At 42.0% G+C, this 64,067-nt stretch overlaps 1 protein-coding gene across 8 annotated transcripts; it reads right to left on the minus strand.

Annotated features, from left to right (window-relative positions):
- Positions 1–3,324: 3,324 nt before the first annotated feature.
- On the minus strand, positions 3,325–45,499 carry LOC134520289 (integrator complex subunit 6-like). 8 transcript variants are annotated; one of them, XR_010072408.1, is made up of 19 exons: positions 45,108–45,453; positions 44,943–45,020; positions 26,147–26,296; positions 25,334–25,423; positions 24,848–25,031; positions 23,875–24,003; positions 21,690–21,853; positions 20,431–20,583; positions 18,695–18,827; positions 12,536–12,630; positions 11,672–11,782; positions 9,776–9,991; positions 9,167–9,290; positions 8,442–8,584; positions 7,873–8,104; positions 6,797–7,189; positions 4,756–4,849; positions 4,019–4,320; positions 3,325–3,579 (listed from the first exon to the last, which is right to left on the minus strand). XR_010072408.1 is itself a non-coding variant. In XM_063345393.1 (18 exons), exons 1-18 carry the CDS (start codon positions 45,423–45,425, stop codon positions 4,221–4,223), a joined length of 2,907 nt encoding a protein of 968 aa, XP_063201463.1. In that variant the 5' UTR covers positions 45,426–45,453; the 3' UTR covers positions 3,326–4,220. The 8 variants fall into 8 exon arrangements, 6 of the variants coding, with proteins under 6 accessions (XP_063201463.1, XP_063201464.1, XP_063201467.1 ...); XR_010072407.1 differs by having other exon boundaries at positions 3,944–4,320; XM_063345393.1 differs by having other exon boundaries at positions 3,326–4,320.
- Between the last annotated feature and the right edge of the window lie 18,568 nt (positions 45,500–64,067).

A 64,067-nucleotide genomic window follows, 5' to 3' on the forward strand; every position in this document is an offset into this window, starting at 1 on the left:
AGACTCTACCCACGCTCCCGGCTTGACGGGCAACAACAGGGTTCCGCAAAACTGCCACGCTGCTTTAGCCACGACCGAGAGACAGTCGAAAACACTGACAATGCAGAATGATGGAAGAAAAAGCACCAAGGCTAAAGCCAAGAGTCTACTTTCAAGGACAGAACAACACGCCAGGTTGCAGCTGAACTGGAATGGCGAAAAATCAGACAGGCCCAGCCTTTTTGGTTTGGGCCTCCCTCCCTGAAATGACAGCCCAAATAAGGCAGACAAAAACTGATCGCACGATTCAGATTTAGAAGTACAGTTTAACTGTAATTCCTGCAGGCCACAAGATTTTTGCTAAATCCCAAGGTGTTATTTTTCTCCAGTTTCTTCCTTTTCCACTTAAGACAGACTTCAGCTTGTTTTTGCAGACCTGAGAGCAGCAGCTCCTTTTAAATCCAGTGACTAACATCCTTCCTCCAGATCTCTGCCAAACCTCCCTTCTGCCAGATCTGAAGTGTCTTTGGCCTTGTTTTCAGCTTAACTGGGTTGTTTATTCTTCAAGAAAAGCACTCTAGCGTTCATTTGCTAAAGGTGTGACGTTGCCATGTTGCTAATATGAAACAATATAGTTTAGCTTTTATAGTTTTTTTTTTTGTTTCTTTCTCTCAGCCAATGCATTTCCACTCGTATTTTTCCATCAGAAAATTTCCATTTCTTCGTAGATATTAAAAAACAGAACAAAAGGAAATACACTCAATACCCTACACTGCTGCCATTTCAGCCAGCCAGTTTAGAGGCAGAACCTGGAGCAAATCACCAAAAGAAAAATCAGAGAAAAAAAAACGGCTGGAGTTTTTTTCGTTTTTGTGCTTTCCTGTAAAGGGAGTTACACAATTGCTTGACCACTGCAAAGTCAAACCTAGCACAGTAACAGCCTCTGCGGCTTGTATTTTGGAAGACGACAATCCTTTTCTGATGCTGGTTAAGCATGGGCAAGAATACACTTGCCCATCATAAATGCGCTGCGCACGTGAAGTGGGAACAGCAGCACCTAGCAGACATCTGCCACCAGCAACTGGGCTGGGAGCTGCGTGGCTATGGGCTCTTTTTAGGGAAGAGCAAAACTCCTTGGGGTTTACAAGGGGAAAAAAAAAATAAAAATCAAGATACTGAGCAATGAGGATACCTAGTTACGAGAGGGGCAGGAAACAGAAGCAGCAGAATACATATAGGTATCCAGACTCCAAAGTACCAGACAGCCCTTCTACTCACATCAGGAAGCTAAGCGCTTAATTCATTAATTCAGATCGTTCAACAATGCTCCTTACAGGAAACACGGCGAGCTGTGTTACTTTTCCCCACTTCCTAACATTCCAGTTTAACAGCTTTCCAGACTCCTTCCCCTCATCCCGGGTGTTCATGGCCCCACACCGTGTCCTGACCCCTTGCTGAGAACACTCCTGTTGCGCAGAGGCTCATCTGTGGCACAGACTGGACACGATCTCGGTAAGGCAGCTGTTGGGGTCATGGTCTCTACCTAGAAAAGGCAGGGCTTGACATTAGTGCAGTCTCTCCTGGCGGGCCTGGTCGCACGCCCAAGTGAAACACCCCATTCCCAGCTTGCGGCTTGTTCAACGCCTGTTCCGTCCCCATCCAGCATGGCTGTTTGTCTAACGACCAGTTCTCTCTGTTAAGATTCTCCTTCATGCAGTCATGGAGCATTTACTGTTTCCTAAGCAAGCAACGTTCATTTCCTGCTCCGTTTGGGAGGCAGGGCTGTGCGCGCTTCGATGGAGCGCTGTCGCTCCATTTTCTTCATCTCTGCACTGACGCCACCCGTGAGGATGGCACATCTTCCTTCCTTCTTACGAAGGCTCACGTCCAGTCCACTGTAACATTTCTTCCCCTCCAATATTCTGATCCAAATTCCATTTATTCAGATAAGGGAAAATTCTCACTGCTCGGACTCAAATAGACTATTTTATCATTTCTGTGCGTTTTCTCAGGTGTAAGATTCCAAACAAGTGAATGAGAGTCATCAGCTTCCTGTAGTTAATTTGGCAGCCAACTGCATCACATCAGAAGAGCTGGTTTACATACTAACAAGGTCACTAGTTAAACACTCGGCCCCTGCTCAGACACAGTATCATCAAATGAGTGTCTCTGGAACCAGGAAAGAAAATTAAATGACCATTAACTAGATAGAAGAGAGCTGTCTCCTCTTACCACCTACGACTTCAAAAATAGCGTATTACAGGCAACTGGATGCTTGCAACCAGACCATTTTAAAACAAGGTATGCACAGTATATCTGACCTTCTGTAAATAAATTCCCTTTTAAGAGTCCATCATTAGGCATGGGAGGTCTATCTTGGTGACATACAGCTTCCACATAACGATTATGAAGGAGTGAATCCCTACTTTGTATCATTCCAAGGTATTTCTGTGGTTTTCTTTTAAATATTCAACTGTACAGATGAATAAAATTTACTTCCAAGAGAAGAATTAGGACACATTTATAGTAACGCCTTTCCCGGTGTCACTTCATTCATGTAACACTGTGACAGAGATTTGCTGTTGCTGGATTTTATTTCCGTCTTGAATTTCGCTGGGGTAATTCCAATGGTCCAACTGCATCTTCCAGAAAGACAAGGCCACTGCTTCAGAGCGGATGGAAAAGATGTCTCACAGGCTGTCTGGTACTAAAAATACCAGCAGGAACAGCGAAGTAAAGGCTCACCAGCTAAAATCTGTCTTTCTGCCTCTCACGCATCAGCTAGTCAACCGGAATCCCCAGGATATTGGCAGTACAAGGTAAAGAGCTACTTAACATGAGCACAACTGCAACCTGCCTTTAAAAGAAAGCTGTTAAAGGATCAGAGGATGTTATGTGCGAACAACTGACAATACACAGTTATCAGAAGAGCCGCTTGCTACTGGCACATCATCGGTACTGCTTTAAAGGAAAAAAATAATTACATGCAGGTGCTTCCGTCTTCTTTGTACATTCTGCAATATATAAAATGACCTTTGGACAAAATAGTAAGAGGAACGGAGGAGAGGGTACCAGCACAGGTAACCAGGGATTTGGTAAATTGGAACTCAGTGCCTTTAATACGGAGTAAAAACATGCCCCCTGCGCAGGCTGAGCTGAGTGATGGGGCAGGTGCTCCAGGATACAAATGCATTCTGCAACTCTAACTGCAAGCTGTGTTTGAGGGCGTGCGGATCAGGTTCAGCTGCAGTACAGCTACACTACTCACTGCTTTTACAAAAATAGGAACTCGGTGCTGCCCGCTACAGACTCCTCAGATTAGCACTTATTAAAAATTAATAAAATGGTTTATTTTATATATACATATGTTCCAAAAAATTTATACAGTTAAAATATCAAATTAGTGATCTGGTAACAATACTGTTCAAAATAATCTCTTTTGTATGAACATTAAAATACACGTTTTTAAAAGCGTTTCCTTTTAGTGCTTCCAAAGCACAGCGTGTGCCAAGGCCACCTGAAGAATCTCCGTCCTCCTCACAGGATGAAAGAGAACTGAAGTCGGGGACCTGGGAAGCCTCAGGTGCACTTTCATAATGTCTGCAGACAAAACAGAAGAGAGTCTGAGGTAGATTGTTTAGTGACCATCGGGTGGTAACAGTCACAGGGCTGTCTTTAGCTTTCATTAACACAATAGCAGTTTCTTTACTCTCAATCTACACTGAATCTCAAGTTTAAAGGCATGGCTAGCAGTTCTCGGGAACAAGACCCTTGTCTCTGTGGTGGCAACATGCAATTTTACCAGTGCAGGTGTTCTGGGAAGGTTTTTTTTTTTGGGAACACACGGGCTCTCTCCACGATGCAGACAGTGTGTGCATTTGACAGTGCCCCATTTTAGTGCAACCTGCTGCCTATAGCACGTAAATGTCTAATGACAGCGTTCAAATGAGTAAATTCTCATCACCTGCAGGAGGGGCAGCAATGGTTATTTTCTTCAGCCTGTTGAGCAAATAGCACCCTCCACAGGAAAAAGCCACACCTTTCATAGCAAATCCTTAAGGTTATAGCCCAGCTTCTGCCGATAGAGGTTCTTAAAGTTAAAGCTCCACTGCTTCTTCTCAGACTGTGACAGTAAAATCACTTGACTGCCAAGATGGTGAGGGCAGCAGCTACATCCTCTTCCACTCTTCTGCGGCACAGCAAACTCATTCTTGGTCCATATTCGTCTGGCCGGTTCATTATTATCTACTGTTGACATGATTAACTCTGTTGGGTAGGCTGTTCAACTCTAGTTCCTCTAGTATTCTCTCTAAGTGTTGTATTAAGACCCGTTTTTTAAACCTAAGGAAGAGAGGGAGAGCAATTTAGACTCTTTTCTTCCAAAAATACAACCCAACACTATTCAGCCATGACAAATCATATTACCAGAGGCTCTCTATTTCCAGTAGGGAAGAGCTTGCTTTATTTCTGGTGTTAGAATGGCCAGAAAATTTAATTTAATACAGCCACCCTACCACAACCCACCCCCTACCCCAACCCACCCACATTTTGTGTCAGTCTTCAATAATGACCCACGTCTCTATATTACATTTAAACTTCAAGTAAAGACCAGTTACTGCACAAAAAAATAATGGGTTGACCACTAAAACAACTATAATAATTGAAATATGTCAAAAAGGAAAACAGAAAATACTAATACTGGAAAAGTTTATGATTTACTATAATGATCTAAATTAACATTTAATTTATGGCTGAGTCATTTATAACCATACAAACCTTGCTGCTTCCTTGATAGCAAATTCAATGAAATACTTCTGAATTTCCATAGGTCCTTGCACCTCCTCAAGAAGAGTGAAAATTTTTTCATAATCTAAAAAAAAAAAAAAAATTAAAATCCAACCATATATTAAAAATAAATATTGCAAATGTGTTTTCAATTAAGTTTAACAGCCAAAAGAAAAAGCAGAGCACAGTTTCACACTTCTGTGTACAGCAATACATGTACGGCAAGAAAAAAAACCAACCCCGCGTTAGGTTTATGCACAGAAAGCAGGTGATACCAATAATCTGAAAAGTGATACTGATGGTCTGGTATTTGAACATGGCACCAAAGAATTAGGTTCTCCTTAAGAGCAGCAACTAGAAACAGCTGTCCTCAGAAAATGCAGGGCAGGCAGAGAAGCCTCATACCTCCACCACCGCAGTGCCACCATTAGCAGTCAATATGCACGTAGGGCCACCAAGCCCTGTTTTAACCTAGAGCTGTTCATTTCTGAAAGCAGAGGTTAGGATCAGTTCTCTTAGAAAGATTAATTTTTAGCGTGGGCACAATTAATATGACTACCTTACTGGTACCAAGTAAATATACCCACTGCGAAAGAATGAACTGGACACATTATATTCGAAACAAAAAATGGCACTGTTTCAGTATTTTCTGTAGTTGAACCCAGTGTGGAAGTATTTACGGTGCTGTGACTAAGAGCCTGCTCAGAGCGATGCAGCAGGCACAGAGAGGATATACGGTCACAACTGTGAATATATGTACATATTTAACCCACTACTATTTCTCCTCTCTCTTTGATGACTGCCTCAACTCTGCAGCAAGACAGGTGACTCATACTGAACGTAGTACTATTTTACTCTACATCACCATTTACCAGACACAAATTTGGTGTACGATTAGATGAGCCCACTTGGCAAAACAGGAAGCAAAGACATACCCATTTAGGAAGTTTTAAAACATCTTAAAAATAAAATACAGATGCAGCATAAAAATGACTTCATCTCTCAACAGCCTCAGGCTGCCACAATGATTATGTGCCTCAATAAAATATTAAGTTTTGGGAAAGCAATGCAAGATCAGAAAGACTTAAGAAGACTAGTCCATTTACTACTAACTGGCACTTGACAATGCATTTGAAAAACATTCAATAGTTTAATTTGTAGACATAATTAGTTCAGACACAGACCACATTAGGGACGTTTGCCATTCAAGAAAAAACAGAAAGATTATGCCTATGGCAAATCCCACACCACATACGTTATTTGGAGTTTCAGGTTAGTGTTTTGGTTTTGATCCTGTATACAAGTACAGGCAAAACACGTGACAAAAGCTGAGGAGGCAAGTTACTTTTCCTCACAACATTTTATAATTTTGGGGGCTTAACCAAACTTTACAGAAAAAAAGGAGATAATTTTTAGTATTAGTTCTTAAAGAGTTTTACAACAGTGTTTCATCACTAGCCATATCACTAAACGATATCTAGTGTTCATATCACGAAATGAAAAAATTATCACTTCGCTATTAACTGTTAAGATTCCCTTTCAAACATATTCCAAGATGCATCTTTGTAGCTACACATGCCTTTGCCCTCCAAAGGAAGTTTTGATGGACACAAAGCAAAGAGGTACACTAGGCATACACAAGGAGCAGGGCAGCACTAGGCCAAGTCTATCCAGTATCATTAGACCGTTGGTAACACCTTCGTAGAGCTACACAAACAAAACCTCTGAAAGGCGCTTTCACAGGGTACCTCTTAGAGCAGTTAACTTACCTTCAAGGGCCAACAAGGTCACTTGGCACTCAACTTCCCAAACACTGCTGTGTCTAAACTTTAACTCACCTGCCCAGCATGTAAGAATTTTCTTCCTTTTTGTCCCTCCATTGTTCATATGCACGCAATCAGAAATTATCCAAAATCTAAAGTTGTATGTGTATTGAAAACAGCTCCTTGTTTCAAGAAAAAGTCTTGTCCCTAGCACCATGGATAATATACTAATAAAAAAAAAAAAAGAACTAAAACCCAACACAACTTACTTCTTCCAGGTTTGCGAACCTCTTTCATCACTTTAATTTTGATATCAGCATTGCTTCCCTCCAACATCATAGGTGTTATTTTGAATGAATTTGGCACAGATTCAGAAGTAGACTCCATCGCCCGTTTTTGGTCATCTCCAGTCACACTGTAATTTAGAGGCCCTCGAACAAGCGCGTTGGTACCAGGTTTATGATCCAATCCATCTTCACTTAAACAATTGAATTCAACAGGCAGAGAGTCTAAGTCATTGGGTAACATTTCATCCTCTCCCATAGCAGCTGGAACCGACGGAGCCATTTGCACAGGTAAGCCATCAATTTGCTTCTCCAGTGACTGACAATTTTCTGCTTTCTTCTCTCCATTGCCATCTTGGACAACACTGTTATTGGCATCTATAAATTAAAAATATATATCTTACTAGTGCATAACTGCAGTATCAAAAACCCAAAAGGGAATAGTTCCATATCCTTTCTTGTTTGAAGTACTGTGTAGTGACGTGACAGTGCTAAACAACTCTCCAATACTTTTATTCAACCTTTGATGTGGCTAAGGGAATACTTCCCTTTAGACTATTGCCATCTCGTGTCACTATCATGAAGTCACCATTCTCTGTACTCCTATTGCAGTGTTATGACTTCGAAGTAAACTAATGTTTTCCTTCCTTCCCCCAGTTTCAGCTAACAGCGTTTTCCTATGACTCAGTTTGCTGCAATAGGTGGGTAAGAAAATCAGTATTTGTGGAAAATGAAAACATAACCATATTTTAACTTTTCTTCCCCACCACGGAATACACAAATGAGAAATAACAGATGATCTGAAATCCTTGCCAACTCCAAACCACTTTGAAGAAAGGTTTCAGTATTTTTTATTATTTTTTTAAAACAGTTACTCAAAATTATTTTTTATTCCAGACTTCATTGGCTATAACAGCAGACTGTTTATCCAGGCCAAAAAAAGAAACCCAGCCCTAATTAACACTAAAGCTTACGTACAAGCTGATATACCCTTTGAATCAACTCAGAAAGCACACAGAGAGTTGGGACCACGTGGCGTGCTGTGCAACAACTCAACATACCTTTATTTGCTGGGAGGCCTTTGAGGTTCGGATACGATGGGGATCCAGAAGCTGAGGGTGGCCCTTTCCCACCAACGTGATTCGTTACGACGGGCGGTGACTGTGGCCGTCTCAACAGCGGTGACATGCTACGCCTTCTCTTTAGTGATGCTGGAGTATTGGGCTCTCCAGGACGCTTTATCTTATTCTGAGGCCCAGCGACAAATTCATCTGCTTCATCGATCATCATACCCTGAAAAGAGAAAAAAAAAAATTTTATAATTTTTTTAAAACAGTACAAAATAGAAATTGTTTCATCACTGATGGAATAAGTCCCCCCGCGTTAAAATTCAGGTGGCTTTCAAAACACTTTACAGCTCTCGGAACAGAGATAACTAATGTACACTGTAACTAGAGACAAACTCTGTAAATCAGCGCGATTCCTTACACATTTCTCTTGGACCACACGAAAGACACCTCTCCTTTTGCACATGACAAAAGAGCTACACAGGTTAGCAACATGCTGCAGCTGTTAAAGAGAAATTCTATGTTAAATATAAAGATACAGTAGATAGTGTGTCTCGTCATACCTTCTTATCCTGTTTAAATGGATTGCCAAATGTATGAAGTCTTTTTGGTTGATCTGGGTCAATCTCCCGCAGGGGTGAAGGCATCATTTTCAAGTACTCCTGGTAATTTCCCATTTGAGCAACAGGAACACTATGAAGGCAGTCTGCAACACAACAAGAGATCTCAAATTTAGTCTACATTAAAACTAAGGCAACACAAACTTCACGCACTTCACTTGCAAGTGCTAGAACTCAAGAACTAGAAATGACTATTTCTTTTCGCTATGGAAAAATAGCTGAAGACTACAATTTTAGAAATAAAGCTGGCGTGAGCTGAGTTTAATTGTCAGTAGAAGAATGAAAACTAAGCAAGTTTCATCTCTATACTAACAACTGCATTTTTTAGATTCCCAGCACCTAACAAAGGTAAAACAAAAGAAGCCCCTCTGCTTTAAGCCACTGTGACTATAAAAAACATGTCTACTGAATTTTTGTTGTACAGGAAAGGTCTCCCATTAAACTTATTTTTAAAAATCTAAGCAAGCATGACATGTTGCATGACAGAAGGCAAAAACTTCTTTCCCTTTCAGAGTGAAGAAAAGGACACTGACTGACGCAATAGATGATGCAATGGCCACTTCTTCTCCCACACCCAGGACAGAAAACACTACTTCAGGGAATAAAAAAAAAAAAATAAAATAGCTGTACTCTCTCCAAACCGTTAACAAAGAACGGTGGCTACTTACCTTCATCCTGCCCCAAGATAAGCCTATGTGTTTTCAGAAGATTGGTTCTCATTCTAGTTAGCTGGTCTAGAAGATTGCGACGAGGAATATCATACGCATTTCTGAATGCCTGTGGCTTCAAATCCTAGTTTTATAAACAAAACAAATGACTTTCAATTAACCCATCAGTTCTCATACATAGCGAAATTCTTCTATGAACTGTAATAATGCTAACTATTAAAAAAAAATTATTCTGAAGTAACTTCAGAGCTTTGTAACTGGACAGAGCAGACTCAACAACTGTCTTTTCAACAAGACCTTATCCAGCATTAGCTCTTTCAGCTCCATTAAGACTAAGCATGTTAATTCCTGGACAAACAGCACTAGCTGTCTTTTGCAGAGATTGTCACTTGAAACACAGTAATCTTTGTTTACTACCATGGGATTTTCAAACAGTGTCCCAAAAGCAGGTGCAAAAAAAAAAAAAAAATCACATTTACTCTTCTCACTATTTATGCCTATGCTGCACTCTTCACAATTCAGTGGAAGCATTTACTTCCTTCTTCTACACCAAGTCCAAAAAAGTTACCCATTTAAAACACATGAGATCAACTGCTTAATCATGTTTACCTTATTTAAAAGTCCTATGTGGAAGCCAGCAAATTCTTTAACATTCATTTCCGCCAGTCTCAGTGGAGATTCCCCAGTGATGCCTTGCAGCAGTTGCTTAAAATCCCTACTGTGTACCAAGGAGAGGCCACTGGAGTGATTTTTCACTTTTATTCCAATTTCTTGTGGAACTTTCTTACCCACTGAACCTATTATCCGTTCCGACTCTATTTTTGTCTAAAATGGAATCACACCATGAGTTAAAGAATCAGCAGGCATTGCAGATTTCCAGTATAAAACACATAGTACATTAACAGAATAAAACTATAAATTTAGTTCCCAACTACACAACAAACAGGAGAACTACTTGCCCAGGGATATATTGGATCACACACATTAGATCTCAAGTAGAAAGAAATCCTAATGTGCTAGCATATGGAAAAAATATTTAGCCAGTGTATCTAAATTTATATGTCAGTAGGAGGTCTGTGAATATCCCTGATTTTGCTGCAAGTCTTGTGACTTTCTTTTGTGTCCCTGAAAAATCATCTTTAAAGGGAAAGAAAAAAAATAAATAATGGTGGGATGCTTTACGTTACTGTAAAGCTGCACCTAAACCAGTATTATTCAGATACAGCAACATTAATTCCAGATTTCATTTTTGAAACAATCTACAAACTAAGGTTTGCATTGTATCTTTGCAACAAGATAAAGGAGAAAAGTCATAAAAGGAATTTGTTTCATCAGTATGTTTCTAAATACATATTACTTCTCCAATTAGCACAGATTCCTTATTGCAGCTACAGGTAATTTTACTGCATTAAGCATTAACTGTATTCAAAGTAAGACCCACTTGCATTACCTCCAAAAAAACCCCAACCAACCAAAACCCCAAACCCCACAGTGATTGCAACCCACTTCCCTCAGATCTCATCCTCTGCAGGGTTTGCCTCATCATCTGTGGGGAACTCTGAATTTAAGGGCAGCAGGAGCACCGCAGAGTTCTGGAATTGCTTCTCCCTATACAGGAGCTTATAATGCATCCAACACATTTAAACTGTTTCCTGTGCTGAGAATGTCTGTGAAAACCACAGTAGCCATCTCAAGCCATTTCAGCTCCATAGTGCAGATAAATAATAGGCATTTGCATATCATTAAGTTACCGAAATGCCACGGGAAGTTTTATGTCTAATAGATGCTCAGTCATTCGGAGGCTTTTGGAATGTATTTTGTGCATTCTTTAAGGCGGAGGATTTTTTTCTTTGTAATTTTAAAGGCTGCACTGCTTCCCCACTGACTTCTAGATATTCAACTACTGTCGTAAGAACCATTTGTGCTAAGGAGGCACGGCTTTCAGACAGTTACACCTGAAATGGCATTCTTCACAAAGAGAAAAAGATACACAAGACTATTTCCCACCAGGTCACACTTAACACACAGAATGGATTTGACCCGAAGGAAACAGAAAGCTTAGCTATAAAGCTTGAACTATGACTTTAATCCCCGTGGACAAGAACATACACTTTTTTGGAACATACACATTTGCCAAGGCACACATGGAAATAAACATGACACTGAGAGCAAGCCTCTGACTTCAGCTGTGAAGAACAATGGCAAGAGCAGTCATAAATCCAATTAGTGATAATCTTTGGAGTTTAAAGGTCTAGCAGATACTTTAAATGTAGCTGAAGAGGTGTCCTTCGCACTCCCCTCCACCACTTACAGAAGGCACAATCACTGGCTACACAATCTCTCTGGATTCATCCACATTTGCGGGGGAAATGCTCACCAATCTTCAATTAGAATATATGCTGTACACCCATATGAACTCCCACAGGGATTAACTGCTTTATAATGAGATTACCACAAACTAAATAATCAACGCACTTCTAATTGCAAAGGTTTTATCAATACTACCTGTTGGCTGAGTTTTTTAAGGTAAGAGATAACACTGTAACTAAGTCCACAATCTAAATTATCTGATATCAGATTTGGAGCTCCCATCATCCTTAGGGCTTTCTTTAATGGCTATAAGGAAAACAAAATACACAATAGTAAGAGAATAAGTCTTTAAAAAAAAAATTTATAAGATCAATTACAGGAAGCTAAGGCACATGGATTAGTGCTCTAGCTTTTCCACTTTTGGCCACTAAAATTCAAGTCTATTCAGATAACATGTGACATGAGTTTGGTAGTCTAACTAGCTCGCAATGGACGTTATGCCACATTACCAAGACACCACACGGTGTGGTGCCACTGGCAATTTCCACTCAAAGGCTCAGTACCAGAATAGCCGGGATGATGCAAGTCCATATTGAGGTGCATTGTCCAAGCTACACGTAAAAGGTGACACGGTGCCGCCCCCCACCCTTTATTTGGCCCAGCCAGTTCACTTCGCATCAGCTTCCCAAGTTCTAGCACTTCACCCACATTAATAAACAAACAAATCTGCATTTTCCTTATCAAGTTACAAAAATAATGCCAAATTTGGTTTCTCTGAACAATCTGAAGTACTTTAGATCAAAGCTTATTTAATATTTCACGAACAGAAAACACATTTAATATCTTAATATAGTTACTATTACTCAGTATTGCTAGAAATTTACTTATCTCTTGAAAATGTTTGACCTGATCTACATACCTCAGCAAAGCAAAATGTTTACTACCTAAAATGTCATCATAATCACATAAACAAGATTTACTAGGAAGAGGTATGATGCACACGCCTCTGGTCACATCAGCCATTATACCCGGGAGGATGAAAGGAGAAAAGGAACATACCAGTAAGTAGTAAGGAGGCATGGTTTTTAAGTAGTTGTCAAAAGCCTGTCGCCACTTCAGATTTGGCTTAAGTTTGTGAACCTTAAACAAATCATCTGCAAGAAGGAAAACAACAAAGAAGGTTTCATTTATATAGTCCCAAACCATTAGTATTATCCAAAATTCAACGTGCCGGGTTTCCCCCCACTTTTCTTCTCCCTCCACCCATCTCCCAACGGGGCTTCCCCACAACATCTGTTCTTAACCTTAGGTTTGAAGGATTGTGGACCCCCAGTCCTAGCTGCAGCAGACAATCCAGACCAAGTCCTCATTATAGGCAAACTTACAAGGTACACCAGACTTAAACACCGCACACAACTACTAGCAGCATGGAAGGTGCAACAGATCCACCTGTTAAGAGTGTCACCTCCCTTGCCTCTCTCTTGCATCATCAGGGACTCCCTGTATCTGATTAAACCCAACAACATTCATTTGGTTCAATTTCCATTTTCAGCCCAGCTTTCTCTTGTTCAACCTGTATGATGAAGTCTGGTCTCCAATAAAAATATTCTTGGGCATCAAAGGGAAAGAAAAAAAAAAAAAAGATATCAGAGCAGGGAAATCTTTCAGCTGTCAGCTTTGCGGGACTCTGCTGACAAGAGCAGCAGTTGGTGAGAAGGGGTGTACCTCCAGCCTGCCAGAGCAGCAAACACGCCCACAGATACAGACAAGAGACAGGAGTTAGCTAGAAAAACTGCTGCCCTCTAAAAGAAGGGCAACTGGACAGATTATTTCCTTTGGATACTGTTTTAGAAATACCTTGCTTGCACTAGAGGTGTGCATGCTGCCGTTTAGCAATCACTGATTTGAAGCATGTGCCTATTCGCCATTGCACACTACAAAGTGTAACAGTGATCTCTAAACACCAAAACCGAACAGAGTATGCTGTAATGTACCATTTGAAATTATGGATTATCAACTGAGATCAAGTTTCTCCTCAGCAGGGCTGTAACATGCTGGCAAAGTGAGGCTACTGGAAGGATATGCGGGACTGGAAAAAGGGATGTCCAAAAATGAGCCGGGGAGAGCTGAAGGAGACAGAGATGCACAGAAGAGGGTGTGCGGAAGATGCAGCAAGGAAATCGTTTTCTCCAGACTGAGCTTTCAGGAAGATATATTTGGAGAAGCAAATTTGACTTGCATAGTATTCTGCACAAATCGAACAGATGTTAAGATACGATTTTCCAAGTTTTCATAGTCAAACCACACTTAATTACAGGTATTTTCCAATCTAAATGAATTCTGTATCACATAAAACAAAAACACACTACAGATGCTAATTGTTCTCTTTCCTGGCCTGAAGGAAGAGGGGTGGAGTTTGAGAAGACAAGTTAGAACTCCATTTAAAATCTCAATATACCACATGCTTAGCACTATTATCCAAAAGAACTGTGATGGTATCATGGCATATGGCAAATATAAAGTAACATCCATTCTTATCTTATAAGCCTATTAGCTCTTTGCAGCAAAACAGAAGTTAAACTATACCCCTCTCCCAAAATTCAAAATGGAAAAAAAAAATAAAGTGTAAAATGTTTAGTATCGTGGTATGCCCTAATATTTTAAAGTCTACGAGCAGGTTATGAGTACAACTTGAACCTTAAACCCCTTATCAGCACTTTATTACTGTCTCGCACCCTGCACGGTGCAGGCTGTACCAGTGAATAACCCCTACGGTTGGACTGCACAGCCACTCTTCAACGGCGCTGACATTCATCATGCTCGATTAGCCGCGATTCTTAATCCACCGCAGAGCTGTAGTCTGGGAAGTCAAATGCAAAAGCACCTCCCTGACCTTTGCTATCCAAGTAAGAAGTTCTCAAATCTAAATAGAGCTTCAGCAAAGATTTGTCTATTTAAAATGAGAGCCTCCCCACAGCACAAACCCACTGCAGGAACTCCTGCCCTCTAGAAGGAAGACGGTCACAGTGGTAAACACAGCCACAAGTTTCAGAGAACACCACCATCAACACCTTACCTGCCTCTATCGCAAGAGTTTGAGACATACACTCTCAGCAGATTGCACCACAGGCACTTGAAATGTACTTTTTGCGCTGTGCCCTGGGCTGCACATAATCATTTATATAAATAAGCAAACAGTAACCCAGTTAACTATGTCTTTCATAGATTAAATCCCAAACTTTTGTGGATAAAATCCGAAAATATTGAAAATATCCTTTCATAAATTAGTTTTAACCCAATCTATTCATTTTCAGATATTACTCTCTGTATAGTCCATTTAATGCAGAATTCTTTTTACTTCTGAGCTCAGACTGCTGAGATAAAGCACTGGATAATTGGAAACACGGAATGAAAAACCACTAGGAAAGAGCCACAACCTGCAACAATCGAAGATATCGAGTAAAACTACAGACAGACTAGTTAAAACTGCGTTGCAAAGTCTTTATCCACTTCAGATTAGCGTACAAAACAACCAAATTGTGACAAACTGGATACCAATACACATCCTTAACACCCAGTACCACAGAAGGGGGCTTGATGCACTTTCAGGTTCAGTGAATATTTAAAAAAAAAAAAAAAAAGAAAGTATGAGAGAATGGTCAACAGGTAATTTTAGTAGTTCAGCTGGAGCCTAATTACAGAAACAGTTCATGTGACAAGTCTAGTTGTAAGTGACAGCTTGCACCATGTAAACCAAAGTAAAAACTTGTTTTTTGTTTGTTTTTAAAAAAATCACCACTCACTTTACGTTCTACCTGAGCAAGTACAGCACCATTCCCTGCTGGCTCCTGTAATTCCCTGAGCTCTCTAATGCCTCTGCGCTAATAGATACACTCCTATGTTTTAAGCAATAGAGACTCATGATTTTATATTCACGGAAATATCCTTCCCTGCAAATAATCTAGCCAAAAATAAGGCACTACAACGTAAAATAGTATCCACCATTAAAAAAAGGTATTGCGACATTCTTTCCGTTGACGCAAAATGTTCAGCTCTCCCTCCCACTGCCACAGCTTGCTATGTTCACATTTGTGAGAAAGACAGCCCTTGGTTTCCAAAATATAAAATCATGACGTGCAGGTTCTCTCAAGGAGCCTGTAAAATCATCAAAGGAAACTGTCCATGTTGCGGTCCTTCATGGGCAGTCATTTTCTAAATGCTCAGCCTTCTGCATAGTTAGACCCACAGAGAAAGGCTATTAACCATTTTCTCGTGGCATGTTCACCATGGCTGCTTCAATACCGCTTCTGCTGACATTCCCAATGTCCCAAATGATGATCCCAATGGATAAGCACTCCCATGGCTCAGCAGCACCTGCCCTCCCTCTAACGCAGCTAAAGATCAGCCAAGGAAACATCCTGGGCAAGGCAGGAGCATCCAGAGGTGTACCCCATCTTTGCTAAGCTCTAACCCCTCATTTCACCTGGCTGTACAATTGTTTTTAAATAAGAATATATGAAGTACAATAGCCTTGCTAGGATCAGTTAATGGCAACAATCCTTCAAGAGGAAATTTCCATAATCTGAGGGCAGTACATATTCAGCATCAGAGCACGTCAGCATCTATCTGTGAAATGTTCTGTCTTCAGAAGTCTGCCTCTCACTGAGCAAAAAAAAAAAAAAAAAAAAGACAAGAGGAGAATGCACCCCACCTCCCCAGTTCTCCGAGCAAACCACCACCTCAAGCTCATCGTGCTGCCTCTCTAGCCTTCCCCACGAGAGCAAAAAGGAGCTGCTCAGCTCAGCCCACATGGTCTGTCTTACCCCCACAGACGATCTAGAGACCAGAATTTATGTCAGACAACCCACAGTGCATGGGGCAGGCTAACACATGGCCTGTGCGGCTTCACTGTTGTATGAAGTCTCGTGAATTGGTTCCTTTCCTTATAAAGCTTCAGATTCTAAAAGCAGACCCACTAAGTTACAAGCTAGGAGAGGCTACAGCATTCCCAAATCCACTCTCGCAGAAACCAAGATGTAAATCACCAAATATACAGGATGTGGTACAATTTGTCTCCTTCAGTCACAGACCACTACAACGTGTCTCAGTTTATTCAAGTATAATCTGTAAGCCTCTTCATGCATGCCTATCTTACCTGTCTTTTAGGGCTGTCTCTTACGTTATTTTCCAAGAACAAAATTGTAACTTCTCCTGCTCAAGAATGCAGAAGAAATACAAAAATGTAAAAAAAAAAATAAATTCTGAAGCATCTCTCTATCTATTTATAAGGCTGAACACACGCAAACCACTTGATAAGACAGTACAAGTAATACAGTTGTAAAGTGGTTTTGGCTTTGTCTGAAAGTCACTAGAAGGAAGGGAGAGTGATTATCCACTGTACTATCCCAAGGGAAGTCCCAGTCCTCCAACAAAATATTCTACCAGTAGGGCAGAAGCCACTAGAACCTCACTGATGTGCCGATGTGGGTGGTAGGGGCTGAAAAGAGAAGGCTTCTCCTGGGCTTGGAAGTTCTCACATCCTTTTTAATCTGGGTGAGAGTAACGAAAGATTGGTTTTACACCCTCAAATCAGTCCTCTACTGCACCATCAGTAGCCACTATTGGTATGCACTGAGACACAGGGGGAGGGCTTAAAAACAGAAACAACCCCTACCTACCTACAGAGACAAACCCACAGTCAGTATTTTTTAAAACACCTACAAATAATTTAACAGGTATGCATCTTAGTAATTCTCTGTACTGCTACGCAGAAAAGGGGCCAGATCTGCTTTCGTGTTTTGTATGTATTCCACCGAACTTAATTCCACAAGGCCTTGGAGACCAAAAATAAACAAAGACCTGGAACAAGATCTGAAGGTTACACTTTGTGTATGTGTTTGTGTGAACAAGACGGAATGCACAGTATTTGCATTCTAGAGAAAACATCCGCTTTACAACTCAGGCAACGTGGAAGCTCTTCATTTCCCTTTAAACAGCCTTCAGAAATTTAAGATGTGGGATACCAGGTGAGTAAACTGTAGAATCGCACTACACATACTAAATAATGCCTTTCCCAAAAGAGTACTAAGAGCTTTACGCCCCTGCAAAAAAGGCAGGGGGACGACAAGAGCTGGCAGGGAAGACACAGCTGAACTACAAGTGTCAACATCAAACAGGGAAATTAATTTGGTGTCAGTGATGGCTTTTCAGCTAGTGGATCTGCTGCAGTAACTCAGTAGCCACAAACTCACAGAAAGTCTAATTTAGTCTAGAAATATCCTATTTGCACACATTAGGACAATTATTAGGCTACATGGATGACTATGTAAGATACGTTCAAATTGTCAGCAAGCACAATTTTTTTTTTTGTTGTTATGACCAGGATTATGAAAAAGCATTCCTGAACTGTGTTGTGGTTTTTTTCTACAAATGAACCGAAAAATCCTGTGTAAGAGTAAGAGTCAACGTTAATTCTCTTGATCTCCACTGCTATTCAGTATTACTAAACACACCTACCAAAAAAAAAAACACCCAAAAAAAAAACAGAACAAAAAAGCCTTGCAGCATCTGCAACTAAAAGGGTTAGTAACACCCAGGAAACTGTTCTCTCTGCCTTTACCTTTATGTCAGAAACCCAACAGCCACAATTATTATGGCAGTTATTCACACAGCACCTTTTCATACCGTCTTTCCTGTAGAAAGTAATTTCATTGTGGGAGTGAAAAAACCACTGGTCCTTTGGGCAGGGAAGAAGTGTAGGTTGTTTCACTGCTCTGTTCCTTCTTACTGCTCTAAACTGCATCAGGGAATTCCCTCTTCCCAGCACCCATAACAAACGCTGCATCTGATCTTCCAGTAAAAAATTAGCTGCTACAAGAGCAACTGCAAAACCTGGATACACCACACCCTAAATGAGGGAAAAGAATGGAGGTTGAAGCTTACTCCAGGTTAAGGAAGAGGCTACGTGTCTAGGAGGTGAACAGCATCAAACATGCACTGGAAGCAGGTAGCTCTCCTCCTCTGCTGGAGAGAAAAAAAGGGAGAGGGGGTATGAAAATCCTCTCCTCCCAAATTGTGTTAAAGAGTTTGCAACATTCTCTACTCTCTGATCTCCATTACTTTATAACGTCTCAAACTAAGGCAGAACACCAACCATTATTGTTTTTCTTTTACTCTGAAGTAGCTGCGTTGGCAGTCCAATGGAAATGTATTACCTACCTAACAACGGAAGTAAAACAGGATAGTTGTAAGGCATCACAAAGAGGTTTACACAGGTTAAAGTAGTGCTTGCTTTTAAATACCCGAACGGGTGGCCAAGTTCGCTGTATTTTCCACTGCTACTCACAAACACCTGATGAAGAATAAGAGATATCACTGTATTAGAAGAATACGAGGAATATTAAGCATGGGGCATTTAAAATTTAAAATCAGTCTGAATCCAATTGCATTAAGACAGTAAATCATCAAGGGCAGCCAAGTTTGAGGTTGCACACATCAGGACGAGCATGCACTTACATTCCCCAGCCACACAAAACTGAGACATGCAACATTTAGTGTACCGCCAGTCAGTGTGGAAATGCTCTTCAGAGTATAACCTTTAGTGCTTTAGTAAAACTACTTTGAAATAATGCTCTGAAAAGTTTTTGCAATTATTTAAAATAGGTTAGGGGACATCTGCTGAGGGTATGTTAAAAAACAGTCTGTTTGAAATTAGTCTTCTGATTCATGAAACAGCATGACTAAGATTTACCACACTGATAAATGAAATCTTTTTAAGCATAGAAACTAAGCAAAACAAGCAAATATTCAAGAAACATCTTTTTGTTATGCCAAGCGCCAAAACATTCTTAACATTGACTTTTTAAGCGCGTATGTATATGGGGATATTAACCTTGGAAAGCAATACATGCAAACAACTACCTCAACAGGATAAAGGTGGTAGATATTCTTATTGGGACAGTCAAAATAACACACATCTAACCAAAAATAGTTTTCCTAAAAAAAAAGTAAACCTTGCAGTAAAAAGAAAGTGTTTTTCCTCTATTTTTTTTGGAGTGTAAGGAACAGGGTTTGTTACATGGTTTCTATGACAATGAGCCTATTTCTCTAAGGGTCTGATATGTAGCTAGGAGAAGAAAAGCAGTTTTTGAAAAACAAACGAGTAATTTTAATAACTTAGTCAAATAATGTACCTATTAAGCTTAAAGGACATTTTTGAAATTAGTTTATGAAAAAGTAACTTCAATTTTTCTTACGAATATGCATGTTATATTTTTAGTTAAGTTGGAATATTTATTAGGGAAACAGAAACATGAAAGAGACACCTCCAAACCCATCTTTCCAGCTAAAGCATCATACTAAGCAAAAACTCCTGATGTACCTATTAAGCTATTTTTTTACAAGAACACCATTGAGAAGGGAATTACAAGCCCTATTTTATAGAAGAAGCAGAGACAAGTCACTTATCCAAAAATTACAAAAGGAGCATGTGACAAAGGATTTCAGCAGCAGAACTTCGACCTCTTCAAGGCCAATGCAGTCAACAAGATCAACAGCTTCCATTCAATTCCCATTAGCAATTTCAACCATCGAGTGGAAATTATTTGCAGCTGTTGATTAGGTAACATGATGGAAACTAGTGCTAGGTTTTCCTTGTAAGCAAATGGAAGCCTACAGAGAATTTCAATTTAGACGAAAATGGAACCTGCGGGACACGTTCCTTAGCAAAATGAGATGGACCTAGAAACAGAATTAAATGAGATTACAAAGCCTGTAGAGGGAACACTCATTCTGACTCCTGATAATTCTATTAGAAAGGAGGTAACTGAAACCTTGACACGTTTCTTCTCAACAACTGCAGAGTCTGCAACCAGACCCCAATTCTCCAGATTTACAAATACTAAAGTACCTTATGATGCCCATTACATTTCCAGAACCAAATAAAGGGCAAATACCTGCCAGCAGGTATGAGGAGACTTTCGTTCCAAGATGTACTGTGTTAAGGGTGAAGGCTCAAGCTCATACTTGTCAAAAGGAAGCTTGTCTATTACCATTGGCTCACAATCGACACAGGAGAACCTCACAACGGGGTGAGCTGTGCGCGGAGGCTAAAAGGATGGGAGAAAAAAAATGTATCAATTGTCTGCTATTTATGGTAAACAAATCAGTTCTCTTAAAAAGGTTCATACGCATGTATGTTACCATCCTATAGGCTTAAACTCCCAGTTTCTACATTTTCCTTCAAGAGAGAAAAAGATACAGGCTCACACAATAGAATACAGATTAATTAATTCTCTAACTTAAAACAGAGATAGACACACACGTACATACACTCTTCCCACCAAGAGAAAAACATAGTTAATATTCAACTATTTATCTTGCTATTTAAAATCCTCCATGCCAACCAACCTATAATATCACAGATAGGTTTAAAAAAAAAAAAAAAAAACAACTTCAACTCTGCTTCTCAGCTTGATGTTCACAGCATTACAGATGTGAAACTGTGCTCACTTCACCAAGGATATCTCAAGATACTCCCTGCTAAGTCTGATTTTCTTCCTCTTGAATCCTGGGGGGCGGGGGGGGAAACAGTACCTTGAGCACTTGCAAAGTACAGAAACAGAACATGCCTAACAAGAGGGAGATGTTTTGAAAGGCTAATAAGATATGCCAAACGTATTATCATTTCAGCAAGAAAAGAAGGAATGAGTGCTGGTTTCCCCTCATTTTCTGAAAGGGGTAACTCTTCCGTTTCAGTTTTAATTCTTCCTGCTAATGAAAGAAGAGTCCATACATGAAGTAATACTAAGCAGAGACAACACGGTTCATCTATCAAAACCAAATACTCCTTTTTCCATATAAATGCATTTTATAAAGCTTCGATTAAAATTTAATAGGTTCACTACGATTTGTGGTATGTGAAATAATTTGTAGTTTAATTTTATAATCTTTAAAAAAAAATTTACCAAATTAAGTAACTATATACATGGAAGTAAACATTCCAGATGGAAAAAAACATCACTGCATAGAGTATCTACATTAGATTATACCATTCTGTGTTAAAAATAGTTTTAACTACCCTTTTAAAGCAAAGTCAGATCACATTAGTAGACAAAGAAAGTAGAAAGAAAAAACCCAAACAACTACTTTATTATTCATTTTCAGTCTGTTTCATTAGTTGTAGAATCCTTTTTTCAGTTCTTATTTTACTTACCAGTGTTGGTGAATTCTGATCAGGCCAAAAAGATTCTGGGATTGGCCAATGCCCAACAGGAACACCAGTTTTAGGGTTAGGCCGTACATAAATGAGCTTATGACAACTATGCCACGGTTGAGAAGCAAATGAATTGATGGGCCTGGATGAATCAACAAGTCCATCTAAAATTTAAACAAAGCAAAATAACAACAAAAAAGAAAATAAAAAGCTACATGCACGCATATGTCTCCCAGCAAAATTTCTGTATTAGCAACCAGTAAGGTGTTTCATTACAACTGTTTCAAAGACATACAGATCTTTACATCAGCAGTTGAAAAGAACCTACACGTCAAAATGTAAAACAGCAGCATCTGAGAAACAATGCTAACATTTGCCCACATCTACCCTTCCACCCCTGTGGCATAGATTAATTAGTGCAGCAAGGCAGACTCACATATTATGGAAAATGCTATTTGCTGAAGGTTAGTACTTTGCCATAGATCTGATAGGCAACAGCAAGTCTGTAATTTTCAGTTCTGCTGCACCTGCAAAGACTGACAATTTGCATTTACAGTCTTTCTACATGGGATGCAAAACTCTGACTGATGCTGCCACTAGTGGAAACCAGAAGTGAAGAAAAGTTTTACGGAAAAGTCAGATGCATCGTGAAGGAGCAGCTTTTGTCACCTTTTCAATTAGTAAGAATTCACAGATCAATTAAATCCCACTCTACTGGAAAGAATGGTGTTTTCTGCCAGTCCACTGCAGCATACAAGCACAGACTGCCCTTCACACTGAGGGCAAAGAAGTTTGTAGCAGTGCAGAATCTCAGCAGTAGTCTTCAAAGCCTGCTCTTCAAAGCAAATGGCACAGCAGAGACCACCCATTTAAAGACTCTTCTTCACTGTACAGATATTGTACACGACTCATTTTCCCTGCTTTAGATAGCTGGCCAATAACACTATGCAGAACACCTTTCAGATTCGTATCAGTTTGGTTTCTCTGCGTTATATACACAGTGGTTTTTCTAGCATTCCTAAATCCCCCCAAATTTCTCTCTAGTTTAGAACTTTCTCTATTCAGGTAAAGAGGGAAAGTGCAATTTTTGTACAATTATATCCACAGTGCATCACAATTTAAGCATGACAAAAATAAAAAGCAACCCAACAACAAATTTCACCAGGCTTTTTGCGACATGGGAGAACATGTGGGCCAACAGAGACACAGGAATTTGCTGAGGTGCTGTCCTGCACAACATTATAGGAAAGCCTTCCAATAAAATAGCATTTAAGTAAGCAAAAGGAGAAAAAATATATACAGCAAGAAAAAGGTGATTCAAAAAATGAAAGCAGGAATAAAGCTGGCTATCCTAGGATGGTCGGGGGATCCTAAAAGCTATTATGTTCCTGACATTCCAGGAACATCCACGTTTCCTAAACATGAGCTGGTCAGCTCTCTATCCTTCTTTTCAGCCATGAATTTCTGCAAATCTGAAAAACTGCTCCACATTAAGAGTTCATTTTCCTCTTCCCTGTTAAGTCCTTTACTTGCAGCTAGCAAAATAATTTCTCGTTCTTTGTACACAATTCTTCACTTGCAGCTAAGAACGTTCAATTGAAACTTACCATGTTGTGACCAATTAGCACAATGAAAGTGTACAGAAAATGAAAACACTGAGATTACTTTAGAGATGTTTAAGTGTTTAAATGCACTAGTCCTGGATTTAATTATTTTAAACCCAAGTTTTGACAACACTAATTCAAACTTTACTACTTCCTGCAAACATTCAATTCCCTCAACCCTCAAAAACGAGGTGAGAAAGAGTGTGAGGCGAGCCAGCAAGCAGGTAGATCGTCTATACAAACATGTGCAAACACATGGCACCATTTAACTTATCAAGGATCAAACTAACACTTGTAAAAATATCACAAAGACTAAACATAAATAAACATAAAACTACTCAAAAGCTAAGAACAGCACATCCATCATGATTTGGGGTATTTAAAGAGATACCAGAGCTCTACTACTGAAGCATATAAGCTTTATAGCTTAATCGCTTTTTTAGAATGTATTAGGCATTTAATGTATCCTGTACACTACAGTGAAAAGCTGGTAGGAAGGACACCAAAGGCACTCAAGTACATTTGCATGCATACAAAACATTTCTTCTTGAACATTAGGGGGAAAGACACAGTTACAATACCTTCTCCAATAGGAGCTGGATCCGGTCCTGACTTTTCAAAGTTAATAACAACTCCACTTTGGACTTTTTGAACTAGAGATTCTAAACATTGATTCAACATTCTTTGTGTCCGAACGCAGTAAGAACGACCTATGCAAGACAGAAATTACACAGGGAAAATACAAAAGCAAGTTTTGAGTCACCTTAATTAAGGAAAATGTTTTATTACATAAGTCACACTGCCAAGGCTTTCAGTTTTATCCAAAATATTAGCAACAAACTGTACAAGCTTATGTAAAAGGCAAGATACTTTTCAAATGCAATACAACCAAGGGAAAAAAACCCCAACCTGCTGAGCTTTTACTCATTAGTAAAAAAGACCATTAAGGCTAAATCAGGCTGGGCCAAGGCCAAGTTTATAAACAGTCTTAGGAACGCCTGATTTCACCAAGTCTATGTAATCTACCTGCTTTTGTCTACCTAAACCTTGCCAACTCCTATGCACTCTCAAACTCCCCCCTCCCACGCAACATTTTTTTTTCAAGCACCAACTCAAAAAAAATCTGATGAACACCTCAAGGAACAGGCTCCAGAATTAGTTCTTTTAAGATTAAATTTAGCTTATTAACCCTGCAGCATAACTAACATCTCAATAATACCTGTCCTACTCAACTCAACATTTAAATAACAAATTTCATAACTGAGCAAAGCCAAAATCTGGAAGGACAATCTAAGAAGTTTTCCAATCCCTCCTACTAGTGCATTAAGAAAATTCTCTCACATCTAGAAGATCTGAGATGGGTATATAGTTTTATTGTAAAGTTCTCTTGTGCTAATGGAAACCAAGCTCAAAAAACACTACACAGGTTCACATGGACACAGAGTAATTCAGATTACTCTGTGATAACTGCAAGAGGTGAAGTTGAAACAAAGGAAATTAAATACTTTAAGGCAAATATTAAGTGTGAACCAAAACAAAGTAACATCTGGTTACCTCCTGTAACTTCACACATCTGTGTGATCGCAGATTCATCAGTAGGCACACTCCCAAGCTGCTCTGGTTCAGCAGATGCAGCTCCTGGCAAACGCAGCACTAGAGCAAACAGCCTTTGATCCCAACGAAATGGTTCTTTGGTTAGTTCACTTCCAGGCAAAGGAGAATTCAAAGGAAGATGAAGCTGGTAAAGAAAGATTTAAGAATATTTTCAAGTACTTGACAAACCAATACCCAAATTTATTCATTATTCTTTAAAGAAACCCATTTCTCCATCCACTAACTTATCTGAAGTTACACTCTAGAAACCCATGTGAACTATGAATTTAGGGGCTGGGCAATGACAGCATAGCTAGTTCCTAGTATCTATTGTAAAACATGCTGATGAAGCAGAAGTACTTTTAGCAGTAAAAAACAATTAGTAATAATCTCAGTATAGCGCCAACCTGCAAGATCATAACTTGAAAGAATTTAATGCAAGTTTACCTCCTCTTGAACTCCTGCCGTATTTGTCAGTTTGTTTCCGTCTGTGATGGTAATCAAAATAGATGGCTCCAGAAAGAATGGATTCCTCCCCTAGAGACAAAAGTGCAAGAATGCTAAGAGTAACCTTAACACTCAGGCATAGGCTTATATTTCTGTCATTATAAAATAAACGGTAAGATAAGCAATCTTTCAAAATAATCCTGTAATTTTCTTTCAATAGGTGTGGAGCCATACAGAACTACGCAAGATGTGCTACTCTGTGCACTCACACACATCCCCTGAAGATTTTTAGAATTATTAGTCTTTTCCTCCAGTAACAGTAAAAAACCACTCTAGCCCACAAAAGCAGCATATAAATTGGTAATGAGACAGAGAACTCAGAATTTCATTATGAGGGTGGGGCAAAAACCAGAGCACTTTTAACCACAGTCTTCAGATGTGACACTGGAGAAGTCGGGACATTCACTACAGACAACATGAAACTGCAAAGCAGATTCGCTGCCATCCAGTGTACATACTCCCAAACAGCAATCGTGGGTCTACAGTCGCAGTCATTTATACTACTGCTTTCTTTGTAGTTCAGTAAGGAAAAAAGTGCTAGTATATTCCAGGATATGTACAATAGATGTAATAAGAAAAAAGAAGGAAAAACAAAGTTCACAGTTCCAAGTTTTAACACAGTTATACAACATTTAAAAAAAAAAAAAAGTAAAACACAAAACCAAACCTGAACCACCAAAATCCCTCCCCCACTATAATTTCAAAAAACAGAGAAAAATATAAAAGACCAAAGACTATAAATAGATTTGTTACCTGTCCATAGTTGTCTATTCCAGACACTAATCTATTGAGATTTAACAAGTCAAACGATGATCTGAGTGCCTGACCAAGGGTTGTTAGTCCTGAAGCCTGAAGATTTTTCAGTTCATTCATAAAAGTTGCATGGTTTTCCTTCCATCCAGCCTATTAAACAAACCAAAAAAGCTTATTAGTTATTTTAGCAACAGACTGCAATCAACTGCAAATTGTTATTTATCTCCCTTCCCATCAAAAATTAGATTATATTCCTGATTAATGCACAGGCTGCATTATTTACATGCTACACACATCTAATCCACGTACGCACAATTTGATGTGAAACATACCGTCAAGCCGACAATGGGAGACTCACAACATACATGCACTGTCAAGCATTCGAAAAAATTTGCAAATACACATCTCTGACCGTCAAAACTGCTGGAGAGGCCGTGCAATTAATAGAATTATTTCGATTACGCATGTGAATATTTTATTAGAAGACACTGACAAATTTTGAAATCGGAAACGCAGTAATAGCAATGATAAAACGAAGATACAAGCAGTGTGATATTGCTGCTTCTTTGACACATACACATCCCCCTTTCATTCTTCCCTCTATAAATCGAGGTTGGAAGGAAAGAAAGGATGTGTTTGCAACATGTACTGATGCAGGAGTCAGAAATCTAACAGTGACGGTTAAAAAGAAGAAAGATAAAGAAGCAATAGTAACAGTGACTGCCATTCTTGCTCCTTTCCCACAAACTCCCCAAGTAGGAAGCAAGCAAGCATATCAATTTAGTAGGAGTATTTAAAAAAAAAAAATCATAATCAGCTATTTTTAAATATTACATGACTCTTGCTCAACTATTCCATTTTTCTTGTACTTCCTCCCAGCCCAACCCGTCAGGCTCAGTTCATGCCTTTTAACGAACTATCAAGCACCCTCTGTCGCTTCTGCGTTACAAACCCCCTGTTTGTTCTGCATTACAAACTTTTCTCCTTCCTTGGTATTTCAACTGCCAGCCCTCTAACGACACCCTTCTGCCCTTAATTCTCAATGTGAAACTTTCTATGGAGTACCTGCAAACACTCCGTGTAACACAGAACCAAACTACTGTTTAGAGTCTCAGCATCACAGCTTGAAATTTCGGAGGTGATGAAAAAAGCCGTTCTTGCTGACAAAGCCTGCAGGACATTCCAAGGAACAGCAAAAAGCGATGAGGATGGATCAGTCCTGCCAAGCACTCTGGATCCTACAGTAAAAGCAGGGCTAACACTCCTCACAGCAGTTGTGATTCGTGTGCCCTTCTCCTAAAAGGTGGTATGCTGCAGAGTTCGGAAGCTGTTTTGGAAAACACTAGCTCACAGGGAATTGGCGCAGGATTTAAGCTGCCTCAATTAAAACAAGCAAAGCTTGAAAACTCCAGATATTCACACAAATATCAGCCTTGCTCTCACATCTTACTCTCCAAACCATTCTTGCAGTAAGCAAGCAGTTATTCACAGAGGCTCCCTGACATCTGGCACCAGAGACGTTCCCGTGCTCCACACGGAATCCCAGTTACGCAGACATGGAGAGAATCATTTCAGACAGTTTGACTTTTCCTGGGACAACCTCTGGCTAGGTTCTCTCCTCCCCGGTGTGCTGGGCTCGGCAACAATCACCTGCTGACTGTGCCATGCTGTGCAAGAACCTGAAAGGCCAGGATTTTCCTGTCCTTTTTTAACAGGTATATCCTGCTGCCAATCTCTAGTACACACTGCGGGCTGTGGAGATGGCCACAGGATCGACAAATTTAGAGTCATAAATGACTACAAGAATGGAGCAGAAAGGAAGGACATGAAATGATCAATGTCCGGGCTGAGTTCTCCGGCCTAAGCTACAAGGGCTTCTTTGCAGAATAAGGAATTAAGCATAAGGAGACAACAAAAACAGTTTTTGGTCAAGTTTAGCTCCCCGAACCAGTTCTTCAAGCTTTACATTAATTAGCTCAAGGGAGACAGAGAGAAAATCCTGCAACGGGGCAACGAAAAAAGAGACTTTCAGCAGGCCTGGCCCAGCTTTATGACCAAATTGCACTTGAATCCGAAAGGAGCAGCGTAGTTGGATCAGTTGGGTAATCCTCAATAAAACACCATCCGCACCCGAACAAAACACAGCATCTCATCAGCTGGGCCCCCAACTCCCCATGTGCCGCCAGCCCAAGGCAAGGCTAAAGTACAAACACAGGGTCATTGTTTTGGAGTAAGAGCGACTTAGTTAATGATCTTTTTCTTTCCAGAGTAAAAGTACACCAAATCCCAACAAGATGATCTGTTTTATCCTAAAAAAGTTTGCCTTAAAACAATTTAAAGTGAACAATTACAAAAATGTTTTTGTATGAATTCTGTGAACCCTTAGATGTAGGCGATGCTTCGTTCTGTCCGGTACAAACACCTATCCAATACCCCAGCTTCTTGGGAACAGCCGGGCTGCAGCTCAAAAAGTGTTTTCTGCCGTTTGAGTTACTTTGTTGCAAGAAGCACATGGGGGCGAATAAAACATTCACAAAGGAAACACTATTCCCAGCCTAACTCTTTATTTCAACTCCAATGAATTTAAGAGTATTTCTTCGTAAAATAAACAGTAACAATCTTCCCTGATATTCAGAGATTCTGCTGTTTTCCTTGTCTGAAAACATGTGCCTGGCTTCCAGCTCCTACGGCGTTCGCTCCGGCTGCAGCGCGGTCTGCTGCCTGCAAAATACGCTGCCTCCTTTTTTATTTTCCCCGTGCACAACCAAGGAAGTTGAAGAACTTCTCAATTCAGTGAACACGGCAGCAAATGCAAGATTTCCTAATTCCATACCCAGTTTTAAACAAAAGTCCAATGAGTTAGCGTACTACACTCTCTCGCTTACGCCCAAACAAGCTTTTTGGATCAAAACCAGCAAAATTAACGACAAGAAGTTCTACTTCTGTAAAATGTTTTTTCAAGAAATACTCTAACCGATGTATATAATTCGACATGTATTTCAGGGACAGAAAATAAAGCCCCAAAGAACTCTGTATATTCTCTTCTCCATATATATGGTATGATCACTCTTAGGGCAGAATAAAGAGTCAAGTACGTAATACAGAGCATATGCATAATGAGTTCGACAAAGCACTTTGAAGTGATTAAATAATAATCCTTCCTAAATTCAAAATACTGCCACTAATGCTGCTTAGAAAAAAAAGCACTGCTTTTATGTAGCACTACTTCTATTTGCCAGTAGAAGCACTAACAAACAAAACACCCCACCAACCAAAACAACCACCAAAACCCCACAACCTTATAGGACCAAACACAAACATATTCTACAAGAGCAATGTATCCTCTACAGGTCAGTAATTATGAAGACAGAACTAAAGATTAATTATTTTAGTTGTTTATGAACCAACTCTAACATTGTGAGTAATTTCTCATCATCTTCCATATTACATTCCTACTTAGTCACTTTTATGCCCAGAATTTATTAATAGCAATCTGAGCAGCCTTTGTCTTGCCACTATGTTACTAGCTTCTCCTGTGATAATTTATAGGAAGAAATAATTTTAGCCTGTACACACATACCAGGAGACTTTCAAAGATAGCTGGGAAGAAAACAAGTACTATAAGTAAAAAAATCTCATCCTGCTTGCTTATGCCAAGGCCAGGCAAAAATGCAGTGTCATTTAGGCTTCTGTGTTGACAACAGCAAGCTTTGGATGCCATCCTACGAAACCCTGAGACTTGGAAGCTGCACACCACCTTCCAGCTCCTGGCGTCGGCCTTTGTGAGCAAATCATACTGAAAAAAAAAACCAACATACTTAAAAAATAACATTTTTTTCCAGTGAGTTAGTTTTCAGACAAATCCATGCCCTGCTCTATTTCACCATACAGCTATAGAAGCATTTCAGCTGCTTCAAGAAGCAGATAAGGTCAAAATTGCTTTTTTTCAGCAGCGGACAGGCCCAGATTATCTAGAATTCAGACAAATGTCATGGTGAAAAACCTAGTGAAGAAGAGAAGGTTTTATTTACCCCAACCAGGACTAACTGAACATCAGAGTTGAGCAGCAAAAGAAAGTCTCATTCAGAATCAGTAGCTAAAAAATACCTTCAAGACATTGGAGAAACAACAGAAGTAGATTTCCATTGCAAGAGGCAGGAAAGAACGTCTAATAAAATGCTTTGCCGGGGTGGGGAGAGGCGGAAGAAGCTGCTACCTTCATCACACCAAAGAGAGTGATATCAAAGTACGTACAAGTAAAACATGACCAAGTTTTGACTATATATTGTAATCTCAGCTACACTAACTAGCTAACTGTCATATTTACTGGTTTTATTGTAGTTTGGTTAGTTGTTCAGTTTTTAGTTTTTTTAAACAACATTTTTGGGCAGCATGGTTGTTTCCAATATTTCTTAGCACAGTTTGGTCAGCCTACACAGGCAGACCCAGAGGCTGGGCATTAGAGCACAAGAATTCCCGGTCCAAAGCAGGCTCTCCCGATTCCACCAGCTCCATGAAATCCAGGGAGCCGGTGCTTTTGAAGCTGCAAGTCTTCATCCTTAGTGTTTCTACAGGCAATGCCAAAAGACAGAACTGCAGAGCTTATTGTTCACTGGATTGCTTTCAGGTTTGATTCAAAAATTGTAACATTACTAAAAATAATCTTCCAAGTAAGAAGAGAATTTGCAATCTAGCATGCCAATCACAACAGTTTGTGTTACAGTAAGTACTCAATATTTATTTAAACATACAGATTTTTAGAGTTCTGCTAACATTTCCCGAGAAAGAATTGGATTTTAAATATTACAACTTGTATAAAGTATTAAAGTTTCTCAATAATTCAAGCTATTATTAAATGGACCCATCTTAGGAAAACCAAGACTAGTTCAGGATAACACGCCTGTGGCATGCCAGGTTGTCAGTGACATCCATTTGGAAAAAATAAGGGAAAGAAAAAAAAATCCAGCTGTTGAAATCTGAAACCACTCCTGCCATGGAATTTCCAAGCACTGTGTGAAGACTGAGAAATCAACAGAGCATTTCGCCTTCCAAATCATCACAATGGTTAACTTTTAAGTTACCTTTCTGTTCACGAGTAACTGCACACACCATCACCACTCAAACCTGCTCCTGCCTGTGCGAGAATCAAGCAGATGGGTTTTTTTCCTAGGGAACTGAAGTATTCTTTTGGATCCCCTATCATGCCAGAGGCTGCTTCTCAAATGCCAAAATATCTTCACTTCCTTGTCATCCCCTGAACACAGCCGCAGCATTGCTCCGTGGGCTCTGCAGCAGTGAATACTCTACGCAACCTAGAGCTCCCCTGCCCCAGCTTCAGCTACTCTGCAGTAGGAATTCTAGCAAACACAAAGAGTATCTCGGTCAACCCGGTTTCGCTGTGACAAAACCCAGCAAAGGGGGAGAGGAGGAGAGGTCCTGGTGCCTTCCTTCGCCATGAAGGTCTGGGTTATGCTGCTTGTTGGTACAAAACAGTCAATGCCCACATGGTTTTTATTTGATGTTCAGAGATTTACTAGTTAGAAATAGTAGTAGAAGAAAGGTAATGACTATGCTATAAACATTGTATACCATTTTATTTAACATTTAAAAGTCCTAAAATAAGTCAACATCACACAATCTACAAATTTCATCGTCACGAACGTTTGCCTGCACTGTGCAAATGGGGCAGAAGGAACAGCTCTAAGAGACACAGACCTTGACTCCCCTCCAAATGCTCATGAATGCCATTTTTGAGGCAACAGAGCTCTCGGGTTCCATCTATACCTTGGCTGCAGAATAACCCTTCTCTCATTTCAGTACCTGCGCTCTCTAGTTCCGTTTATGCAACACGCCAGTCCTGTCACCACACCCTATCAAACAGCCCTTAGTAAAGAAACTCACAAGATCAATTATTTTTTGTTCTTGGCACAGGACAGCATCACAACAGCCACCTCTCAGATAGAAGATTAGCATACCTCCAGCACAGAACGATACTGGCACGCGGGCCTGAAATCAGCTTATCATCATCAGGGCAGTGCGGAACACGAGGAGCCAGCCTGGATCCAAGCTGTACTGTCCTGGATTTGAGGACTCGGGAGTGCTGGTGGAGGTAAAGCAGCAGATCCCACTGGTCTGATGCAAAGCTTGTGGGAAGAGGAGGAAGGTTTGATGGGACCAAGCCAGCTGTGTGCAATTGCTATCACCCTGTTAAGCTCTCAAGCACACATTAAATCATTTCTATTACTAGTCTTATTCCCCTCTCTTCCAGTCTCCCCTTGCCTTAGGTAAGGGTTTGAAACACAGACAGCCACTACCGCTATCCTTTGCTGTAACAAAGTAAGATTCTAGGGCAAGGGTGGATGAAAAGACAAATATGTCTTGGTTAGCAAGCCAGAGGAGCCTATCTTTAGCTTTTCACATGGAAATCTGGTTTTGCAAAGCGGAACAGGGAACAGTTTCACGATAAAGCTTAGATATGACCCTACCACAGGCACAAGAGAAACAAGCCCTGGTCCCTCAAGCAGGTATACGCTGCTGCTTGCTATGAGACCAGCCTAACAAAAAACCACCTTTTCAGTTCTCTTTTGAGGGGTATTTTAATGGATAGTAAATTCACAGGTTTAAACTACTTCCTCAATAAGCCCACAAAGCATTCAAGTACAGTGACGAGTCTACAACAGCATCTGTCTCTTGGTCCTCTTACGTTAAAGCTAGTGAGCAACAGGCTGGCGATTCAAGGTTAAAGCATTGCAAATAGGAAGCAAATTGTTTCTTCCTGTCAAGTTATTTCTGCTGATTTTGTAGGACACACAAACTGAAACCAAGTAGTCAAGTGCTTCTTGAAATCCAGAGTGGACTTTTTAAAAATTTATTTTAAAAACAAAACAAAACACTTGCTCGAGTCCCAGTCAAATAAAAAAAGTCACAGAAGTTTAATATAGGTAAAACATCTCCAAGAGAATGGAGAAGAATAAACTGCTTTAATGCACCTTTAGAAAAAAACACACCCTTAGAAAAACAGACACGGGAATAGACGATTCCTTTAATCCCACACATTTTGACACCAGAAAGCTGTCACTTCGCTTGTCCTCCATCTCCATCCATTTCCAGGCACCACAATTCTTCCCTTTTCTGCAGCTCTGGAACAGACTATGTACTTTTGATAACAAACAAAGTCTCTCCTCCCCTCACCCTAATTATTTTTTCCTACACACCTGGAGACAGCTTTAGTGCAAGGACAAACACATCACAGACTACATTTAGGCCAGCAAGCACAAAGAAGGCAGTTGTTTCTAATGAGATGACAGCCACACTGCTGCATTTCAGGGGTTTTACTTCAGAATAGCTGTCCTGTAGGATAGTCTCGTGGACACTCAGTGGCTGGGATGCATCTTCCCGTTTTATCTCATCCAAAAGCAATCCAGTTCTTACACTTCAAGACAGGTCTGCACTGTGACCTGAGGTGCACAGAAGATCCCCTTAACTGCACATTTCTAAGCTCAACTCTCCTGTAGGTGCACCAAGAGACATTTATAAATAGACTGGACCAGCTTGTTTTCTAAAGAATATATTAGTGAATGTGAACAAGATCAGTACTGCATTCTAGTGCAATATATAGCTGTCATTGACAGGCAATTACACAGGGGGAAAAAAGGTATTTCTCCATGGTATCTCAAAAAAATAAATTTAAAAAAATCACACACCTCAGGAAACAAGCTCAGTCAAACCTCAACATGTGGTTCACTGTCCTTTCAAGAGGACTTCAATGTTTAACAAGATACAGAAATGTTTCTCCATCAAGAAGAATTCAAGATGTTTATGTAAGAACAACTCAAATTAATCTTTAAGCATAGTATTGATGGAAAACACTAGTAGAGAGGCTCTTAAGCTCCAGTTATAAAATGAGTACTGGGGCTGTCTGTTAATATCGGCATTTATATAGAGAAGCAGTACCTTCACCTGTTAGAAATGTCAGAGATGCTCAAAGCTGAAACTATGCTTGGAATCGAGTGGTAATCATAATCAATGCCAAGCAAAAAAAAAAAGCCTACCCTACCTTTTTATTTATTACCTGCTGCTCCTGCTTTAATCGTCTCTGGATTTAGCTTTTTGGTCAAGAATATTTCATGTGTTTTGACAGCCACACTTTATGCTGTACAAGGATGAAAGGACTACACATGAAGAAAGGAAAGGATGAATACCGAAGAAATCATGGTATCACCCTGTTTGAAAAAACAGCCTTATTTAAATAAAAGAACATTACCCAGTTAAAAAAAAAAAAACAATACAGTATTTCTGAGAAGCACTCGACAAGCTAGGATATTTCAGTACAGAGTTGAACCAGAACAAGCTACATTTCAGACAACAGCTAAACAGAGAGGGAACAGAGATGTAATCATACAATTTCCAGCTCTAGTACAGTAAGCAAAACAAGAGGCTACGTGCCTCTGTTCAGCAGCATAGCAGTCATTTTAGAAATACCATTATAGGTGCATCTAAAAAAAACACTATAGAGAGGGCAACAGTAGAAACATGGAGGTTTCAATCAAAAATCTGCATTTACCCAGGGCACCCCCTTGCTCTTCCAGGCGATCAAACATGCTTTCAATGCCAGCCCACCCCCAGGTCTGTCCTCCTGACCCCTTCCTACTCCCAGCATGGCTGGAAAAGTCACAAGGAATAAAGGCAATAGCGAAGAGATTACAGAGTCTGTGCTATCAGCACAAGGGATTCTTCTTGGCACATTTTTGGGAATAGAGTGGTAGAGAATTACTGATGATCCTTTAGCTTTACAGCTAACAGCTACAGACAACGCAGCATGATCCACACTCATTTTGAGAACTGCCACGTTCCTCCTCCCTCCTTCCAAAAGCACATCACAGAACTCGCCCAGCACACCAAAATGCTGCATATCTATGGCAAGTTTACTTTGAATCTCAGAGGTAACAAATCTAGAGGGGGTCATCTAATAATGCATTTCCCCAATTCACATCTGAAATGCTGTCTAAGGCACCGCTGGGAAAAAGAAAGATAGACTTTCAATCATAATTAAATTCTTGCACTCACTGAAGGAAAACAAACTGAGAAACCTCAACTAGTCTGGCAAATAATGTCAACTTCACCTTCAAGGCTGATACAGCAAAAACATACACTGGTGGAATTGGTAGCATTGTTCTGGTCAGTTTTTTATTTTAGAGGAGAGTAAGTTACAGCTTTCCTCTGGAGTCGCGCCATTCAGAAGTTAACTCTCTCAGCTTCAAGCTCTTTGGATCAACTGGAGGCACTCGCAGCCTTGCAGCACCCTGTGGACTCCTCCACGTGTCGACCCCGCTGAGGACATGGCTGGCCCCAGAGCAAGCCCAGGGACACACTACCTCCCCGGCCTGCGAGCACCAGGGGCACCTGGCAGCAGCTGAAGGCACCTAGTGTTCTGCCTCAACAGATGCAGATTTTCCCACAAAGCAGAGTTTAACTTCCCCCCCCTCCAATAAGAACCTACTAGCTCTACTGCTAACATGCTATGAAGACCAATACTAATGCATTATTCTCACTTATAAGCAGAGCATAGCAACACCAGCTTAACCACACTGTACATCTTTGTTTTCAGCCAAATTAGTCGTTCAACAACATCCATCTTATGAAGATTTGCATTTTTTTAAATACTATTTTACACTTTTAAGAGTTTAAAAGCACTCCTGAAAACACAGCCAAATCAACAATCATCTTCATATTTAAAAAGCAAAATTAAGGAGTTCTGAAGTGTTGATTTTATAGCCTAGAATAACATTTAACACATCTAGTGCTGCTTTTCCTGGAGACTTTGCATAGGAGCCGATGCAAAGAAACACAGTAACTCGGTAAAATGTGAGATTGGCCCTTTAGTTAGAAAATAATAAGGGGGGGTGGGGGGTGGGAGCTATTTAAAAGCAAACAAGGCTCTGGTTTACTTATCAGTTAATAAGTAGGTCGAGTTTCAGAGATACTTGTAAATGCCAGATCTTACACCAAAAGAAATTTTGTCTTTCAAGTACTCTGCAGAGCAAATATACAGATCAATACAAGTGTCTATGGGCAACCACAGATTCTGATCTGTACAATAATCGAGTCTCATTACAAGAATGTACTTTTTCCATGGTGCCTTACTAGAACCTCAACCCTAGAACATGCTGCTTACAGCTGAAATTGATAACTACACAACTATTTTCTGACTATTCTAAAATTAGCACGAAAAATGCAAAGCAAAAGATTCCTTTAAGTTAATACCTGCTATACTTTTTTCGGGGGGTAGAAGCACAATACATACTAGTGGTACACTGTAAGAGTAAAGTTTAAGAAGGAAGAAAAAATTCCTAGAGTCTAAATCTATGGGAGTGAACTACTTAAATAACGACCTGCATTTAAAAATGCTAAGAGCAGTAACTCCTCTTTCCATTTCCAGGGCCCTTGGATTCGTACTGTTCCCCCCTCCAAAAGCACTGATCTCCAGCAGACAAGTCACACGGAACAGAAACCACTTTTTCCCATTTGATTCCAACTGTCTGAAAGATGAAAACACTGTAGCAGACAGCACCAAGTTTTGTCTTTTCTTGTTCACAATAAGCTCAGAACATCATTCTTGCACCACTGCTGCAAATCACAGATCTTTCTGGCAAGCTTTTTTGAAAAATATGCAAGGTTGAACATTGTAGAAGCATCTGCAACATTAATTACTTTTCTCCGCTGTTACAGTGTGAGACAATCAGCATTTAACACCATACTAGTTTTTCAGGAAGTTTTAAAAGAATAAATGCCCATTTTCAAGACATCACAGAAGTATTTTGTGCATGTTTTTAGCTACATCACAAAGTCAGGTTACAAGGCCTAATCCGCCTTCTGTAAATACCAACAAAAAAGAAATCTTTAAAAAAAAACCCCATGTGTGAAACTCAAATACTAACAGCACAAAAGGGGAGGAGGCAGCCAATAAAGATTACACGTGGCAGGAACCACCAACTTCACAAAGCACCTTCCTTCTTACAGAACATCTCACTACAGAAATACAACTAGGGAGATTCAACTCAACCATTTGATTCCACATTTTAAGCTTCTATTTTTAAAATAAAAGCGACCTTTGCACTAAGGATGAGTTAAGCCTCTTAGTGCAAACATATCTACTTTTGTCTAGTTTATCCTGTAGTCTTAAGGGCTTACATCTTTGAATGTGTCTAAGATCAAATAAAGAACCAAATAAAAAGATGAAAAAAATAAATCGCTACAGTGGCTATGAACAACAGATGTTGGTTTCCATTCAAGGCCTCTGGCATCTCATCAATAGTACGAAGCAGTAACACACTTCAGATGAAAAAGCAAGCTTTTTAGTTTGCAGATTCCTGTAGAAACAGAACCAGTTAAAATATTTTCATTAAGAATTAACCTAGCAACACAGGCTCTCCCTTCCTGTGAAGACAGGTAGCAGGTGAAAGCACAAGTTCAAGTATTTAACTAACTTCAAAAACTAATGATAAAAATGACAGCCAAGCAGAGTTCGGTCCATCACACCTATCAAGGAGAAGTTCATTTCTGAACTGCGTTTCCATTTAAAATCAATTCCTTTCAAAAACTTAAACGCTTTCTTCTTGCATGAACTTGATTTTTTTACAAGAGACCTCCATTTCAGAATGCACCAAACTATTTCTTTAGAAGAATGAATCACTCCATTTATTACTGTTTTGAGTCTTGTTTCTCCTCGTCACACCAGTTCCTGCAAAAGGACGTTCACTACAGCTCACAAACAAAAGGCAGAGAGCAAGCAGCAATCACTCAGGACAGGGAGAAAGACGACTAGCATGCTTATGCATGTTTAAAAGCATTTTAACACGCTTTACACTACCTAATATGTTATCTCTCAAGAAAGGGAATATGCTTTTTAAAGGATGCTCTCTATTGGAACAAGCTAAAAAGAGCTACAATACTTCATTGTGTGCTTGCTACAGGGATGCCAACTCTTAAGTTTTTAGTAAAATAGATTTAGATTTTGAGAGACATGCACTACAGTATATAAAATACAAACCTACCACTTGCACCAACAAAAAAAACTTTTGACTGATTTTGGCCTTACTTCTTCAATTACAAAACAGGTATTTAATTAAAAAAAAATAGGACCATTTTGTACGCATGCACACAGTGTACACATCCTTCAGTCAAAGACTTAAGTAATAAGGCAGTTAAATAGAAAGGAGCAGGTAAAAATTGTTTGGTGGAGGATTCTCAAACAGCATTAAGTGGATTTTGTTTTGTCCTCAAAAAGAACAAGACAATCAGGATTTGCACGAGTGGTCCTTAAAACAATTAAGTGACTTCTGTTTCTTTTCTTAAATTCATTGTTTTTAACAGAGTAAGGGCAATTGTTGGCTTTAAGCTCCCATTTATGCTGAAAGTCAGCCCTCCAAGAATACACAAATTCCATGACAAAACCCAAACCAAGCACAGTGGAAGATGTATGGCAAGACTGGAGGAGAGGTGTGCTTAGTACTTCACAGGCAATGGAAGATGTTAGCGTTCAGAAATAAAAATATTGCTGTAACTGACTCACAACGTGTGTAGTGGTAGAACAGGAATGGCTATCTCTCCCCGCTAAACAAATATAGAACATATTCTCCTGAATTAGTTACCAAGCACAGACACTGTGTATCCTACCTACATTTCATCCAGTTCTTCAGTACTATATTCTGCATGGGGTTTTTTTTCCCCCTCCTTCCAATAACGCTTGGCTAGTAGGTTCATTAAGTTTGTACATTATTTACAGCATATCTGGCAAGAAAGATAGGCCTCTCCCATTTACCTCAAGCTTTCTTGCCCTTTTGCAGCTCCCCGCTATCAGCCTCCCCCCTGCCCCTGCAGCTGCTATCTGCCTCGCACCAAACAATTCTGCCCGCGTGCCTCACGACCAACTTGTAACCTCCAACTGTATTTCCAGCCGCTCACACATCCTTTTCCACAGCGCAGGTCAGACCACCAAGTACTTGCATTTGCCAAAAGCAAGACCTTTAACATATAAAACTGACGGTTTTCAGTGTCTCAAGGTTCCTCTAAAAGCTTAACCAAGTTAAGATTATTCTGTGGATTTGCTAGAGGTTAGCTTATGAGGTATTCCTCTGGTTTTCTTCCTTGACAGAAGTTAAAACACACACAAATGCATTTCCTATCACCTCAGGCAGCTTTCCTGAAGCCTTCTGCCTCAAACCCAACAGGTTTCACAGCTGGGTTTCTCCTTCTCCCTGCAGCTCAGGTCAGGAGCTCTGATTTCATTTCTTCCAGAAACGGACACATAGATCCAACATCTCTGGTTTGCAGCACAGCCTATTAATTTGCCACCCCCTTTTGCAGGATCAGTGGTAACTGGTGACATTCTACACCAGCACAGCTCCTCTGTGAAAGCAGAATTAAAAAATGCAAGCAAGAGCAAAGAGATAGCAAAGTTAGTCTCCCCAAGTCTGACCTTACGAACTCCCAGTTTTGAAGCACTATTTCAGTACCGTAAATGAGCAGCTCATTTACATACAGGAAGTACTCTTTGATAGACACTTAAAAGAGCCTTCTACAAGTTCCTATTCCAGGCTCTAAGGTATCCTGATCCAACCAAAATCAACGGTCATCAAGCTCAACCCCTTATAAGAATTTCAGGGAAACAGAAGAGGTTGCTCTGAGTCCCTCACGAAGGGCTGCTTCCACAAGAGAGCTCTTGAGCACTGAAACATATGTTCAGACTAGCAGGGAACAGCAAGAAAACTGAAGGCATCCTATCTATCAGTCCCAGTTTGCATTTCTCAAACAGTAAAGTGTTTCACATCCATCGTTTTAAGGATTTTGAGCTATTTCTCCAACAGCTACCTACATATTTCCGCATTCAAATTCAGGGAGCCTGTTTTTATGGTGTAGTCACAACTGACTCTCAAATTCAGTGTAACGAATAACAGAAAGAGGAAAATACATATTATTTCAGATTCAGCAGAGTAAACATAATTTAAGTTCTCTCAGTCCTCTGACTTGTGACCAGATCGTTTATGAAGGTCATACTACAGAGTCTCAGAAGAGCATAAAACAAAAGCTGTATTTCTGTGATCCTATCATAAATAATACTCCTCAAGCAATGAGGAATGGCTGTATCACCACCAGCAACCAGGTGTCAATCACAAGGGAACAGGGCAGTCCAGTTAATAACTTCACATAAGACCACCTTTGTTTTTTCCATCTGGGCCTGAACTAGCCATTTGCAGCACAAATCCATGAGCAGAACACAAACTGCAGGAAGTGAGGTTTAACAAAAATCAAGAATGGAAAAAAAACATGGAGACCTAAACCTTGCTTTCCTTTTCAAAAACTCTTTTTAGGGAGAGATTTTGGCATGAGCTCCATTTACAGAGCAATCTAGGTGGATCTTGTTGAAACCTCCCTCCCTCTTTTGTGCATCACTGGAAAACAGGGAAAGCATGGGGGAAAGAGGCAGGTGAGAAGACTCTTGCCTTCTCCCCATACTTTTACTCTAGCACCATTACCTCAGGAAAAAAACAAATAAAATGGCTTAAGATTCCATCCATTTATACCATGTGCTTAGGCGTAGAGAAACACATATATTTGATAGAAGGAAAAAAAAACACCAAAAAAACCAACAGCTGAGAATGCTCAAGTTTGATTTTTTTAAAAAAAGCAACCAGGCAAATACATAGAAAAAACCACAGATAACCATTACTGGCATACCAACCCTCGGCACGGGTCTCTGAACCGCAAACTGTGGGAGCTTGGTAAAGTGCTCTGCAGAACTGCCAGTAATACACTCAGCCTGTTTTCTCCCTCCTCCCCACACATTTGGTACCAGCCAGGTTTTGCAGAAAGGGACGAGAAGGGTGCACGCTCCTCTTGGAGGTACTGCAACACCAGGTCAAAGCATGGATGGGATGCAGCAAGCTCTGAGTTCTAACAATCCATTAATATAAAGTCTTCAAAACAAGGACATATCAGATACCATATTCATAGATTCAGATAACATATTTATCTTAGCTAGAAGGCCACAAACATAAAATACTGTGCCAGACAGCAAGGCTGTTCTTCAACCCACTTTCTCACCCAAGAGAACTGGATCCACATGGGAAAGTAAATTCCTTCAATACCTAAATTCAAGCACTAGTGTTTTAGTTGTAATAGACACCTGCCACATGTTACTGGATACAAAGGAGTTTTACTATAGGTATCACTGGCTTCCCAAGCGTGCCAAATATCCAAAATCAGAAGGGGCCAGCTTACTTCAAGGCTGCTAATGTGCCACTAGCCTGAGACAGACTCGCCTGACAGCATCCTATTATGATTGCAGTCTAAGAACAGTGGAGGAAAAGCTTCTTATATATAGCATGAACATTAGGTTCAACACTCTCGCTTCATGAAATAACATCCCATTTCCCTCCCCATAAAATGACAGTCTGACCCAACGTTCAACAGAACTTACAGGTATCTTACACAGGATCACATCACTGGACAACAGCAGGTTTATATACTTCATAACATGCTTTTAAAATTCTGAATATTTGTCTCTTACTGGAGAGCATTTTGGAAGCCAAGTGAGTTGTAAATGGCTGCACTGTAATTACTGTCACAAATCACCATCTATACATTACGTAAGGAAGAGGAGCAAAGCAGCTGACGAGGTTCCAGAGGCGTTTGCTGTGGGAGTGGAACCGAGATTCCCACCATCCCCATCTCACTGTCTCCACCTCCCCAGGACAGCATCCTGCCTCCTCTTCAGACACATGCCACCACAGCTCTTTGCACAGCCACACTGCAAACTCAGAGACTCAATAATCCCCGTTTTAAAAAGTGGCAGAGCGCGCTACGAGCGATCAATTAACAGCAGGAGTGATTGGGAGAGGGGCCACAGGTCTTGTAAATCAATTGTCAAACTCTCTATACTGAAGACAGTTCCAAAAACATCCTTTCTTACACTGATTTTAGCAAAATCATGTATGCAATAGCAGGATCCTTTCACTTAACACAATACCACCGTATGCGTGATGTTTTCTTGAGATATTCTTGTCCATCAAAAGGGAACCAGCGCTGCTGGTTTAAAATACTTTAAGGCTACAGGTAACCGAATTCTGAAACAAACAAAAACAATGCACTCATCTCACAGTTAACCCTGCTCCAAGCTGACCTTCTACCTCCTGGGTGGTCTCAACTCCACAACAAGATTATTTCCGTTAATTGCTTCACTCGTAACCTTAAGAACTCTCTGTGAGATTATATAATTTAATTTGTGTAAATCATAAAGAAAACAAGAGGATAAAGCAGCCACTAACCAAAACCAGCCAACACTGCACATACTTGGAAAGCAGACTTGAAAAATTCACTCACTTGTCAAGTTTGTTTTCTCCTTCTCTAAATCAAGAGAGATAAAGTATCTAACTACAGCAGCATTAGCAAAGAAACTAAATTTTCTTTTACAAGCGTGGCTTATAAGACGTATGAAATTTGGCCTAGACTAGAAAGTTCTCCTGGTTGTTAGAAAACACAACAGAGGGGCATCATAAGTACCAGTAAAAGGTCTTGAGAATACGTCTTTACAACAGGGGAAGAACCAGGTTGTTGCTGTAAGGCTTTCTCTGCTCCAGTAAGAGACAGGATGACAGCCTAACCATGCTAATTTGTGCCATGAAGTCTTTACATAATAGTTGAAGCGGAGTTGTGATCATAGTTACTACAAACATATATTTACTGGATCTGCAGCCTGTTCCTAAACAAGTTGCTAAGTTTTGAAAAAAAATATTTTAAGATTGTTTAAGGTCCAGTTAAAAAATCAGCACACTAAAGGCAGAAAATAAATTTCTAATAAGAGACATCACCAAGTTACAAGAACCACAATATTTTTTCTTTCCCTTAGCTATTTACTTTATGTCAAACATGATTCAATACTAGGATGGGTATCACACAGTCCCATTTATTTCAATTACTATTTACTAAAACTGGGAACACAGTCAGATGCTCATTGGCACATCAGAATGTACACAGATGCTCATTAAACACAGGGATCTTCCTCAGCAAATCCGAGTGTATATATATGGTAATAACCTGTAGCATTACCACGCAGACCTCCAGCAGAAGAGTTGTTTGTTTGGTTTTTTTTATTAAATCCTCAGTATGCTTGCTATCACTGCAGAGGAAAGGTTTCTTCCTCAAATGTAAAGGTGTACTTGTAAAATGTTTGACACAAAACAGGGAGAAAAAAACACTTAACACAAGAAATCTACAGTTAACATTGGCACAACGAAGATTTAGGTTTTGCATCCAGCCATAAACATGAATGGGGAAAAGGACACGTGCATTATGTCTTAAAAAAAAAAAAAAAAACTCTCCATGGCAGACCTAGGTTTTTTGACAGACAGTAGGTTTCTGTAACTCAAGAAGGATGGTTTCAGAGAAATAGGATAACTTCTGCACTTTCTTCTGAGGAAACGAAAGGGAAAGGTGCAATAACAAACAATAAATAATGACTCACTAAATCACTTCTGTCATTTCAGAAGGCAGGCTGTACTTTTTAACTTGTTTAAATACATCGCTGTTGAAAGGAGCCAAGATTCATAGCTCTTGATAATTAAGTTTCCTCATTATCAAAGATGTGAGCAGACAGTACCGGTGAGCACAACTGTTTTTAGGACTTCTCTTCAAGAAGTTTTAGCTGGGGTATCTACAAAGGGTTCTCTCTTCTCTGGAATGGCCAGCAACAAATTTTTACATAAACCTCTTTGGCCTTTGTAGTATGGGTCTAAGGCCCAACGGTTACGATAACTACTATACAGGTCATGGCAAACATAGTTCTAACCCAGGACTGTTCTGGAGGATTCTAAAGCTCCCATAGGGATGATGTTTTCTGTGGCATGCTTGAAGTGTTTTGAATTAAGTTAGATGTTTCTATCAGCAAGTTGAAGGCTACAGTTGAAGTGACACAGAACCCCGATTTTCTTCTTCTCCTGCCACAACCTCGTGGCGCAGTCGACGTGATAGATGGCATGGCCCTGTTTGCCTTGATCTCGGGGAGTGAGAAAAGGGGGACAAGAGATGCCAGCCCGGCAGACTCCAGCTCACCAAACCCCTACACCGAGATGTCCACCCGGCTGGCAGTTACCAGCACCTTACACAAAACCGGTGTGGGTTACCGTGCGGAGGGAGGGAAGGAGGGTGGGGGAACCCCAACACCCGCTTCTCCTTGCCTCACAGAGGTGGAAACAGCCCCCGCTGCCTCTGACACCAAGAGCCACAGCTCTGCCGGGGGGAGGGCGGCGGAGGGCTCCGGGGTCCCGCAGGGGCGAGGAGGGCGCTGCCTCCTGCCCTAACCCCGTGTCCCCGCAGCCCGGCAGGGGCACGACCTCCGCTGCCGGGGCAAAACGGCCGGCGAGGGGCCGGGACCCGCAGCGGAGGCTGAGGCGAGGCGCGGCCCCCGCCGGAGCCGCCGCCTCACGGCAGGCGGGCGAGCAACGGCCGGGGAGGCGGAGCGCGGCCGGCCGCCCGCCCCCCCCGGCGGGCCGGGGCGGTGAATCACGCTCCCGTCCGTCTCCTCCTCCCTCCCCCCCCCCTCCTCCTCCATCTCAGCAGCGCCCTCAGCCCTCTCTCCTCCATACAAAAGCAAAATGTCCGCCATCTTCACAGGCTGCTGCTGCCGCCGCCGGGCGGGACGGGGGCTGCGCCGCGCCGCCGCCACGCCAAGGGCGGCCCCGCGGCGGGCCCTGGGCGGCGGCGGGGGATTCCGGGGCGGCGGCGGGGGGGCGGTTATTACCTTGATGCAGTAGGGCGGCTCATCGAAGGTAACCAGCATGTACCTGTCGCCGCGGCTGGCCGGGTCCCGGGCCCGCAGCTGCAGAGAGAGGGGAGAGAAACAGCGTGAGCGGGCGAAGGGGGGCGACCGGCCCGTCGTCGGCGGCCCCCTCGGCCCCGCACTCACCTTCATGAAGATCTCCACGGCGCCCTTGGCGATGTCCAGGTAGCTGGTGCCCAGATACGCCCGCTGGTTCATGGAGGCGGACGTGTCTATGAGGAAGAGGAGGATCGGCATGGTCCAGGCAGAGCCCCGGCCCGCCGGGCACCCCGCGGGGAGGAGGGGGGGAGCGGCTGGCTGGCTCACTCGCTCCCCCGGCCGGCCGCCCGCCCGTGCGCCCGCCCCGGCTGGGCTCGGCTCCGGCTGCGGCCGCTGCGGCTCGTTACTGAGCTGCTGTGTGCGCCGAGACTCAACTTCTCTCCCCTCAGCTTCCACCAGCACCATGTGACCAGCGCGCACGCCATTGGCTGCCAATTATACCCACATTTGCATATTCATGAAGGAGCACAGGGATGGGGGGGGAGGAGCAGGGAGGAGGACGCGCCGCCACCGCGCGCGCGCGCGCGCCCCCCGGCACCTGTCACCCGGCCCCGCCCCGCCGCGGGGCTCCCCGCCCCCCGCCACAGGGGCCGCCCCACCTCGCGGGCGCCGTGGGGAGGGAACCCCGTGCCGGCCCCGCCTCACGGTCCGTTACCCCCCCACACACACACGCGGTCCGTCCCCCTGTGTCTTCCCCTCGTCGCTAACTGTCCGGCCGTTTCCTACGGCTGAGTCACCGCACACCGCTGCCTCACACCTGCCCGCTGCGGCCTACCCTCGCCCCGGCCCAGCTACTGCCCCCGCCGGCGCTGAGGGGAGGGGGCTGGAGGTGTAGGCTGGCCCCGGGGAACCTCGGCTAATCACCCAGTGGTATAATCGCTCTCTTTTTGGTCTTCAGCGGTGTCGCTTAAGCACTAAATCGTCAGGCCTCCACGTGCAGTGGTTTCCCAGTCAGGTAACAGCCATCTTCCAAAGCGGGTGTGGGCGTCCCGCACCATCCTCAGGGCACCTCACGCTGCCTGGATGGAGGAAGGATGGAAACAAATTAACAAAATACACAAAACCCTGTGTTATTTCCTACACAGGAAGGAAAGAAAAGAAAAAAAGTCTGAAAGAAGTGTCCTGCTCCGAGGAAAAAAGCTGGAGGCCTCAGCCCTGGAGCAGGCCAGGCCAGGCCCCTGCACGCACAGGCCCCAGCAGCTGCTGCCGACTGGAAGCAGGTGAGTGGAAGGAGAGTGAGCAAAGGTTCTGCACCACCACTGCTCCTGCAGCCTGCCCGCTTCCAGGACCGAGTCCAAGACACACAAAAGCAGCACTGTCAACATGAATCCAGGTTTAAAACAATAATTAAGTAACTGATAACAGTTTCCAATGCTTTTACATTCAAAGGCTTTTCCCGCAAGTATTTTTTTGGCTGTTCATTTGAACAATAGGCAAAGAGTCGGTTTCAGCTTTCACTCCCTTTTTGAGAAGCCTTTAGACAATACTGTTGTTTCACACCACCACGGGTGAATTCCAAAATCCCCATTACAAAGCATTACAAAATATGAATGCTTGCAAAGATATGATTACCCATCTTGATAAAAATAATCAGACATGTTAATCCCTTTAATTCAGGGATGTACTTGTCACTTTTGTCACCAAAAAAACCCTAGCATCTAAATATATGACAGTGGCAAGCCTCTGTCCTGGTTTTAGAAAGAATCATAGAATGAACTAGGTTGGAAGGGACCTTTGAGACCATCAGGCCCAACCATCACTTTGCTTTTGCAAAAATCTTAGCTACTGCAAATATTTTTCATGTAACATCATGAAATTATTTGATTTTAGTGAACCATACATTGATAAATGAATAGTTGCAAAGCAGCTCATTTTGAAAACAAATACTGTCAAACGTGGACACTTTCCATTCCAGGCTCTCTCCCTAAGTTGCATATGCACGAGTGCAACTGCGATCAAGGTTTCTGAATTTTAGCAGTCATAGCAGAAATGCCAGGAGGGATAAACAGATAAATATTTTTACGCAAGTGATTAATGCACATGAATGGAGCCAGACTGAAAGAAATAGGATTTGAATCTCTATAGATAAGACAGAAATGCAGATACCATATTTTTATACTGCTGCACGTTAGTCTGGAAAGACAGCTCTTGGATTTGCTACAGGCTGAATGGAAACTAAACTATTGGTAGAAGATGCCAGCTAATACTGTTAGGTCCCAGCACCAAGAACTTGATGAGGCCACCTATGCATTTCTCTCGCATCAGCCAGATGAGGTCAGAGACTAACTTTTGGCTCCAGCTGAGCTCAGCCAATTCGAACTGGCAACCTAGAGGCCCTGCGTCCTGCGGCGTCCTCAAGTCAGACTACACAAAATGCTAAACAATTACAAGTTCATACCCTTACCATATTATTTTTTTTCTCCAGACTGCCAGATACCTAAAAGCCACTTCTTTTACATCCAAGCATAGTATTTAAAGGTCAAGACGAAACTCTCTCGCTTCCCATTTCAGAGGCTGACCTTTCCAAGGGCAGCAGCAGGCAAGGCCCACAAACTCTCCCTCTCTGTTGAGGATTTTGGTTTTTGGAGCCTGCTCCTGCTGGACACCACAAGAGCTGAAGTCTAGCAATTTTCTGGGCACAGTGCAAGACATTTTAGTTTAATGAGACTTTTTTTACTCCTGAAAATAACAGACACCACAGTTGCTAATGTGCATGAATGCAGCTCACGTGAGTGGTTCTTTACTGCTCCTCCATACAATTTGTGCTTGCAGTGCTGACCACCTGGAAGATATGGCAGCAGACATTTGCTACATCTATAAAGTTTAAACTTTTCTTGTTTTTTTAATTGAAATCACACTCATCTACATTTCTTCAACTGCAATAGTTGAAGAAATTGTCTCTGTGGGGAAATTAATCAGAACAGCTACTGCAGATTAAGCTCTCCTATAATTAAATATTTTGAAATAGCTCCTGTGTAGATATTCTATCCCACAGTAAAAAGGAACATAATTCTGGAAGAATCATTTCAGTCAATTTCTGACCAAACAGATCAGTGGTATTTCTCCCTGTTGTGCTGATAACTTTTTATTTTTCTGTTCCGTGTCCTAACACAGCTTAACATCTAAGCTGTTGCCTCTAACAGGATTTTAGCTCTAACAATCTTCCTTTCTTAACGCTTTTGTATTGCTTCATCTGTTACTTTTTTCTTACCTAGCCGCTTTCTGACCAGAAGGAGTAATATACCTGTGAGACGCTAGCTATGCTCCTATAGGCATTGAAGGAGGTCAGCTTTGGCACTGATTAGCCATCTGAATTTGGGGCACACTTGATACCTTAGTCAGAAATTATCTACTTAAAATCTGGATCAACAGCTAAGCCCTTCAAACCTCCCTCCGCTTCTATGGTTCCCTGTCTTGGTCTTGTAACACAGCTGCCCTGATGACTTTCCTGCTTGATTTAAAAGGCTTCAAACCAGAGCAGAAACGGTCACTGCTAAATCACTATGAAAATACTGATGATTCCATCCCATGATGGGAGGCATTATCCCTATCATACAGAAAAGGGGCTGCCACCAGAGCTAAACGACTAGCTTGGCACCACACAAGATGCAATTTTCAGTACCACAGTGAGAATTCAGAAGCGTTTAGCTCTTAGCCAGCCACAGTTCTATTCTGTCCCTTTCATAAAGATGAAATCCCCTATTTGCATAAAGAATTTGTGTACAGCTGAACTCCAGTATGAAAGGCAAGAAACTGTCCTAAATAATAACTTCTTCTCAGCTCCAGTAACTATATGGCAGAGTAAGAGTACCGAGAACTATATTTAAGATGGCAGAAGCTGAGCGAAATCAAGTCCTTCGATATTGTCTGCTGTATCAGGGCTATATATTGTCACCCATCAGCAGTTAAGCTGCTCTTAAGCCAGAAAAGGCCATGCTGCTTCTGCCAGTGTGCCACACAGCCCCTTCTGAAAAAAGGGCAAACTAGCATTTTCCAGGATATTGCTCAGCAGCACCTTTTTTTTTTTTTTCCCCTCCTATTTTGTAACTATGCTACAAACTTCCACAAAACTGTAACTCACCCTTTAAAGATTTCAGCCCCTTTCACTTGCTCCATCTCCTTTCTACAATCATTCCAATAAAGACAAGCAAGAGTTTGGGAGTCTGATCCAAAACTTGCCTTTCCGATGCCTTTTGGGAGTCTGGGTTTGCAGATTGGAGGACAGTGATGAAAGCTGAGGTGCAAATCCCCCATTACTGTGGGCTGCCAGACTTTGCTTAAGTCTCCCATGGAGATGTGCACCTGAATTTCTTTTCACAGGCTTCAGCGAATTCAAGAATTCCATTTTCAGCTAAAGTATAAGGAACAGACTACAGATTCATGCCCTGACTGCAGCACGTTTTCTGCTGATTTATTGACTGTGCATAAATACTGCACTATAACTGTCATATTTAACCACAAAAAGAGAAAGCTGTGTGCTCAGGAAAATAATTCAGGGCAACTCCGAGATTTTCATCTGTCTTCCATGCACTTCAGAAAAAGAGGCCTATTAGCAAAGGGGCAGAGTCCATCCAGGGCGATTTTCTCTCCCTCTCCCCAATGAAGTTAACCCTTTGCTGGGCACGGGACGGAGTACGTTTCCTCTTTCTGCAAGGTTTTTATGTGGGCGCAGCTAAAACTGCCCTTGGTCCAAAGGTAAAATCCCAATCACCACAGCCTGCATAACAGCAGGCACAGTTTAATTTCCATTTTGCTTTAAAGACCCATGAAAAGGGGATGAGGAAGTGATTGGTTGCCTAAGATGGTGGATCGTTTTGCAATAATGGTAGATAAGCAAAATTCTGACAAAATGTCCCCGAGGAGACATAAAAATGAATACATGAAGCAGTACTTTGAACAGCAAACCAAACTGGAACAAGTTTCCAGCCAGGCAAGGCTTTCCATAGGAGAGCTGGTTTCAAAGTTCAAGACTCTCTCCAAGGAAGAAACAACATTCAGAATAAGAGTCTGAAAAACTTTCTGGGTACTGAAAAAGAAACTGAAACCTTCTTGGTAAATTTAGCACACTGGAGAAGTGAGTTACTCTAAACATGAAGATAAGAAAAAGAATTAAAATCATGCACATACCTATGCATACGCAGGGAGATACAAAACTGAAAGTGTGTGCTTCGGCTTAGTGCATCTTTGTGATCAAACAGCAAATAACATCAGATTAATGGGGTGGGTCCCCCAGCAAGAAGACCCTACATGTCACACCAAGTTCTCCCCACATAAAGATTTATCATCTCTTTCTCTCATAAATGCTGGGAGACAGCAGAGCTTGTTCTGGGGGGAAGACGGGAGGAAAGGGAGAGGGATTTCTGAGACAGGAGAGATGTGCACCAGGCAGTCACAGCTGCGGGAAGCGGGGGCTCACGGTCCAGGGATGCTCCGACCTGTCAGTACGTTTGGATTGACAGCCAGCCAAGAACTGCATGAAATTCCCTGTTACTTCCTTTTACTGGTCTTATGCTAAGTGTTGCTAAGCTGTACCTGGGAATCAGGCCAAATCAGCTTGGGATCTTTGGATGAAAGGCATTATTAAAAAAAAAAAATCCAAAGTATTACCCATGTGGAAAGCAACAATATGAATTAAATGAATGTGCAAAACAGCAGGATTTGGGGTTTATTACATTCTGCAAGGTAAAATATAAAGACAGACTAAAAAATTGCCTCTTCTGATGAAAACTACATCCTTCTGCCTGGGTTTCTGAGAGGAAGAGTCGCAAATGCAGTGTATCGTTACCAGAACTGATACATGAAAACATACGTTTTTTAAATAGACTGGAGCCTACAGGTACTGGTTAGGAAAGCCATTTTCCTAGCCTAGGGTACGCACATGCGTGACACCGAGTGAATATTGCTTCATCTGTTACCTATCAGCATTTATTTTATGACAAAGAATATTCTCATGGACTGGGGACCTGCTCTGAACAGACAGGATTCATCATAAAGGGAAAGCCACGCTTGGCTGTTTCATTTCTGGACACAGTTACAATTTTTTACTATATACAGGGCTTGCCTGCACCAGCAATTCTCCCTTACAGAGTTCAAAGTATCTCCTACAGAGAAAGTTTACCTGACCTGACTGTGCACTCCGCATCCTGCTTGTACCTGATCCAGAGCAGACCAGACCCTGCTGCGAGTCTCAGGGAGCCTCAGCCCTCTTACAGACCCAGCGATCTCCAATTTTAGCTCTGCAAGTCACTTTTCAGCCCACAGCATCATTTCGCTCCACCAGGAACACCCACTGTCCTCCGCTGGCATGGCACCTTGGGTCTCAAAAAATAAAAAGTTAGGGACAGTCTCCAAAACATGGAGGGATGCAGCTCCATGGGATGTTAACTCTGTGATGAGAGCACCTAAAATCGAGTTACTGGTTCCAAACTGGAAATCTGATGTATTATTTAGGGATAAATATTAACATTTCCATTATCACCTTAACAGATCATCATCACCTTACTGAAACTGAACTCTTTCATGGCATCAGTATGTTTATTTTATTGTCATTTTGTTGCCAGAAAAACCCTAGAACTACTACAGAAAACACTGCAATAAGTGTTGCATTTTACCAGAAGCGTTCTTCATTTAATAATTTTTTTCCCCTCAAAGGAATCCAATATTTCATCCTAATAAGTATTCGTCATGGAAGACAGTTACAGAAGTGGACAGAATTACCTACTTGGAGCACAAGCTTTGTTGCCACATGAGCACTTGGTGGCTCTGCCACAGACCGTCACCAGCATCTTCCACAGGTACCTGGCCTCCCTACCTTGGTTTCCCCAGCTGTACGAGGACTTATTTTGTTGATTTCATTATTTTTTCAAGACCACTCAAAACTGTGCCAAGCCCTCACTGAAGAGGCGAGAGAAATCAACCCTGCCCTGTAGTTCTCGCAAGCTAATTTCAGACATGATCTAATGAGTGGGTGGTAACAAGACAGCAAGGCGGGACAGGAGAGAAAGGCCCAAGAAGCACTGCTGAGCTTAGACGGAAACTCAGCAAAAAGCAAGTGCACAGGAGAACAAAACAAAGATCCTTTTATTCATCAATATTTATTTTTTCTAGATAAATAATGTGGAAGAGGAAGCAAAGGCTCATCTTCCGAGGTATCTGGTAGGTGTTTGGAAGAAACAAGTTTCCAGGAAGAGCTTAGGCAGGGACACAACCTCATCTTGTGAGAGCAGCTCTCTGTGTCATGGCATGAAAAAAGGCGATGGCAGGAGCAGAGAGCGCAGTGCAGCAGCGTTGCCAGCCGCGCACACCAGATGGGAAACTCAAAGAACTGAGACACGGCAGCAAGCAAGAAATAGGTGTGCAGAGTCTTGAAGAGTCAGCTTGAATGTGACAGGGTAGCAAAAAAGGGCACGAGGTAGAAGAGCCGTGCGACTTCACCAGACTGAAAGGGCAGCAAGGTGTTCCCCGCAGATGCCTGCACCTCGATCTGAAGATATTTGCCTCTCTCAAATGGGGTATTTATGACAGATAGGAATATAGAAATTTAAAATAGAAGTGTGCTCTCTCTTTTACTCCTCCGTCTCTTAAGATTTACGCACGACAGAAGATATTGTGCTTATTCTGGACTAAGTAGGAAAAAAAAAAATCATCTGCTCTCTCTGGAGTTGCTATCTTTGTTCCTGTTTAGCGCTGCTGACCTTTCTCAAAACAGACTGAATTACTGAACTTCCTGATCTCTCAGGTCCTGATTTTGTCACTTCCTTGGGCTCACTCGAGTTTTGTGTATTAAGTTTGAAGGTTTGTTGGCAGCGAAGGAGAACTTCAAATCCAGACACTTCTCCTGTTTACTTGCTGCGTGCTCTTACCTAGTTTTGGATAGGAAGGCAACCTCAAACTGGAGAGGGTTACAAGAACAAAGTTTTCACATCCTTTCAGAAGCTTTTGGCAACTTCTAACAGCTGAAAGCTAATTATTTTGGCACGAAGAGGCACCAGAGAATCTTTTAACTATGGCATTCCTGTATAAGGTTTCCTTGACACTTTTGTCTGAGAGATAATAGAAGGAGAGGAGTAATAAAAAGCCCACATTTATCTTTTTTGAGATACAGAACAGCTTTGCTACAAGAAGAAATTAAACAGACAAGAGCTCTTCAGGTTGGGGGGGAGAAAAAAAAAAAAAGATGACTGCAGAGGGAAGCGATAGCAGTCTATAAAATGCTGAATAGAGAAGGTAAAGACAGAATAATTGTTCACTTTCTCTTACAGTACAAAAGCTGAGGGGGCATCCAACAAAGTCATTAAGCAGCAGGTTTAAAACAAACACACCCAAAAGGAAGTACTCTTTCATACCGTCCGTAATTGCACTGTGGCAGTCAGTGCCTCGGGAGGTTGTGGAGACTGAAAATGGATTTTAAAAGGCATTAAAGAAATTCATAGGGGACAGCATGATCAACAGCAAATAAATAACAGTAGTTTAGGTGAAACATTTGGGTTTTCAAACCCTTACCCAGCTGATTTCCCAAAGCTGGGAGGAGACACCAAGTGAAGATGATTCAGTACGTGGCCTTTTTCTTCATCACTAAGCATCTGTTCCTGGAACCAGTGTGGCAGTTCCTGTGGTTCAGCACTGAGCTACAAGGCCAAGCGTTGCACATCAGTAACAAACAGCGAACGGTTCTCTGCATTCTCCTGCTCGGCTCCTCTCCATCTTCCAAGCGGGCTTCCTCCCAGGGCAGGAGATGCTTCTGGCACAGCTTCACAAATCCAACCCTCCCCACCAGTATCCCTGCAGCAACCACACTTAAGAGTTGTGCAGGGAGAGAATGTTGCATTAGCTCTCTCTAGTGAGGTGCAAATCTCAGGTTAAAACCAGGAAATTTTTAATCCTGTGTTTTGGTATTTAATTGTAGCCTCCGCATCTCATATTCCAAGGGTAGAAAATGCAGCTGTGCTCCATTCTTGGTCAAAAAGCTCCACCAGTCCCCAATAATAATTTGGTACTATCTAAAAAAAAAAACAAACCACACAGACAGACTAGGAGGCAACCAAACAACTGCTCTCGTAACCCAGTGAAAGTAACAATTTACCTCAGACAGCAAGGAAAAACAAACAAACAGAAAGAAAAACGAGGAACTCCACCCTGAAGTCACTCAGTTTCATTTTGAAAAATAGTAACTGCAATAAGAGATTTTTTTATGCAACATTTATAAAAGACAAGAATTTCCAATTATGATTATGCCCAGCCTTTTTTAAAAATAAGCTAGAATAATGCCAATTCTTTTCCAAACAATTTCAGAACAGAGTCAGAAACATTTTCAAACTTCAGTTATTCCCTAGTCAGCTCAACCCATTGTGTTTGCAAGGAAAATCCAAATTAAGTGGGAGCTTGTGCCAGCTATTTCCCATGTCACAACACGCTCATTCGTCACCCCAGCACTTCTCCAGCCTTGCACAACGTACACCCTACAGCATCCTCCAGCCAAGGCCGGGCAGCTTGGTCCTCACCTCCCAGCAGCCCTGCTCTCTCCTGCCGCCCCTTCCATCTCCCACCTGCAATCTCCCAGTTCCTCCCAACACCTCCTGCTCCCTCATTTTATCACACAGCAGCAAGGCAGGATAGAGAGGAGAAAGCAGCAGAGGAGAGAGAAGGGAACAGGACATGGTGAGTGACTGGTGCTGGGCACAGACTTTTCATACAGACAAGAAAGGAAACAGGATTGAAAATTCAACAGGGGGACCACAAAAGCCTTGTGACAGTCCAGCACAGCGGAAATCTGCAACAAGCCACCAGTGACTCAAGTTTTCCATATAGCACTTGTATTCCCAGCTTTGGAGCACACTAAATCAAAAATATAAGGCGAGTGGTATTCTTGCACCAAGGCAGGGGGATCCTAAGCTGCTGGCACCCCTACTAACGTGGTCCTCCTGGGGAGAGAGTCACTGGTGCTGGACTGGGCCCATTGAGGGTTGGTATCTCAGTGCCAAGGCTTTGGGCCTTCCTACTGAGCACTCACAGACCCTTTACTCCTCTCCCCATGCTCAGCTCTCCTCGGCGCTCACGCAGGGCAAGCAACACGGGCAGGAGAGAAACGAAAACTGCAGGAGAATAGATATATGGAAGCAAAATAGGGAAAAAACACTGAAAAGCAGTCTTGAAAACAAAGCATAGATCAGAAGGAAAACAAGTACAAAGAGAAGCACAGGTCTAAAAAGGCTTCTGTTTTTCTTTAGGAAGAGCCACAATTAGACAAAATGCATAAATTAATAAACTGAAACCATAAATTACCCTTTGATACACATAACAGGAGCTTACCTGAATCACATCCCAGGCAACCACAGTCACCTGATAAAACCAAAATGACCAAAAAAACGGAAGTTAACTTTTTTTGATTTAGAAATTAGTACTAAAGAGGTTCTTTAGCCACCAGACTACTTAAAAAAATAATTCATATTACATCCCAGTGCATCAAGGCACAACACATCAGAACAGGGGCAACAAAGGAAAAATCAGCCTCAGCCTTCTAAAGAGAATTTCAGCGAAACACAAGCATTTCAGTTAATGGTCTTTGACTGGGGTATTTTAGCTCTAGGCAGCCCAGCCTAGTTGCACTTTGAGCTTAATTCTCTGAGGTATCAATCACCTGGAACTCCAGATGAACTCGGTAAGATCAGCAGCTGATGCTGGTCTGACTCAGGCCCAGCTGTCCTCAAAGAGTTAATCGAACACAGGCATAAAAAAAAACATGAATCCACCGAGATTTTGACAACCAGGGATTTATCTGTGATAAGACCAAGAGGGCAGCAGGGCCCTAAATCCAAGGATACTGCCTGCATCACCGGCAGAGCAATGAACAGAAAATAGAAAGACTTTTGTTCTGATGGTGATACCCAGCACAAGCTGTGGCTCCGCTGCAGGAAGGGCAGTCCCTGGGTCCGCAGAGTGCAGGCGGCACCTGTGGCTACATGGGCTACGGTTCCCACAGGGAATGCAGCTACCGCCAGGGCATTCCTGGCTAATTAAATACAGGCTGCCAGCTAATTACTCCTGCAACCCTCCCCTTGCCACGTTTGCAAGCCTCTCGTCAAATACAGGCTACGTGGAGAGCTCAGGAGGTAAGGAAACTCAAATTGAAAGCCTTGCTGCATACCAGATACAACCATAATATTTTTCTTACTGGTTTACTATTTTTAAAACAAAAGCAGCAAGGGATATCTGTTATCAAGCTGGACTCTTACTTCGTGTCTCCTGGAGCTGCCGCTTGCTTGCAGAGACTGGGAAGGCTGTCCTGTGGATCCTTTGCCCCCGGGATCCAGGACCAGCACATCCGTAGCACCCCTGGCTACCCCAAGCTGGCAATGTGGCAAACAGCGGGGGGCGATAAAATTAGTAGGGCAGTGCCGCAGCAGTGCCAGGGAAAACTGCTGTACCTGCTGCAAGTATAAGATGGAAACTTGTGCTGTCAGTGTAACTCTTTGTCAAAGTACAAAATAAGAATCTTATCTTTTTTCAAAGCTTTTCTTGAAACAGTATACAGAACTGCCTGTGTGTGAGCATTATGCTCAGCTGCTCCTTTTCCCAGCAGATAGGCAGAAAGGGGCTATCTAATTTCGTAGGCCAGGTCTGCACTATGCCTTCTGTCTCAAAACAGAGCTTTTCCCTAATGTCATTAAAATAAAGCAAGCCCATCTAAGAAAAAGGACTTTGCCGGCAGTGGACTTTAGGCTTTTGCTAACTGTTCCTTCCTATTGAGATTTATTTTCTTGTTGTAGCCTCATCATTAGTTTTACAGGGGTACGGAACATACACATAACTCATTAAGGCAGCTGGCAGCGGCCACATCCCGCCTCCTGCCAAATTCCACTTGTGAGGATCCAAACAAGCTTGGTAAAAATCCTCACTTTGCGATTGCTCTCCAGCCAAGAAAACAGCCAGGAACGATTCTGTCGCTACCAGGTCTTCCCACACACCCTGCCTTCATCTTAATTTTTATTCATAGGAACATGCAAATTTCCTGCGACATGGGCTGGAAATGGCTTCTGTTGCATTTCCAAAAGACATCAGAGAACTTCAGCATAAGTCACCATGTCACACAGGCCATAACACAACTTTTAACAGACAACAGTGGGAAAAAATCCTGACCCAAGAAGTAGCACAACAAACATACAGAGAAACTCAGTCCTCCCTTTGAAAACACTATTGTTTATTGCTGCCAAGGTCAACGAAACTGTAAGCAAGCTGCTTTAGCAAACTCCACGAATTTACAAATGCCAATACTCTGCATTGTTAGTTCTGAAGATATTTGAGGAACAGTTAAGATCAGAAGTAGGCAGGCCTCAAACACAGCAGCTGAATGAAAACTCAGTGGGCTTGAGTGGCATGGAGGCCAACCTGCTTCTCCAACAGATGCCCTTTCCTTTGGAATCTTGGGAGGGAGGGACAAACACAACAATTTTCAGAAAACTTAGTGAAGAAAGTACAAATTTCTGGCCTCAACGTCTAGGGACTATTTGCTAGTCCCTCAAGGGGACCAGAATTTTATCCAGCGTCTCAAGCCATCCCAAGTGTCCATCCCAAAGTCCTTCAGAGTCAGGAAAGAAGTCCAGCATCTCTCCTGGGCTTCTCAGGGTGAAGTTAAATCCAAGTATCGCCAGACTGGAAGCTCTCTGAAAGAGCCTGGATCTCATTTAGGATCATAACAGAGTGAAACCCTTCTGCCCAACCATAGTCATGGGCATCTCATGCAGCTCTAACGATAATTAAACTATTCCTTTGCATGAAAGTCAAGACTTTTGTAGCTCAGCAAAAACTAGACAGGGGAGCATAAACAACCAGCAAGACTGAGAAACGGTGACGCTTTCCTATTAACTCGCCTACTTGCCAATATTTTGGTTCAGTGACAAATACTAATCCCAACTGCTAACAGTCATATAAACTAACTCACATCCAACATGCTGCGCATGGTGTAAGTGTTTTACTCTCATTCACTGAGGGCGAAATCAAAGTCTGAACAGTAGGAGCCAAAGGCACTTTTGTCACTGAAAATCACCATGACTGCTGCTTGCCTCCTTTTCTTCACCAGTAGGCATAATGCTGACTATTGGTTAGAAATTTGATATTTTTTTTTTTTAATTTACACTTTCTGCCTTTTTAATTTAAATTAGGTGGCATTTGTAGTCTGGTCTTAAATGACTTAAACAGGGAATATAAGGGAGAATCAAGAGCAGAACCTCTATTTCCTTACTTACAGTATGAGCTCAGACTACTCTTGAGTGCTGCCCGCTTTACTGAAACAGTCAAGTAGAAACGCAGCTCAGTTGTCAGATTGTATGATCCCGGCCTTCCTCTTTTGTTGTTGCTCATTCATCCTTTTTATGTAACTGTTGCCTTACCTGTGAAAAGCATAAAGGTCAACTTGACACTAAACTGTATCATTGGGAAGAGTTATCAAAATTGTGGACAAAGCATAAAAAGTTGTCACCCGCTCTCTTGATTTTGGCACGACGGCCCGTTGGTAACATTATTCTGGACACAACTGCTCCAGTGAACTGCACTCATCAGACTTCTGCCATCAAATTTACTGCCTAAAACTGCGTGTGCAATAAGGGGAAGCTGTAAATAAATGGCATGGTCTTGCTAATGACTGTGTATAGGGCAGAAGTAAGGTCAGACAGTGCTGTTGCTTTCAATAAATTCACTGGATCCAATTTTTATCTCACATTGCTATAATTTCAGTGATATTACTTTATCGACTTTTGTCCTAATATAATCCAAAGTATCCCAATTGCACACCGTTTCTCCTAGTCAAAACGTTCTTGTGAGTGTAATAAGACTCAGTTGAATTTATCAGCATTACTACAAAAAGCATGAAGAAACTAAAACTAAGAATACATCAAGTGTAATATCTCTGTTGTCTATACCGAGCTGTGCTGTTAGCAGTGTGCTGGGGGAAGGAGCAACTTGGCCGGAAGTTTTATGAGGATCTGAGCTTCACTTACACTGGAAACACCTTTCCCATCAAAAGCCCACTTTTATTACAATTAAATGCTTTGAGAAATCAGTAATTTTGTGAAAATTCCATTTTAGGGGAAAAGCAAAAATTCTGAGAGCATCTGGTGTCTTGTTTCGATATTTTCCCTTCAAAATAATGACATGGAGCACAGTGCCTATAAAAACGGGGTACACAATATCACAGCACAATAGACTGTAGATTAAAGCAGACATTTCAATCTATCCATCACGCCTTTATTTTTGAACATTGCAGTTTTACTCCAAATAACAAACTAAACTTCACGAAAGCAGTGAAGGAGCGTTCATCGTGGAATTTCCTGGGGTTTTTTTCCATTTCCCTTTGGAGTGAGGTGGGTGCAGCCCTGAAGGAGAACACGGCAGGAAGGTGCTTTTTGGGGCTTGCTCTCTACGAAGAGATTCGCAGCTGAGTCTCGCGTCACCCCAGCTCGCTGCAGGGCTGGCAGGCCAGGGGCTCGCTGGGCTGTGCTGCTGGGGCAGAGCCCAGCAGGAGGGTGAAAAGCAGCACGTGGAAACGCAGTGGGAAGCCAAAGCGAGCGAGCCCAGCTGGCAGAGCCCTGCTCTGAGCGTGTGTTGTGGTTTGAGGAACCCACAACCATTTATTGTCGTTCAGACAATTATTCTCTCACCTGATGAGCCCTCCCCACCCAGGAAGGGGAATCAGGAAAAAGCAAGGAAACCCGAGGGTTGAAATATAAACAGATTTAATAGAATAAGACTAAGTAATTAACATTAATGATACTAAAGAACCAGTATTGATCCTGATACCAATATAAAATACACAAGGACTATACTCAGCCTGTTCCACCAGCAGAAGCCGTGCACTCCCTGCAGGGACAGCCAGTGTGGGACCCTGCAAGCGCTGCAGCTTTGGGAGGAAGGGAAGGGCTCAGGGCTCCGGCACCGGGGCAAGGAGCTCTCAGGATCCCAGACATTATAAAATAGTGAGCACTCCTCAGGAGACTTTCTAATTTATACTGAATGTGCCGTTTATGGTATGAAATAACCCTGTTGGCAGCTTGGGGCAAGTGCCCAGGTCTTGATCCTCCTCATCCCTGCACTTGGGGAGCTCAGAAACACTGAGACCTTGAAACCCACACCACAGAGCTGGCAATAAAGTAAATGTTTTAACAAATTCAAACACTAGAGTCTCAAAAGTGCAGCATTAGAAAAGAAAAGCATTAGAAATTAGCCCTGTGTCGCACAAACCAGGGCAGCACGTCAGAAAATTTTGAAAGAAAGGTACAAACTTCAAAGAGACAGAGATTATGCTCCAACAGGGTTGTAGCTGGGCGTAATTCAGCAACATCTGCCTCCCCCTAAAATCCCCCCACCACTGAGCTGAGCGCCCCCCTTGGACTGCGCAGGACTGCGATCAGACCCCGGGTTCCGCAGCAATTCTCCTGCCAGTCCCAGCAGACACACGGGACCTTCGCTGCTCTCCTTATCCCCACTGACATTTTCATGAGTTTCAGAAGGGAGGTCATATCTGAGAGTTGGCTGTCACACCAAAAAAAAAAAAAAAAGGAAATTAATTTTAAATACATTTTGTTATGTTTGCATTTCAGAATAAATCTAAATTGGCACCAGAACAACACACGACGTGGAATGAGACAAATGTGTTGGTACAAGCTTGCACATGAGGCAGTCGCAGATGATTGATACAATGACTGATACTATAATTTAGCTTTTTATGCAGTTTAAATGAGCACTCAATTCTGTACCCTTTAATCACAAAGTGGCATTTCATCTCATGAGCAGTCAGCTGTAGTTCAATAAAAGAAAGACTGCCCAACAGGAATAGGCAAAGTAGGCTGAGGCCTCCAAAAAAACCCAGATCAAAAACATTATTTGAAAAATTAAATATTAATATAGGCAAGGCTTCCAACTAAATGTTTCCTTTGGTATTTGCTCAAGTGAATGTTATACCTCTAGTGGCAGTAGAAGTGAATTACTTAGCATAATGACTATGGAAAATTCAGACTGCAGTGAAGTAGTTTCTACATCTTGGATATAGGTATATACATACAAAAATGGGCATCATTTTTGAAAAATGAAATCTTAAATCCCCACGTCGGTAATTCGCCCTGCTCAGAGCTTGAAAGTTGAGCAAGAGACGTGAGCAGGCCTTTCCAAGCGAAATACTGTAATTTGGCCAAATCAAATGACAGCATGTGGGCTCACACACAGGATTCAGATGCGCCCAGGGCTTCTGCTGAAGTGACCAGCTATGTCCATGACCTCTCCTCAAAGGAAAGCTTGTTATAAAACTGCTAACAAATGGATTGCCCCTGCTGTAGGGGCAGCTCCACAGAAGGAGGCACACGGCTGTGACAGTGCCAGGAGTCTGTCCTTGGAGCCGTCTCTCCTCCCAACCCCAGCTGTTTCGACAGCGGAGTCCTCCCCCGATCTGCCCAGGGGCTGGTGAGCATTGCCCCGCAATAGGTTACCACCCCTCTGAGCTGGATATACTTGTTTGAACACTCCCTAACCTATTTCAGTGAAAATCAGCTGGGCCAGCAAACTCTTCTGACTTAAAATGTTTGGCCACTGTTGCGCAGACCTTTTTTCTTCTGCTCTGCTCATCTTCGGCTACGCTTTGGCTCTGCATCCCCCATCCTATTGGCCTATGCGCTATTGTGTCTGCTTTTATAAGCCTAAGTTGTTGGGTTTTTTTAAGTTGGATTCCACCCTGCACCTCTTACTCGCTTAACTAAGTGCTACGGTCTGTGCTGACGCAACAAGAGATGGCACGGGGTTGGAAAAAATGGCCAGGAGGTCCCGAAATCGAATGTGTCTGCAGAAGAAAGATTTTTGAAACCGTGGCTTTTGGTAAACTACATGACTTGACTAATTTCACAGTCAATGTGAAAATATCAATGACTAATGATCTCAATCTCTTGTTAGTGTCCCACTCTCCAGATCCACAAAACTCAGCAGGGTCTCCACAATCAAAGCTCTTTCTGGCCTGGGCCTTCATGTAAGTGATTGGGTATGTGGCTCTTGTGGAGTTTCACAGTGCAGAATGTGCCCAAGGCAGGTCACTCCTCATGCCTTGAGTCAAAGCAGTCGTTGTAATTAACACCAGATGGAGAAATGAACTCTCACCACTGTGCATGCAAATCAAGAATGGGTAGGATCTATGCTGATGGGGTCCTCTTCCAGTCGGCGCAGGTAGATGACCTGCACTGTGAACTTCTCAATTGTTGGTGGCAGCAAAGCACAAATCCAGAAGCTTTTTGAATTTCCATCTCAGAGAGAACTCTGGCCTGCTCACTTCCTAGGTCTCTCTGTTCTGCAGCGCATTTGCACTGTACCAAAGGCTGCACGAACCAAACACGAGACCATCTGCTTGGCAGCAACAACACCTTCTTGTTCTCCACTTACAGCCTGGTTTACATCCCTTGTCTTTGTCCCGCTGACCATAATAAGGAACAAGTTCAGCAGGCAGGACAGGTGGTTTCCAGAGTAATTCCCAGCAGAACTCCCCACAGGAGCCTGGAGCACTCCTCGGCGCCATGCTCTGGTGCAACGTGGAGAGCCCTTCGGAGAGGGGCCAGGATCAGGGAGAGAAGGACAAACCGCACTCATGGCCAGCTTTTAAAGAAAAACTTAAACATTGGTGTAGGCACTTGCTAACCCGACGGCAAAGGCACCGGTGAGGCCGCCCTGCCTCTCCGCTGCACAGCGGCACAAAGACTTAACAAGTTGCACACGTAGAACGCTTGAGCAGCGGAGGTGCAAAATGGATTGGAATACGTGAAGCTTTTAATAAGATTTTGATAACAATGATTTTTATGTTAATCTCTAAAGAGTTTGCTTTTGTAACATTTAACTGATAAGCATATAATCTAGTTTTAATTTAATCTCTGCAGGTGTTTCCCAATGGTAAATGTTAAATTTTTATTGCTTCCTTAGGCAGTAATAATAGGGGAAATGTCTGTAGGGCTCCTACCATCCATTTGTATGCAGATAGTATCGTATTTTATAATAGCTGTAAATCTGACAGGATAGCCTCTTACTTTTGTGATGACATTATAAATATGTGTCAACACTGAAGTAAACATCTTTGGAAGGAAAATGAAATAGAGATGTTATTAGAGGTCTAATGAAACAACCATAACTGCTTATTTCTAAGAGATGTATGCGCACATCCTTGAAAGAAGCAGAGCCCACGCTGGGCTTGCAGCGGGACAATGGAGATTCTCAGCAGGGTCCTACAGACGACGCAGGAATAGATCCTACACTTCATAAAGATGATGACTGCCTATAAAACTCTCAGTGTTTCCTCTCTCTGAGGTTTCTAAATGATTATAAATACCATGGTGTCTAAGACTCAATTATGGCTTCTTTCATACGGCTTCATGGAGCAAGGCATACGTCAGGAAGAACCATAAGACATGGAGTACAAGGAAGCGAACCCCGATACCTGTCTGAAGTGTCGTGCAAGCTCTGAGAGGGACCTGAATGATTGCTCAGATCTTACGCTGGCCTTGTTCTCCAGAAAGAGCATGCATGAAACCTGCCTTTGTTTACATGTAGTATTTTAAAGACAGCTATGCTTCAGGCTATGTTTTCCCCAAATCATTTTATCTTTTTATATTTATAGAGCACATACAGTTGTCTGGCACGCGGCGCTCACTGTGACCACGGGCACATCTCAGGGACTCGTTAGCAGGGGCAGAGCAGAGCTAAATGACCTGTAAGGTGGCAGTGGCTTGCCTCCAGCCAGCGTGGAGCACGGGCAGAGCATGCTTGGAGCTGCCTTCACTCTCCTGTACAGGCATGTCCTGAAAGGGATTACACTTTAACAGAGCTCTAGATATTTCCTCAACGGTGCTTAGATATGTGGCTCCGAAGGTCCACGTTATTAGTCATGAAAACAAACAGTCTAACCTCTGACACAAAAAAATGCATGCTAGTGCGTTGAAGTCCCTAGCGACACGAAATGGGAATACAGCACGCTGCCACTAGGGGGTGGAAATTTGAAAAGCTGCCACATAAGCAAGTCAAAAAACCCAACCT

The sequence above is a fragment of the Chroicocephalus ridibundus genome, chromosome 9 (genome assembly GCF_963924245.1).
Source record: "Chroicocephalus ridibundus chromosome 9, bChrRid1.1, whole genome shotgun sequence".
Taxonomy (NCBI): Eukaryota; Metazoa; Chordata; class Aves; order Charadriiformes; family Laridae; genus Chroicocephalus; species Chroicocephalus ridibundus.

Coding starts and splice junctions, on each gene's coding strand:
- LOC134520289 (XM_063345393.1), bottom strand. CDS start 45,425: ATGGTGCTGGTGGAAGCTGAGGGGAGAGAAGTTGAGTCTCGGCGCACA. Junction 45,021..45,107: donor CCGTGGAGATCTTCATGAAG/GTGAGTGCGGGG, acceptor CTCTCTCTGCAG/CTGCGGGCCCGGGACCCGGC. Junction 18,828..20,430: donor CTCCTCATACCTGCTGGCAG/GTATTTGCCCTT, acceptor ATTCTTCATCAG/GTGTTTGTGAGTAGCAGTGG.